This window comes from Anastrepha obliqua, chromosome 6, assembly GCF_027943255.1.
Source record: "Anastrepha obliqua isolate idAnaObli1 chromosome 6, idAnaObli1_1.0, whole genome shotgun sequence".
Taxonomy (NCBI): Eukaryota; Metazoa; Arthropoda; class Insecta; order Diptera; family Tephritidae; genus Anastrepha; species Anastrepha obliqua.
Genome location: NC_072897.1, coordinates 27106000 through 27178088, shown reverse-complemented (window position 1 = coordinate 27178088; position 72089 = coordinate 27106000). Strand labels below are relative to the sequence as shown.

Sequence of the window (72089 nt, the reverse complement as noted above, 5' to 3'; positions counted from 1 at the left end):
CTCATATTATTTACCTCATCACGCGGTTATTAAACCCGACCGCATAACAACTAAATTACGAAAGGTATTTAATGCATCAAGCCCAACATCTAATCGAAAGAGCCTCAATGACACTTTATATGTTGGACCCACTCTTCAAATGGACTTAGTCCTTCTAATTTTAAAATGGAGACTCTTTCGATTTGTTTTTAACGCGGACATTCAAAAAATGTATCGACAGCTTCTTGTCGACCCGCAGCACACCGTTTTCAAAGAATACTCTTCAGAAAATCTGTCGAAGACCCAATAGATGACTTTAAACTCCAAACAGTTACATTGGGTATAAATTGCGCGCCATATTTAGCTATTCGAACCCTATTAAAGCTAGCCGATGACGTCCAAGATACGTCCCTATAGCATCGAGTATTCTTCGCAACGAAATGTACGTAGACGATGTCCTAACAGGAACCCATTACCTATCAACTGCTAAAAGAGCAAAAGATGAACTAATTTCTGCTTTGGAATCCGCTGGATTTGCTTTACGCAAGTGGACCTCAAATGACCCAGAAATATTAACAGAACTTCCTCAGGAACATAAATTAAACATGGAATTATTGAATTTGCCCGAGTTCGTCAATCCAAAATCCTAGGTATACGATGGAACTTCAAAAAAGATTCAATTTTCTTTCTCGTCCACCCAATCGAGAATAAACCCACCTACACCAAACGCGAGGTTTTATCAGCTATTGCCAAATTACACTGTGCGACAGTGATTTTATACTTTTATGGAGACCTAGTACAACTTGTAGGTATAGTAAAACTAAGAAAAATGGTATAGGAGAAATTTCCAATACACCCCCAAAATCTCGTTTTATGGCCATAAAACCGTTTTTCAGTAGGTTGATGTGAAGAATCACTCTTAACTTCGCCAATTTCCATCCGATTTCAAATTTGTTTTTTTAGTTCGAAAGAACAAAAACAGTATGTTGACAATTTTTCTGAAATGACATCTGACGAGACTGTAGGCGGAAGTATTTGAAATTTTTTAATTTTTTCTCTATTTTTTCAACTTTGACATAATTTTTACGATATTATCCGATATTGAGAATTTTTTTTAGTACACTACTGTTATCGTAAATTTAATTTTGCTTCGAATGAGCTATATTTGACTGTAATTGAATTAAAATTAATAGAGTTGTGTGAGTTTTAAGATTTTATTTTTTTTTTACTAATTTGGTATGTAGGTATAACTTACGCTAAATGGGAATAAGGACGTGTTTTGATGCGTTATTACAGATACGTAATATCTATTGGAGTATATATGTATACATAAGAGTACACTGTACTGCATATAACAGAACTGGTTAGAACTTACGAAAATATCTGACATATTATAGCACATTTTTTTTTCAATGGAAATATGAAAAAGCTCCCAAGTGTACCTAAGTTCACACTGTACATTTTTTAACAAAAGAAGTTTGTTAGTATAATTTAACCTTATTAAAAAGTTAAAGTTTTATTGTTTGTTTCATTAATATTCAAGAGATGTAAATCAAAACGTTGCCAGAAAAGTCGAATTTCTCAATATTCTCCGATGATGTGGCATCATCAGCCTTATCATAAACCGGATGATTGTTATTTTTATAAAACGGATGTAAACGATCATCATTATAAAGCTCGAAAGCACATAAAGGATGCTGATGTTGCAACTGTTAAGAACCCCGTAGTCTTGGACGATATGATTGACTCAACTGCAGGAACTGAAGGAAGTTCAACTCATTGCTGATGACGATCAAACTGATAACAATAAACCTGATGATGAAGCATACTTTCCGTCTGGTTCTAAGTCTTCAGAACGACACATTGTATCAAATTCAGATTTTCAGGACCTTTCTCGTGATTTACTTTTATCGGGAAGACAATTTGAAACGCTCGCTTCTCGATTTAAACAATAGAACTTAGTTGATGACGACTTCAGATGAATGATGATGATCGAATTTCATACAGAGAAGTATTCAAAACTGATGAAGAGAATGACAAATGTACCGTACTATACTAAACTCCAAAGGGCCGTTTCCAATGCATTTTTAAGTTTGGAACCAGTTCCGTTGTGTACTGCACCGTACCATACCGTACAGTGCTGCACTGCACAATACTCCAATAAATATTATGTGTTTATAATGACACTTGTTATCATTTTCATGCTTCGATGCCTACATACCAAATTAGTAAAAAAAAAATAAAAACTTAAAACTCACACAACTCTATTAATTTTTATTCAATTACAGTCAAATATAGCCCATTCGACGCAAAATTAAATTTACTATAACAGTGGTGTACTAAAAAAAATCCTCAATATCGGATAATATCGTAAAAATTATGTCAAAGTTGAAAAAATAGAGAAAAAATAAAAAAATCCAAATACTTCCGCCTACAGTCTCGTCAGTTGTCATTTCAGAAAAATTGTCAACACACTGTCAAAAAGGCTTGTTTTTGTTCTTTCGAACTAAAAAAACAAATTTGAAATCGGATGGAAATTGGCGAAGTTAGGAGTGATTCTTCACATCAACCTACTGAAAAACGGTTTTATGGCCATAAAATGAGATTTTGGGGGTGTATTGGAAATTTCTTCTATACCATTTTGTTTAGTTTTTCTATAGCCACAAGTTGTGCTAGGTCTCCATAAAAGTATATTTAATTTTTTTTTTTTTGTCACACAGTGTTATTTGACCCCGCCGGTTGGCTCAGTCCAGTAATAATAACGGCAAAAATTATTATGCAGCAAGTTTGGCTTGATACATCCGACTGGGATGAAAGTCTTTAGCCACTCACACTTCATCGATGGCTTAATTTCGTAAATGACCACGAAACGGCAAACAATATTCAAATACCCAGATGGACCCATTTCTCACCATTAGCAACCATCGAATTTCATGGATTTTCTGATGCTTCCGAGAAAGCTTATGCCGCAACCCTTTATATTCGAGTCACCATCGAAACCGAAGTATGGAACCCTCTCTTACTATCGCAAACGAGAGTTGCCCCAATTAAAAGCATATCTTTGCCAAGGTTAGAACTCTGTGGAGCCGTTCTATTAGCTAATCTTGTTGACTCTACCCTATCCCAACAAAATGGTGCGGAAGCGCTAGTTGGATTCTGGATGAACCACCACTCTAACCAACTCTATCCCAATCAAGCTTAAGGCAATATCAATGCTATTTTTGGCCGGACTCAACTATACTTTTATCGTGGTTAAACAAACCACCATGTTCTTGGAGTACATTCGTGTCTCACCGAGTTACCGCGGTCATGGAAAATGTTGGAGTCAACAACTGGCGCCATGTCGAAAGCCATGACAATCCCGCAGATTTGGCAAGTCGAGGATGTACACCCACGGAACTTTTGAATTCCAAAATTTGGTGGCATGGGCCCAATTGGTTAAGATTCGGACAAGAACAATAGCCAAAAATTCAAAAACCCTATAGCACGACGATCGAAATCAAACCCGTAAAGACTTTCGCAATAACGACCCATGAGGATATCCTAGAAAGATTCTCCTCGCTACCCAAAGCCATTCGTATAGTTGCGTATTTATTTAGGTTCTACTCAAATACCTCACCCAGGAGACGTGAATGTCAATATTCAAGCCAAGAAATAACTCCAAACGAATTCAAAGCGACGCGAATAAAACTAATTATTTTTACCCAAAAAAATTATTTCCCACAAGAATATGATGCCTTGTCCCGAAAGAGCCAGATACCCAAGAAAAGTTCATTATTGACCCTCAACCCGTCAATGGACCCGAATAGAATAATGCGAGTTGACGGACGATTAAGCAATTCTGCAGCACTATCATATAACGAGCGACACCCAATCTTACTACCCTATAGCAGCCAATTAGCAAAGCTATTAACCCAATTTACCCATTCAATAACCCTACATGGCGGCAATCAATTCGTTTTGAGACTCATGCGAACAGAGTTTTGGATACCAAAATTAAGGATCCTCATAAAATCGATGAGAGGACAACCTTAACCCGTCCATTTGCAGTCACAGGAACTGATTTCGCTGGACCGTATGACATAAAAAATTACACTCAAAGAGCATGCCTAATAACCAAAGGTTATATCTGTATATTCGTATGTTTCGCAACCAAGGCCATACATCTTGAACCCGTCAGCAGTCTTACGACGCAAGCCTTTATGGCAGCATTTGCACGTTTTTTTTCCAGGCGTGGATGTCCCTCCGATCTCTATTCGGACAACGGAACAAACTTTATGGGAGCTTCCCAACTATTGGTCAAAGATCGACGAGAATTTCTCAAAACCCGACAAACCCAAGTAATAGCTAATTATGGGCATCAAAACATCAATTGGCACTTCAACCCCCCAGGAGCTCCGCATATGGGCGGACAATGGGGGGCAGGAGTAAAAAGTTTCAAAACCCATTTAAAAAAGGTATCACAAGCCCAAAAATTTACCTTCGAGGAACTAAGTACCCTATTAACCCGCATAGAAGGTTGCTTGAATTCTCGCCCATTAAGCCCTTCAAATGACGACCCAACAAGCTTAGAACCCTTAACCCCAGGACACTTTTTGATTGGTACCAGAATATTAACACCCGCCGAACCCAATTTAGAAGATACTAACCTAAGTATTATAAACAGATGGACAAAACTAAAAGCACTCCATCAACATTTTTCCAAAAGATGGAAAGAAGAATATCTGAAGGAACTCCACAAGCGATATAAGTGGAAATACCCTCAACGTAACGTCGAAGTTGGTGATTTAGTTGTCGTCAGAAACGAAAATCTACCACCAAACGAATGGAAACTAGGCCGAATAAAAAAGGCATACTGCGGTTCAGATAACAAAACCCGAGTAGTAGACATTCGTACCGCTCAAGGCTTGAAGTGAAAACTTCTTTAGAATCGTTGGGAGTGATTTGAGACTCGATGAAACGAAAAAGCGACACCAAAAAGAAGAAGAAAAAAGATATACGTATATATATGTATGTATAGAAAATGCTTCATTACCAGGCACACAGAAGGATGGCATAAGCAAATTTAAATTTGTGAATTTATATATGTATGTATATATGCGGATATATGTATATATGTTGTGTGTATGTACATATGTGCCTCGCCACAGCAAAACATACGGTGAAATTTCTCAAGAAATCCAGCGCGCATTCATAGGCACAGCGCACATTCATAGGCACAGCATTGCATGTACAGTAGGGCGGGTCGATTTAAAAATCGCTCATTGCTCTATGAAAATTGTATTCTAGGGATCAAAATAAGAAACTTTGCCGAAGGAACCATACCTCTAAAACGAATTCTGATGTCCCCCAATTTCAAAATATCACCATTTTTGGCCTTTACATGAAAAAATCAGCTAAATGGCTATGCTTTTTCTTGATTTTTATTTATTTACAATAAATTATTAATATATATATACTTTCTCTTAAGAAATTTATTTAGTCAGAACATATGTAAATGAATGAATGTGAGTTATAGAAAAGAAACTAAAAAGTTCGACCCATATTGGGGGACATCAGAAATCGTTTTAGAGGTATGGTTCCTTCGGCAAAATTTCTTATTCTGATCCCTAGAATATGATTTTCACAGAGCAATGGGCGATTTTTTTGCCTTCCCACAAATCGACCCGGCCTAATGTACAGTAACCTTGAACAGGCAGCTGCGGTTGTCGAGCATTTAGAAACATATATTTACATACATATATGGGTGCAAACATATTTACGGAGACGCGGGCACTCGACTTGACAAAAATTGAATATTGGCAAATAATTCTACTCGAAATATTCCAATATTGACTATTTTCGAATTGTCGAGAAAATTAGCATATGGGCGGCTCGTTTTATGAATGAAAGTACTTGCTCTTAGAACTATGAGCTCGAATTTATAAATCAATTTTTATCAGTACAATAGTTGAAACTGTTCGGCGCCGCCGCGACTGTTCAGCGCTATGGCAACTAGGATGATGGCCGCTACGCCTGCGCCTATTAATGTATTTTGTTCTTGTAGTCGCTAGGCATAGAATTTTAGCTTTGGACGACATACGCATTTACAGGAATAAAGTGAGTGGTCTGTGTGTGCGGTTGTATGTAGATGCATATGTGTATTTTAATAAGCATTGTTTTGCTGGAAGTTCAGAACACAAATATGTATGTACGTACATAGGCTAGGCCATAGTATAGCATACATACATATGTACATATAAAAAATTCAAACCAAGCGTCCTACGAATGTTTGCGTGTATGTTAGTACGTCTGTGTATTATACGCGTTACGACGCTCATAATAGCAACCGCGTGTGCTGTATTGCGTCCGTATTTTTATATTCGTAAATATTTTCATTTTTAAATATTTACCGCAATTATGCCGAAAAATAATGCAGAAAAGTGTCGTGAATATCAACAGAAAAAAAAAACAAAAAGAAAATAAAACTAAAACTAAAACTAAAAAAACCGCAAAGACTTTAACAGAACGTGTACGTGAATTTCGTGCACGCCGAAAAACATTACGAAATGCTTTTGTATCATATTTTAGCTATCATAAGCCACTCGTATCATTTGTTGAAATTGAAAACATTGAGGATAAATAATAATAAAATGAAGAAAATAAAATATGAACTTTATAGCAATATTATAATGATCCTACAATTATCCCGCTCCTAATGCTGCTTTCGTCTCATTCTCTCTCAGTTTGTTTTACGGAAGGTTTCACTTCTATCGCGTCTAACCGTTAGACTGGTTTTCACTTTTTTTTATAGGATCATGGCCCCCCTAACTCCAAAAAGGAAGACCATTTCAACGGTCAGGACCACTCGCCGAAGCAGCCCAACAATGAGCATCCGCTCCCTCAGCACGACCCGCAGCTTGTCACCATTCTCGGATGAAAAAGCTTTAACCCTAGAACACACACCCAGAAAATACCACGTAAACACACACCCGGGATACGTTTGTACCCGGGACCTTATTTTGTGGTTTTTTTAATGCTTATTCAACCGATTTCTATGATTTTTTTTTTTTAAATGTATATTTTAATATATAACAAGTATTTTGTCTTTTGTTTCATTCGAATATTCCTACTGATTCCAGCGATATGGGCAAATAAAGTCAGGACATGCAACAGTGGATTTTTGTTTTTGTTGTTGTCCTGATAAATGCAAAACAAAATAATATGATTTATAATAATATACTTGTAGAGTAACAACGAATACATATTTTGGTTTTTATTTCATTGAAATATTCTACCTGGTTCAAAAGATATGTGCAAAAAGGTCGCGCAAGGTATGGGTACGTAGGTAGCAAATACACTGGTATAATGGTTTTTGTATTTTATATGCAGCTGCAAGGGTTGTTTTCACACGAGGTGTTGTTATAAATGCTGCCTGTTGATATTTTCATTATTGTTTTGGTGCTCAAAAGTGTAAGAAGTGAAAATAAAGGGTGTTTTTTTAGAGGTTAGGTTTTCAAGATGAAATAAAACGTATATAATTTAATGTTATGGCCAAGAATTTAGCTTTATTATAAAGATAAGGGTTTGCCATTATGTTTTAAAAATGATTTCGGGCAAGTGGCCGCCGCGGCTGGCTCGAATAAATTCCAGCCGAGAGGCCCAATTTTCGACCGCTTTTTGCAGCAATTGGGGCCGTATGTCAGCAATAACGCGCCGAATATTCTCTTCCAAGACGTCAATCGTCTCGGGCTTATCTGCGTAGACAAGCGACTTCACATAGCCCCACAAGAAATAGTCCAGCGGTGTTATATCGCACGATCTTGGAGGCCACGCCACAGGTCCACGGCGCGAGATAATGCGCTCACCAAAAGTTTCCTTCAATAAATCGATTATTGCGTTGGCTGTATGGCATGTAGCGCCGTCTTGTTGGAACCAAAGGTCGTCCACATCAACATCGTCCCATTCAGACACGAAAAAGTCATTAATCATGGCTCTATAGCGCTCTCCATTGACTGTAACATTATGGCCGGCTTCATTTTTAAAGAAATATGGACCAATGATTCCCTCTGCCCATAGAGCACACCAAACAGTGACTTTTTGAGGATGTAACGGCGTCTCAGCAATGGCTTGTGGATTATGTTCACTCCAAATGCCACAATTTTGCTTATTGACATACCCATTCAACCAAAAGTGAGCTTCATCGCTGAACAAAATTTTCTTCGATGCGTCGCGCGAACCGAACCATTATTTTCGTAATAAATTTGCACGATTTGCAAACGTTGTTCAGGTGTAAGTAAGTCTATTCATTATGAAATGGCAAACCAAACTGAGCATAAATCAAGTGACAGCTGTCAAAATGACCATCTACGAAAAAAGTAGTGCCAACTTGAAAACCTAACCTCTAAAAAAAACACCCTTTATAAGTGAAAATAAATATAACTGAAACTATAAATAACTGGATACGAAATGATTTCAAGAAGAAACGAATATTTATCAAGTGCAGCATATAGAAGGTAAAAAATGTAAAATAAGCAACAATGTAAACATATATAATACTAATTTTTTTTATTATGCAGGCTAACTGAGGAACAGCGAGAATCATATATACAATCTTTATTTGATGAAATTTGTGACGATGACGCTCCCTATGACTTTGACTCAGAAGATGAAGAAGAAATTCAATTCAATGACATTGAAATTGCTGATGACGATGCTGATTATGCGGACTATGAGGATGATGAAGAAGACGATGAAGAAGAAGAAGTAGAAGAAAATAATCAATTACCTGCTAGTGGCGAAAAATTTGTTGCACGTGATGGTACTGAGTGGATGAAAGAACCAAATGTAAGTCGTCAGGTACTCAGACAAAATATTATAAGAGAACGTTCTGGACCAGCTAGATGCACTGAAATGTTGTCAATAGAGCAAACATTCAAATGTTTCATTAACGTTGAAATGGCTGATATAATTATGCGTCACACAAATAAGTTAGCAAAAGAAACTTATAATGCTTACAACAATGCGCACCCAAACACAATTCCTAAGTCATGGACGCCTGTGTCAATAACAGAGCTGTATGCATTTTTTGGCATACTTATTATGACTGGTGCGAACCATAGCAATGGGGAACATGTTCGAGATTTATGGAGCGTCAAAAACTATCCTTTATATCGCGCCACAATGGGAGTCAACCGTTTCTGTTCGATATTGCGGTTCCTAAGATTTGACGATAAAAACACTCGTGCAACTCGCTTACTAACTGATAAAGCAGCACCGATCTGTGAGTTGTGGACGATGATGAACAATAATCTTGCTGCACATTACAAGCCCAGCTCATGCTTGACGATTGATGAACAATTATTTCCTTACCGTGGACGCACACGGTTTACGCAGTACATACCGTCAAAACCTGCTAAATATGGTGTCAAGGTTTGGTGGATTTGCGATGCCACAAATGCATATCCACTGCATGGACAAATATATACTGGCCAAGCAGAAACTGGTAGGGAAACGAACCAAGGCGAACGAGTGGTGAAGGATTTGTCTGCCAAATACCAAGGAAGTGGCCGAAACATTACAATGGACAATTTTTTTACGACCTTGCCAGTTGCAGAACTGCTTCTCACCTGGAAACTCACGATCGTTGGAACTTTGCGGAAAAACAAATCATATCGCACCCTAAATACAAAAGGGTCACAAGTCAAAATTTTCCACGCTCGAGCTTGACTTGTTTACAGTAGCACAGAAAACAAACTATGTGACATATCACGCTGAAATTTGCCATGTAAGCTTATAACAGTCCTACCAAAAAACAAAAAATTTATTTTTGCCATATGTCATCCGCGGACCGTTTTATTGATAACGTCTCGTTCATATTTGAGCAGAAGCTACATTTTGAGTTGTGACCCTTTTGTATTTAGGGTGCGATATATTCCTCAAGAAATGAAGCAGAACAAAAACAGGAAAATTGGTTCAACGACATTTGGCTTCAAAAATAATGTAACAATGTGCTCTTATGTTCCCGAAAAAAATAAAGCAGTAATTTTGCTTTCGACCATGCATAATGATGCTGAAATAGCTGACAGTGGGAAACCTGAAATAATTGAATATTATAATCGTACCAAAGGTGGTGTTGATCAAATGTGACCAAATGTTTGCGGAATATCCAACACAAAGACAAACAAAACGATGGCCACTAGCGATGTTCTTCAACATGTTGGACATTACAGCTCTTGCAGCCTACATTGTCTACGATTTGAATAACCCTATGTTGCCTTGGAGAACAAACAACCAGCGTAAGCAGATCCTGCGCAGCTTGGCTGAAGCATTGTGTATGCCCATTATTGAAGTCAGAGCCATAAATCGTCAAGTGACGCGAAATTTTTCGACTAAAATTGCTATTGAAGCATATTTCAACCGACCGCTGGAATCAATGGTGTCAACAGCAGCATCAACATCTGCGGCAGCGCGCACGCCAAAACCTGTGTCCGGATCTTGCTATTTATGTTACGCACAAGAGGAAAAACGCCGTAGAAAAACCAGAAAGCTGTGCGCCAAATGTAAGAAGCCAATGTGTCTTGAACATTCGGGCACATCAACAAATTGCTCTATTTGCCATGATTTTCCTTAGATATAAGATGCATTTTTATAATTTTTATAATAAAAGTCATTAATATAATGTGTGAAATGAATATTTTTAATTTTTCAAATAAAAAAATAATATAAAAAATGTTTTTTTTTTTGATTATTATGAGGATTTTTACTATTGGGGTACAAACGTATCCCGGGTGTGTGTTTACGTATATAATGTGTTTGGAAGGCTGTAGCTCCTGAACCAATGGTCCGATCTAGTTCAAATTTTGAATTTGAACTCAAAACTAAATAATCTTCCTAGATACGAAGTTAGCGATATAGAGGTATAGCGGTTCAAAAGAATTACAACACTTCAAAGTTGAAGTACTTCAAAGTTGAAGTGGATACATTTGTACCCGGGTGTGTGTTCTAGGGTTAAGAGCTTTAGCAATTCGATCACGCCGGTTTCGTGCAACTCTTTCACCCATCCAAGAAGAGAGAGATAGCGACATATACCGCACGGCGCACCCCAAAATTACACCGACACGTTGTATGTGGAATATGCAAAAGGGATAATAGGTTGGTGACATGCTCCAAATACACCAACATGAATGTAAAAGAAAAATACGACGCAGTCACAACCCACAAATACTGCATCAATTGCTTGGCCAGATCACACCGGACAAAAAGCTGTACAAGTGAGAAGAGATGTTCCGCATGCAATGGAAACATCACTCCACCCTACATGGACACCTAAGATTGTACACTCATGTCACGCAAACAAAAAGAGAACGAGGAGTCGAAGCACATCCCTTCACCACCCCTAGAGGACCACCCTCATTACTAGCCAAGCAGACCATTGTACCCACGGCACTCATCCGCATCAAACAAGCAGACAAATGGCATAAAGTCAGGGCCCTCATCAACCCGATCCAAAAAATAACCACCATCGGCTCTGACTTAATAAAAAAGCTGAGACTGCCGATAACATACCTAAACGAACATCGGATTTGCCATCTCGAAATCGGATTACTAATTGATGATCAATTGCAGCTTGAAACACACGCTTTGATATCAAAGGATTTACCCATACGACCCTATGAGCAGGACATAAGCGACGAGATTCGAAAACGTTTCGATCACTTAGTCCTAGCTGACCCATTATTCACGAAGGCAAGCAACGTAATGCTCGAACTTGGAGCCGACCTATACCCAAAAATTATAAAATTCGGCATATTTCATCCCGACAATGGCACAGTGGTGTCAATCCATTTTGAACCTCAACTCAAAATATTATATTAATCTACAAAAAAAAAAACAAAATAAACTGTAAGTACGACCCAAATAATTTCAAATATTTTATCATACGTGCAAATCAGAATTTTCCAAAGTAAAATTAAAAAATTTGTGATTAAGCTAGCTTGAATCGCTAGTTATTTTGCTATATATTCTGCTTTGCACTTTTATATACATACATATATATATATATATAATATACATACATACCCGAAACAGTGCAGTATAACACCAGTTGCTCTGTCGACGGCGATTATTGCTTTATATTTTTAATAAATCATTTTAATCAAATATACACACCCACACGTATATAAAAACAAAGCAACATATTCCACCTAACAATTTGTTGGTATCAATATCAACGGTTAACCCAACAAGTACTCATAAAATAAAATTAACCAGTAGGAAATGGAAAAAGCGACCGAGTGGAAAAAATTGAAAACCCCCTGTAGGAAAAATTTGAAACGTATTCTCAGTTGCCTTTAGTGCATAATAGAGGCATATATCACGAATATTTGTTAAAATTTTGTAAAACATAAAAGTACGAAAATTCATTTGAGCGTTACCTTCAAAATAATAATCGAACTCACTCCCTTCATTTCATTCGGTTGTAAATCTCACTCTTTTAAATAAAATGGAAGACTTTAAGATAACAACTTCTGATTTGATAGAATTCGTGGATGATCATTTCCAGACCCTATCTGAAGACGAGTCAGTGTACACTTTAGAAATCAAAAGAGTTGAACTCGATTCTCTTTCTAATAAACTGAAGAAAGCATATGATGTTTTTCGCAGAGCCCCTAATAGTGCCGACGAGGCCATCGATTTAAACAAAATAAAAGATTCATATAAAAAATGCTATCAAATGCATCTAAACTGCTTAGCTTTAATAAATAAGGATGTGGACATTCTAAAGAACCCGAAACATACCCAAGCAATTAAAGAGAGACCTTCAGAGGTCCCTATGATGGATTTCACACCCACAGTTCATCTACCACCATGCGACACGGACATCTTTTACGGAGATTATGTGACATGGCCTACATTTAGAGACATGTTCACAGCCCTTTATGCCCATTATCCAAGGATAAGTAATGTGGAAAGGCTCTTCCGCTTGAACCAAAAGACCCGGGGCGAAGCACGAGAAGCAATTAGAGGCGCACCCTTAACGAATGATGGTTTCATACAAGCATGGAAAAATTTAACCGACCAATATGAAAACAAACGAATGCATGTGAATACCCAACTAAAAACTCTTTTTAATCTGCCACAAATAACACAAGAAACAGGCAACTCCATTAAAACCCTACAAAGAACGATAAACAGTTCTTTAACAAATTTGACAAACCTAGGGATAGACACATTAAGCTGGGACTCGATTCTAATATACCTTTGTAGTTCAAAACTACCTAAGGAAACCCTAGAAGCATTTGAATACACCCTCGAAGATAATTCCACAATACCCTCATGGGAAACTTTTGATAGTTTTTTGACCCATAAATATAAAACTTTGGAATCAGTAGGGAATTTTAAAGCTTCAGATTCAAAAAGTCACCCAGCCCAACCCACCATAAAAAAAGCTATGAAAAACGATACAACACTTTTCACGTCAACTTATCTAATAACTCCATCCCGGAACAGTCAAAACAAAAAAAAAAATATTCCGAACGTAATTTCTCAAAAAACCATTCGAAATAGACAGTTGCCAAATATGCAAAAAACAACATTCCATTCGTGAATGCCATAAATTCCTAGCCATGAGGATATTGTTACAACTGTTTGGCAATGTCGAATAGGTTCAGAGACTGCAAAAGCAAATACTCTTGCAGAAAATGTAATAAAAAACATAATACCTTACTCCATAGAGACTCAACAAGTCGAACCCAATCCCCCCCGGAGGGATCAAGAGTCTTAACTTCAACTCCTGATACCAACACAGATACCTTCACACCCACGCAAACCCCAAAAATAAATCCGCAAACCTATGCCAACATCATACAGTCCACTCTATCGACAACCCAAGACCCATTCAACCCAAATAGGAAGCAGATTTTATTAGGAACTGCCATGGTTCAGATAGAACATAATGACGAAAGATTCATTACAAGAGCACTCATCGATTCGGGATCCGAAGCTAAGTTTATATCCAAAAAACTACAGCAGAATCTCTATATACCCACACACTCCATGTCAGTTCAAGTAACTGGGTTAAATAACTCAGTTTCAGCAACACCAACAAAAATGTGCGGAATTACCCTATACTCACCGTTGAATACACATATTAGAATATCGACACAAGCATTTACAAGCACAAACCCAGACCCATGGACATATTGATTGGTAGTGATCTATACCCAAAACTTATTCTAAGAGGAGTTAAACAAAATATTTTAGGTTCACTCTTAGCCCAGGAGACAGAGTTTGTGTGGATTTTGACTGGCCCTGTAACCAGATTGTCTCAGTCACCAAACTTGGTCTCTTTTTACAATAAAATGAGCCCGGATAACCTACTTACTCGTTTTTGGGAGGTAGAGGAAGTTCCCAGAAAGCCCCTAGCCTCCCCATCAGACGTACTTTGCGAAGAAAGATATAAAAAAACTACACGTCGAAACCCCAACGGACGCTATGTAGTAACTCTACCCTTTAAGAACCCCGAAAACGTCGAAATTGGAGAGTCAAGACACATAGCGCTAGCTCAATACCTCAGAAATGAAAGGTCTTTACTTAAAAGGCCCGAAATTAAGGCGGAATATGATAAAGCAATTACCGAATACCTGGAACTTGGCCACACGAAGAAAGTTGAATATAAGCACGGATAAAACCACCTCATATTATTTACCTCATCACGCGGTTATTAAACCCGACCGCATAACAACTAAATTACGAAAGGTATTTAATGCATCAAGCCCAACATCTAATCGAAAGACACTTTATATGTTGGACCCACTCTTCAAATGGACTTAGTCCTTCTAATTTTAAAATGGAGACTCTTTCGATTTGTTTTTAACGCGGACATTCAAAAAATGTATCGACAGCTTCTTGTCGACCCGCAGCACACCGTTTTCAAAGAATACTCTTCAGAAAATCTGTCGAAGACCCAATAGAAGACTTTAAACTCCAAACAGTTACATTGGGTATAAATTGCGCGCCATATTTAGCTATTCGAACCCTATTAAAGCTAGCCGATGACGTCCAAGATACGTCCCTATAGCATCGAGTATTCTTCGCAACGAAATGTACGTAGACGATTTCCTAACAGGAACCCATTACCTATCAACTGCTAAAAGAGCAAAAGATGAACTAATTTCTGCTTTGGAATCCGCTGGATTTGCTTTACGCAAGTGGACCTCAAATGACCCAGAAATATTAACAGGACTTCCTCAGGAACATAAATTAAACATGGAATTATTGAATTTGCCCGAGTTCGTCAATCCAAAATCCTAGGTATACGATGGAACTCCAAAAAAGATTCATTTTTCTTTCTCGTCCACCCAATCGAGAATAAACCCACCTACACCAAACGCGAGGTTTTATCAGCTATTGCCAAATTACACTGTGCGACAGTGATTTTATACTTTTATGGAGACCTAGTACAACTTGTAGGTATAGTAAAACTAAGAAAAATGGTATAGGAGAAATTTCCAATACACCCCCAAAATCTCGTTTTATGGCCATAAAACCGTTTTTCAGTAGGTTGATGTGAAGAATCACTCCTAACTTCGCCAATTTCCATCCGATTTCAAATTTGTTTTTTTAGTTCGAAAGAACAAAAACAGTATGTTGACAATTTTTCTGAAATGACATCTGACGAAACTATAGGCGGAAGTATTTGGAATTTTTTTATTTTTTCTCTATTTTTTCAACTTTGACATAATTTTTACGATATTATCCGATATTGAGAATTTTTTTTAGTACACTACTGTTATCGTAAATTTAATTTTGCTTCGAATGAGCTATATTTGACTGTAATTGAATTAAAATTAATAGAGTTGTGTGAGTTTTAAGATTTTATTTTTTTTTTTTTACTAATTTGGTATGTAGGTATAACTTACGCTAAATGGGAATAAGGACGTGTTTTGATGCGTTATTACAGATACGTAATATCTATTGGAGTATATATGTATACATAAGAGTACACTGTACTGCATATAACAGAACTGGTTAGAACTTACGAAAATATCTGACATATTATAGCACATTTTTTTTTTCAATGGAAATATGAAAAAGCTCCCAAGTGTACCTAAGTTCACACTGTACATTTTTTAACAAAAGAAGTTTGTTAGTATAATTTAACCTTATTAAAAAAATAAAGTTTTATTGTTTGTTTCATTGATATTCAAGAGATATAAATCAAAACGTTGCCAGAAAAGTCGAATTTCTCAATATTCTCCGATGATGTGGCATCATCAGCCTTATCATAAACCGGATGATTGTTATTTTTATAAAACGGATGTAAACGATCATCATTATAAAGCTCGAAAGCACATAAAGGATGCTGATGTTGCAACTGTTAAGAACCCCGTAGTCTTGGACGATATGATTGACTCAACTGCAGGAACTGAAGGAAGTTCAACTCATTGCTGATGACGATCAAACTGATAACAATAAACCTGATGATGAAGCATACTTTCCGTCTGGTTCTAAGTCTTCAGAACGACACATTGTATCAAATTCAGATTTTCAGGACCTTTCTCGTGATTTACTTTTATCGGGAAGACAATTTGAAACGCTCGCTTCTCGATTTAAACAATAGAACTTAGTTGATGACGACTTCAGATGAATGATGATGATCGAATTTCATACAGAGAAGTATTCAAAACTGATGAAGAGAATGACAAATGTACCGTACCATACTAAACTCCAAAGGGCCGTTTCCAATGCATTTTTAAGTTTGGAACCAGTTCCGTTGTGTACTGCACCGTACCATACCGTACAGTGCTGCACTGCACAATACTCCAATAAATATTATGTGTTTATAATGACACTTGTTATCATTTTTATGCTTCGATGCCTACATACCAAATTAGTAAAAAAAAAATAAAATCTTAAAACTCACATAACTCTATTAATTTTTATTCAATTACAGTCAAATATAGCCCATTCGACGCAAAATTAAATTTACTATAACAGTGGTGTACTAAAAAAAATCCTCAATATCGGATAATATCGTAAAAATTATGTCAAAGTTGAAAAAATAGAGAAAAAATAAAAAAATCCAAATACTTCCGCCTACACTCTCGTCAGTTGTCATTTCAGAAAAATTGTCAACACACTGTCAAAAAGGCTTGTTTTTGTTCTTTCGAACTAAAAAAACAAATTTGAAATCGGATGGAAATTGGCGAAGTTAGGAAAGATTCTTCACATCAACCTACTGAAAAACGGTTTTATGGCCATAAAATGAGATTTTGGGGGTGTATTGGAAATTTCTTCTATACCATTTTGTTTAGTTTTTCTATAGCCACAAGTTGTGCTAGGTCTCCATAAAAGTATATTTAATTTTTTTTTTTTGTCACACAGTGTTATTTGACCCCGCCGGTTGGCTCAGTCCAGTAATAATAACGGCAAAAATTATTATGCAGCAAGTATGGCTTGATAAATCCGACTGGGATGAAAGTCTTTAGCCACTCACACTTCATCGATGGCTTAATTTCGTAAATGACCACGAAACGGCAAACAATATTCAAATACCCAGATGGACCCATTTCTCACCATTAGCAACCATCGAATTTCATGGATTTTCTGATGCTTCCGAGAAAGCTTATGCCGCAACCCTTTATATTCGAGTCACCATCGAAACCGAAGTATGGATCACTCTCTTAGTATCGAAAACGAGAGTTGCCCCAATTAAAAGCATATCTTTGCCAAGGTTAGAACTCTGTGGAGCCGTTCTATTAGCTAATCTTGTTGACTCTACCCTATCCCAATTAAGCTTAAGGCAATATCAATGCTATTTTTGGCCGGACTCAACTATACATTTATCGTGGTTAAACAAACCACCATGTTCTTGGAGTACATTCGTGTCTCACCGAGTTACCGTGGTCATGGAAAAGGTTGGAGTCAACAACTGGCGCCATGTCGAAAGCCATGACAATCCCGCAGATTTGGCAAGTCGAGGATGCACACCCACGGAACTTTTGAATTCCAAACTTTGGTGGCACGGGCCCAATTGGTTAAGATTCGGACAAGAACAATGGCCAAAAATTCAAAAACCCTATAGCACGACGATCGAAATCAAACCCGTAAAGACTTTCGCAATAACGACCCATGAGGATATCCTAGAAAGATTCTCCTCACTACCCAAAGCCATTCGTATAGTTGCGTATTTATTTAGGTTCTACTCAAATACCTCACCAGGAGACGTGAATATCAATATTCAAGCCAAGAAATAACTCCAAACGAATTCAAAGCGACGCGAATAAAACTAATTATTTTTACCCAAAAAAATTATTTCCCACAAGAATATGATGCCTTGTCCCGAAAGAGCCAGATACCCAAGAAAAGTTTATTATTGACCCTCAACCCGTCAATGGACCCGAATAGAATAATGCGAGTTGACGGACGATTAAGCAATTCTGCAGCACTATCATATAACGAGCGACACCCAATCTTACTACCCTATAGCAGCCAATTAGCAAAGCTATTAACCCAATTTACCCATTCAATAACCCTACATGGCGGCAATCAATTCGTTTTGAGACTCATGCGAACAGAGTTTTGGATACCAAAATTAAGGATCCTCATAAAATCGATGAGAGAACAACCTTAACCCGTCCATTTGCAGTCACAGGAACTGATTTCGCTGGACCCTATGACATAAAAAATTACACTCAAAGAGCATGCCTAATAACCAAAGGTTATATCTGTATATTCGTATGTTTCGCAACCAAGGCCATACATCTTGAACCCGTCAGCAGTCTTACGACGCAAGCCTTTATGGCAGCATTTGCACGTTTTTTTTCCAGGCGTGGATGTCCCTCCGATCTCTATTCGGACAACGGAACAAACTTTATGGGAGCTTCCCAACTATTGGTCAAAGATCGACGAGAATTTCTCAAAACCCGACAAACCCAAGTAATAGCTAATTATGGGCATCAAAACATCAATTGGCACTTCAACCCCCCAGGAGCTCCGCATATGGGCGGACAATGGGCGCAGGAGTAAAAAGTTTCAAAACCCATTTAAAAAAGGTATCACAAGCCCAAAAATTTACCTTCGAGGAACTAAGTACCCTATTAACCCGCATAGAAGGTTGCTTGAACTCTCGCCCATTAAGCCCTTCAAATGACGACCCAACAAGCTTAGAACCCTTAACCCCAGGACACTTTTTGATTGGTACCAGAATATTAACACCCGCCGAACCCAATTTAGAAGATACTAACCTAAGTATTATAAACAGATGGACAAAACTAAAAGCACTCCATCAACATTTCTCCAAAAGATGGAAAGAAGAATATCTGAAGGAACTTCACAAGCGATATAAGTGGAAATACCCTCAACGTAACGTCGAAGTTGGTGATTTAGTTGTCGTCAGAAACGAAAATCTACCACCAAACGAATGGAAACTAGGCCGAACAAAAAAAGCATACTGCGGTTCAGATAACAAAACCCGAGTAGTAGACATTCGTACCGCTCAAGGCTTGAAGTGAAAACTTCTTTAGAATCGTTGGGAGTGATTTGAGACTCGATGAAACGAAAAAGCGACACCAAAAAGAAGAAGAAAAAAGATATACGTATATATATGTATGTATAGAAAATGCTTCATTACCAGGCACACAGAAGGATGGCATAAGCAAATTTAAATTTGTGAATTTATATATGTATGTATATATGCGGATATATGTATATATGTTGTGTGTATGTACATATGTGCCTCGCCACAGCAAAACATACGGTAAAATTTCTCAAGAAATCCAGCGCGCATTCATAGGCACAGCGCACATTCATAGGCACAGCATTGCATGTACAGTAGGGCGGGTCGATTTAAAAATCGCTCATTGCTCTATGAAAATTGTATTCTAGGGATCAAAATAAGAAACTTTGCCGAAGGAACCATACCTCTAAAACGAATTCTGATGTCCCCCAATTTCAAAATATCACCATTTTTGGCCTTTACATGAAAAAATCAGCTAAATGGCTATGCTTTTTCTTGATTTTTATTTATTTACAATAAATTATTAATATATATATACTTTCTCTTAAGAAATTTATTTAGTCAGAACATATGTAAATGAATGAATGTGAGTTATAGAAAAGAAACTAAAAAGTTCGACCCATATTGGGGGACATCAGAAATCGTTTTAGAGGTATGGTTCCTTCGGCAAAATTTCTTATTCTGATCCCTAGAATATGATTTTCACAGAGCAATGGGCGATTTTTTTGCCTTCCCACAAATCGACCCGGCCTAATGTACAGTAACCTTGAACAGGCAGCTGCGGTTGTCGAGCATTTAGAAACATATATTTACATACATATATGGGTGCAAACATATTTACGGAGACGCGGGCACTCGACTTGACAAAAATTGAATATTGGCAAATAATTCTACGCGAAATATTCCAATATTGACTATTTTCGAATTGTCGAGAAAATTAGCATATGGGCGGCTCGTTTTATGAATGAAAGTACTTGCTCTTAGAACTATGGATCAATTTTTTGATGATGAGTTTTTGTTGCACAGTACAATAGTTGAAACTGTTCGGCGCCGCCGCGACTGTTCAGCGCTATGGCAACTAGGATGATGGCCGCTACGCCTGCGCCTATTAATGTATTTTGTTCTTGTAGTCGCTAGGCATAGAATTTTAGCTTTGGACGACATACGCATTTACAGGAATAAAGTGAGTGGCCTGTGTGTGCGGTTGTATGTAGATGCATATGTGTATTTTAATAAGCATTGTTTTGCTGGAAGTTCAGAACACAAATATGTATGTACGTACATAGGCTAGGCCATAGTATAGCATACATACATATGTATAAAAAATTCAAACCAAGCGTCCTACGAATGTTTGCGTGTATGTTAGTACGTCTGTGTATTATACGCGTTACGACGCTCATAATAGCAACCGCGTGTGCTGTATTGCGTCCGTATTTTTATATTCGTAAATATTTTCATTTTTAAATATTTACCGCAATTATGCCGAAAAATAATGCAGAAAAGTGTCGTGAATATGAACAGAAAAAAAAAAACAAAAAGAAAATAAAACTAAAACTAAAAAAACCACAAAGACTTCAACAGAACGTGTACGTGAATTTCGTGCACGCCGAAAAACATTACGAAATGCTTTTGTATCATATTTTAGCTATCATAAGCCACTCGTATCATTTGTTGAAATTGAAAACATTGAGGATAAATAATAATAAAATGAAGAAAATAAAATATGAACTTTATAGCAATATTATAATGATCCTACAATTATCCCGCTCCTAATGCTGCTTTCGTCTCATTCTCTCTCAGTTTGTTTTACGGTTTCACTTCTATCGCGTCTAACCGTTAGACTGGTTTTCACTTTTTTTTATGGGATCATGGCCCCTCTAACTCCAAAAAGGAAGATACCACGTAAACACACACCCGGGATACGTTTGTACCCGGGACCTTATTTTGTGGTTTTTTTTAATGCTTATTCAACCGATTTCTATGATTTTTTTTTTTTAAATGTATATTTTAATATATAACAAGTATTTTGTCTTTTGTTTCATTCGAATATTCCTACTGGTTCCAGCGATATGGGCAAATAAAGTCAGGACATGCAACAGTGGATTTTTGTTTTTGTTGTTGTCCTGATAAATGCAAAACAAAATAATATGATTTATAATAATATACTTGTAGAGTAACAACGAATACATATTTTGGTTTTTATTTCATTGAAATATTCTACCTGGTTCAAAAGATATGTGCAAAAAGGTCGCGCAAGGTATGGGTACGTAGGTAGCAAATACACTGGTATAATGGTTTTTGTATTTTATATGCAGCTGCAAGGGTTGTTTTCACACGAGGTGTTGTTATAAATGCTGCCTGTTGATATTTTCATTATTGTTTTGGTGCTCAAAAGTGTAAGAAGTGAAAATAAAGGGTGTTTTTTTAGAGGTTAGGTTTTCAAGATGAAATAAAACGTATATAATTTAATGTTATGGCCAAGAATTTAGCTTTATTATAAAGATAAGGGTTTGCCATTATGTTTTAAAAATGATTTCGGGCAAGTGGCCGCCGCGGCTGGCTCGAATAAATTCCAGCCGAGAGACCCAATTTTCGACCACTTTTTGCAGCAATTGGGGCCGTATGTCAACAATAACGCGCCGAATATTCTCTTCCAAGACGTCAATCGTCTCGGGCTTATCTGCGTAGACAAGCGACTTCAATTCCAAGCGTCCAATTCAGACACGAAAATGTCATTAATCATGGCTCTATAGCGCTCTCCATTGACTGTAACATTATGGCCGGCTTCATTTTTAAAGAAATATGGACCAATGATTCCCTCTGCCCATAGAGCACACCAAACAGTGACTTTTTGAGGATGTAACGGCGTTTCAGCAATGGCTTGTGGATTATGTTCACTCCAAATGCCACAATTTTGCTTATTGACATACCCATTCAACCAAAAGTGAGCTTCATCGCTGAACAAAATTTTCTTCGATGCGTCGCGCGAACCGAACCATTATTTTCGTAATAAATTTGCACGATTTGCAAACGTTGTTCAGGTGTAAGTCTATTCATTATGAAATGGCAAACCAAACTGAGCATAAATCAAGTGACAGCTGTCAAAAAGACCATCTACGAAAAAAGTAGTGCCAACTTGAAAACCTAACCTCTAAAAAAACACCCTTTATAAGTGAAAATAAATATAACTGAAACTATAAATAACTGGATACGAAATGATTTCAAGAAGAAACGAATATTTATCAAGTGCAGCATATAGAAGGTAAAAAATGTAAAATAAGCAACAATGTAAACATATATAATACTAATTTTTTTTATTATGCAGGCTAACTGAGGAACAGCGAGAATCATATATACAATCTTTATTTGATGAAATTTGTGACGATGACGCTCCATATGACTTTGACTCAGAAGATGAAGAAGAAATTCAATTCAATGACATTGAAATTGCTGATGACGATGCTGATTATGCGGACTATGAGGATGATGAAGAAGACGATGAAGAAGAAGAAGTAGAAGAAAATAATCAATTACCTGCTAGTGGCGAAAAATTTGTTGCACGTGATGGTACTGAGTGGATGAAAGAACCAAATGTAAGTCGTCAGGTAGTCAGACAAAATATTATAAGAGAACGTTCTGGACCAGCTAGATGCACTGAAATGTTGTCAATAGAGCAAACATTCAAATGTTTCATGAACGTTGAAATGGCTGATATAATTATGCGTCACACAAATAAGTTAGCAAAAGAAACTTATAATGCTTACAACAATGCGCATCCAAACACAACTCCTAAGTCATGGACACCTGTGTCAATAACAGAGCTGTATGCATTTTTTGGCATACTTATTATGACTGGTGCGAACCATAGCAATGGGGAACATGTTCGAGATTTATGGAGCGTCAAAAACTATCCTTTATATCGCGCCACAATGGGAGTCAACCGTTTCTGTTCGATATTGGGGTTCCTAAGATTTGACGATAAAAACACTCGTGCAACACGCTTACTAACTGATAAAGCAGCACCGATCCGTGAGTTGTGGACGATGATGAACAATAATCTTGCTGCACATTACAAGCCCAGCTCATGCTTGACGATTGATGAACAATTATTTCCTTACCGTGGACGCACACGGTTTACGCAGTACATACCGTCAAAACCTGCTAAATATGGTGTCAAGGTTTGGTGGATTTGCGATGCCACAAATGCATATCCACTGCATGGACAAATATATACTGGCCAAGCAGAAACTGGTAGGGAAACGAACCAAGGCGAACGAGTGGTGAAGGATTTGTCTGCCAAATACCAAGGAAGTGGCCGAAACATTACAATGGACAATTTTTTTACGACCTTGCCAGTTGCAGAACTGCTTCTCACCTGGAAACTCACGATCGTTGGAACTTTGCGGAAAAACAAATCATATCGCACCCTAAATACAAAAGGGTCGCAAGTCAAAATTTTCCACACTCGAGCTTGACTTGTTTACAGTAGCACAGAAAACAAACTATGTGACATATCACGCTGAAATTTGCCATGTAAGCTTATAACAGTCCTACCAAAAAACAAAAAATTTATTTTTGCCATATGTCATCCGCGGACCGTTTTATTGATAACGTCTCGTTCATATTTGAGCAGAAGCTACATTTTGAGTTGTGACCCTTTTGTATTTAGGGTGCGATATATTCCTCAAGAAATGAAGCAGAACAAAAACAGGAAAATTGGTTCAACGATATTTGGCTTCAATAATAATGTAACAATGTGCTCTTATGTTCCCAAAAAAAAATAAAGCAGTAATTTTGCTTTCGACCATGCATAATGATGCTGAAATAGCTGACAGTGGGAAACCTGAAATAATTGAATATTATAATCGTACCAAAGGTGGTGTTGATCAAATGGACCAAATGTTTGCGGAATATCCAACACAAAGACAAACAAAACGATGGCCACTAGCGATGTTCTTCAACATGTTGGACATTACAGCTCTTGCAGCCTACATTGTCTACGATTTGAATAACCCTATGTTGCCTTGGAGAACAAACAACAAGCGTAAGCAGATCCTGCGCAGCTTGGCTGAAGCATTGTGTATGCCCATTATTGAAGCCAGAGCCATAAATCGTCAAGTGACGCGAAATTTTTCGACTAAAATTGCTATTGAAGCATATTTCAACCGACCGCTGGAATCAATGGTGTCAACAGCAGCATCAACATCTGCGGCAGCGCGCACGCCAAAACCTGTGTCCGGATCTTGCTATTTATGTTACGCACAAGAGGAAAAACGCCGTAGAAAAACCAGAAAGCTGTGCGCCAAATGTAAGAAGCCAATGTGTCTTGAACATTCGGGCACATCAACAAATTGCTCTATTTGCCATGATTTTCCTTAGATATAAGATGCATTTTTATAATTTTTATAATAAAAGTCAATAATATAATGTGTGAAATGAATATTTTTAATTTTTCAAATAAAAAAATAATATAAAAAATGTTTTTTTTTTGATTATTATGAGGATTTTTACTATTGGGGTACAAACGTATCCCGGGTGTGTGTTTACGTATATAAAGTGTTTGGAAGGCTGTAGCTCCTGAACCAATGGTCCGATCTAGTTCAAATTTTGAATTTGAACTCAAAACTAAATAATCTTCCTAGATCCGAAGTTAGCGGTATAGAGGTATAGCGGTTCAAAAGAGTTACAACACTTCAAAGTTGAAGTACTTCAAAGTTGAAGTGGATACATTTGTACCCGGGTGTGTGTTCTAGGGTTAAGAGCTTTAGCAATTCGATCACGCCGGTTTCGTGCAACTCTTTCACCCATCCAAGAAGAGAGAGATAGCGACATATACCGCACGGCGCACCCCAAAATTACACCGACACGTTGTATGTGGAATATGCAAATACACCAACATGAATGTAAAAGAAAAATACGACGCAGTCACAACCCACAAATACTGCATCAATTGCTTGGCCAGATCACACCGGACAAAAAGCTGTACAAGTGAGAAGAGATGTTCCACATGCAATGGAAACATCACTCCACCCTACATGGACACCTAAGATTGTACACTCATGTCACGCAAACAAAAAGAGAACGAGGAGTCGAAGCACATCCCTTCACCACCCCTAGAGGACCACCCTCATTACTAGCCAAGCAGACCATTGTACCCACGGCACTCATCCGCATCAAACAAGCAGACAAATGGCATAAAGTCAGGGCCCTCATCAACCCGATCCAAAAAATAACCACCATCGACTCTGACTCGAAATCGGATTACTAATTGATGATCAATTGCAGCTTGAAACACACGCTTTGATATCAAAGGATTTACCCATACGACCCTATGAGCAGGACATAAGCGACGAGATTCGAAAACGTTTCGATCACTTAGTCCTAGCTGACCCATTATTCACGAAGGCAAGCAACGTAATGCTCGAACTTGGAGCCGACCTATACCCAAAAATTATAAAATTCGGCATATTTCATCCCGACAATGGCACAGTGGTGTCAATCCATTTTGAACCCCAACTCACAATATTATATTAATCTACAAAAAAAAAAAACAAAATAAACTGTAAGTACGACCCAAATAATTTCAAATATTTTATCATACGTGCAAATCAGAATTTTCCAAAGTAAAATTAAAAAATTTGTGATTAAGCTAGCTTGAATCGCTAGTTATTTTGCTATATATTCTGCTTTGCACTTTTATATACATACATATATATATATATAATATACATACATACCCGAAACAGTGCAGTATAACACCAGTTGCTCTGTCGACGGCGATTATTGCTTTATATTTTTAATAAATCATTTTAATCAAATATACACACCCACACGTTCCACCTAACAATTTGTTGGTATCAATATCAACGGTTAACCCAACAAGTACTCATAAAATAAAATTAACCAGTAGGAAATGGAAAAAGCGACCGAGTAGGAAAGAATTTAAAACCCCCTGTAGGAAAAATTTGAAACGTATTCTCAGTTGCCTTTAGTGCATAAAAGAGGCATCTATCACGAATATTTGTTAAAATTTTGTAAAACATAAAAGTACGAAAATTCATTTGAGCTTTACCTTCAAAATAATAATCGAACTCACTCCCTTCATTTCATTCGGTTGTAAATCTCACTCTTTTAAATAAAATGGAAAACTTTAAGATAACAACTTCTGATTTGATAGAATTCGTGGATGATCATTTCCAGACCCTATCTGAAGACGAGTCAGTGTACACTTTAGAAATCAAAAGAGTTGAACTCGATTCTCTTTCTAATAAACTGAAGAAAGCATATGATGTTTTTCGCAGAGCCCCTAATAGTGCCGACGAGGCCATCGATTTAAACAAAATAAAAGATTCATATAAAATATGCTATCAAATGCATCTAAACTGCTTAGCTTTAATAAATAAGGATGTGGACATTCTAAAGAACCCGAAACATACCCAAGCAATTAAAGAGAGACCTTCAGAGGTCCCTATGATGGATTTCACACCCACAGTTCATCTACCACCATGCGACACGGACATCTTTTACGGAGATTATGTGACATGGCCTGCATTTAGAGACATGTTCACAGCCCTTTATGCCCATTATCCAAGGATAAGTAATGTGGAAAGGCTCTTCCGCTTGAACCAAAAGACCCGGGGCGAAGCACGAGATCTAATTGCTTCGCACCCTTAACGAATGATGGTTTCATACAAGCATGGAAAAATTTAACCGACCAATATGAAAACAAACGAATGCATGTGAATACCCAACTAAAAACTCTTTTTAATCTGCCACAAATAACACAAGAAACAGGCAACTCCATTAAAACCCTACAAAGAACGATAAACAGTTCTTTAACAAATTTGACAAACCTAGGGATAGACACATTAAGCTGGGACTCGATTCTAATATACCTTTGTAGTTCAAAACTACCTAAGGAAACCCTAGAAGCATTTGAATACACCCTCGAAGATAATTCCACAATACCCTCATGGGAAACTTTTGATAGTTTTTTGACCCATAAATATAAAACTTTGGAATCAGTAGGGAATTTTAAAGCTTCAGATTCAAAAAGTCACCCAGCCCAACCCACCATAAAAAAAAGCTATGAAAAACGATACAACACTTTTCACGTCAACGTATCTAATAACTCCATCCCGGAACAGTCAAAACAAAAAAAAAAATATTCCGAACCTAATTTCTCAAAAAAACCATTCGAAATAGACAGTTGCCAAATATGCAAAAAACAACATTCCATTCGTGAATGCCATAAATTCCTAGCCATGAGGATATTGTTACAACTGTTTGGCAATGTCGAATAGGTTCAGAGACTGCAAAAGCAAATACTCTTGCAGAAAATGTAATAAAAAACATAATACCTTACTCCATAGAGACTCAACAAGTCGAACCCAATCCCCCCCGGAGGGATCAAGAGTCTTAACTTCAACTCCTGATACCAACACAGATACCTTCACACCCACGCAAACCCCAAAAATAAATCCGCAAACCTATGCCAACATCATACAGTCCACTCTATCGACAACCCAAGACCCATTCAACCCAAATAGGAAGCAGATTTTATTAGGAACTGCCATGGTTCAGATAGAACATAATGACGAAAGATTCATTACAAGAGCACTCATCGATTCGGGATCCGAAGCTAAGTTTATATCCAAAAAACTACAGCAGAATCTCTATATACCCACACACTCCATGTCAGTTCAAGTAACTGGGTTAAATAACTCAGTTTCAGCAACACCAACAAAAATGTGCGGAATTACCCTATACTCACCGTTGAATACACATATTAGAATATCGACACAAGCATTTATTCTAAACAGCCTCACGGATAATTTACCCTCATACCCACTTGACCCTACGTTATGCCTTGAAAAGCTCGGTTTCACATTAGCAGATCGCCAATTCCACAAACCCAGACCCATGGACATATTGATTGGTAGTGATCTATACCCAAAACTTATTCTAAGAGGAGTTAAACAAAATATTTTAGGTTCACTCTTAGCCCAGGAGACAGAGTTTCTGTGGATTTTGACTGGCCCTGTACCCAGATTGTCTCAGTCACCAAACTTGGTTTCTTTTTACAATAAAATGACCCCGGATAACCTACTTACTCGTTTTTGGGAGGTAGAGGAAGTTCCCAGAAGGCCCCTAGCCTCCCCATCAGACGTACTTTGCGAAGAAAGATATCAAAAGACTACACGTCGAAACCCCAACGGACGCTATGTAGTAACTCTACCCTTTAAGAACCCCGAAAACGTCGAAATTGGAGAGTCAAGACACATAGCGCTAGCTCAATACCTCAGAAATGAAAGGTCTTTACTTAAAAGGCCCGAAATTAAGGCGGAATATGATAAAACAAGTACCGAATACCTGGAACTTGGCCACACGAAGAAAGTTGAATATAAGCACGGATAAAACCACCTCATATTATTTACGTCATCACGCGGTTATTAAACCCGACCGCATAACAACTAAATTACGAAAGGTATTTAATGCATCAAGCCCAACATCTAATCGAAAGAGCCTCAATGACACTTTATATGTTGGACCCACTCTTCAAATGGACTTAGTCCTTCTAATTTTAAAATGGAGACTCTTTCGATTTGTTTTTAACGCGGACATTCAAAAAATGTATCGACAGCTTCTTGTCGACCCGCAGCACACCGTTTTCAAAGAATACTCTTCAGAAAATCTGTCGAAGACCCAATAGAAGACGTTGAACTCCAAACAGTTTTGTTTTTTTTTTTTTTTGTTTGTCGGGACAACTAGCAAGTGCAGCACTCAGACATTAATTGAGTCCATTGTACTACACTTGGATTCCCTTTTATTTTCTTTAAATCTACCCGATTTCCGAAGAAATCTGAGTAGATCTTGTGGTGCCAAAGAGCCAAGATGGTCGCTTCGCTTCTTAGCACATCAGTGCCAAAGACCTCAAACCTGATTCGAGCGAAGGCGGGGCAGACACACAGGAAGTGGTCCGCCGTCTCATCCTCCTCTTCACAGGCTGGGCACAGTACACTGTCTGAGATGCCCAACCTTTCCATGTGCTTTACGCACAGAAAGTGGCCCGTCATCAGTCCAACCAGCTTTCTACACTCCCCTCTGCCTAATGACAGAAGGGTTTGCGACAGTCGATCGGACATGATAGGTAACATCAGTTTTGTCCATCTGCAGCCTCTCTCAGCCTGCCAAGCTCGCTTGTGGGTGGTAGTTACCCATTTGCCAACCGTGGCCGTGATGGCAGCAGAGGGGAGTGGCAAAACGGGCTATGGGCCAATGAAGTTGGCCTCAGAGCCCATCATAGCTAAGGAGTCAGAGGTCTCGTTACCCGCGATACCCACGTGTCCCGGGACCCATGTTAGCATCAGGCTATTATGTCTACCGACATAGTTCAGCCTGGATTTACAGGACTTGACTACCCCTGATGTGGCTGGAGGGCTGTCTAAGGCCATAAGCGCAGCTTGGCTGTCGCTGCAGACACATATAGATCTGTCTCTCCATCGTTTTTCCACAACAAAGTTCATCGCTTCTTGAACTGCATACACCTCCGCTTGAAACACAGATGCATGCATTCCAAGAGCAAAGTGCAGTTTTGTCCCGCTGGATTCCACGTAGACCCCAGAGCCGGAGCCATGCTCGGTCCTGGAGCCATCCGTAAAAATGCGAAAACAGTATTTGCCGGGCTCATTTTCTGAGTCTCCCCACAACTGAGTAACACTACACTGTATCTCTTTTCAAGTACGACCCTTGATGGCGTGGAGTCAAGGGGCATGGAGAGAATCGTTTGATCGATGCCCATGCCTTCTCTGTGTTCCAATGCCGGACAAGGGCCGTACCAGTTCCCACTGTGTTTCAGTCTGCAGATGGCCTTCAAGGCCTCTCCTTGGATGAAAGCATCAAGTGGTGGTAAACCAATCAGAGCATCTAGTGCCGGGCCTGAAGTAGTCGGAAAAGCTCCGGTGCAACAAATGGCCACAGTGCGTTGTAGTCTCGATAAGGTCCTCCTGACTCCCACTAGAGAGAGTCTACTCATCCAGACCAGTGATGCATAGGTGATAATGGGTCTTATCATAGCCGTGTAGATCCATAGAACCTTGCTAGGAGAGAGACCCCACGTTTTCCCAAAGACACCTTTGCACTGCCAGAAAGCTGTCAGTGCTTTGGATGTCTTTGTTTCAACTTGTGATTTCCATAGGAGCTTACTATCGAGGATTACTCCAAGATATTTAATTTCCTTGGATAGCTGGATTGTGACTCCTTTTAGCTTTGGCACAGCGAGTCCATCAAGCTTCCTCTTTCTGGTAAAGAGGACAATACCAGTCTTGGCGGGATTTGCCGATAGCCCGTTCGCACAGCACCAAGTGTCAATCCGATCCAGAGTTTTCTGCACTTTCCTGCAGATGTTCATAAGCGAAGGGCCTGTTACCAAACAAGCAACATCGTCCGCATATGCTTGTGTGTAGACTCCCGACTCGTTAAAGGTGGTGAGCAGAGGATCGATTACCATGCACCAGAGCAATGGAGACAGCACACCGCCTTGGGGGCAGCCTCTATTAACCCCGGATGACACCAGCAGATCTTCCTCTGCTCGCACCGAAACGATTCTTTGGGCCAGCATCGAACGAATCCAATTTACTAGCACCCGGTCTACGCCGTGCCTACTGGCAGAGTTACACTCGGTATAAATAAATAAACAGTTACATTCGGTATAAATTGCGCGCCATATTTAGCTATTCGAACCCTATTAAAATTAGCCGATGACGTCCAAGATACGTCCCTATAACGTCGAATATTCTTCGCAACGAAATGTACGTAGACGATGTCCTAACAGGAACCCATTACCTATCAACTGCTAAAAGAGCAAAAGATGAACTAATTTCTGCTTTGGAATCCGCTGGATTTGCTTTACGCAAGTGGACCTCAAATGACCCAGAAATATTAACAGAACTTCCTCAGGAACATAAATTAAACATGGAATTATTGAATTTGCCCGAGTTCGTCAATCCAAAATCCTAGGTATACGATGGAACTCCAAAAAAGATTCATTTTTCTTTCTCGTCCACCCAATCGAGAATAAACCCACCTACACCAAACGCGAGGTTTTATCAGCTATTGCCAAATTACACTGTGCGACAGTGATTTTATACTTTTATGGAGACCTAGTACAACTTGTAGGTATAGTAAAACTAAGAAAAATTGTATAGGAGAAATTTCCAATACACCCCCAAAATCTCGTTTTATGGCCATAAAACCGTTTTTCAGTAGGTTGATGTGAAGAATCACTCCTAACTTCGCCAATTTCCATCCGATTTCAAATTTGTTTTTTTAGTTCGAAAGAACAAAAACAGTATGTTGACAATTTTTCTGAAATGACATCTGACGAGACTGTAGGCGGAAGTATTTGGAATTTTTTTATTTTTTCTCTATTTTTTCAACTTTGACATCATTTTTACGATATTATCCGATATTGAGAATTTTTTTTAGTACACTACTGTTATCGTAAATTTAATTTTGCTTCGAATGAGCTATATTTGACTGTAATTGAATTAAAATTAATAGAGTTGTGTGAGTTTTAAGATTTTATTTGGTTTTTTTACTAATTTGGTATGTAGGTATAACTTACGCTAAATGGGAATAAGGACGTGTTTTGATGCGTTATTACAGATACGTAATATCTATTGGAGTATATATGTATACATAAGAGTACACTGTACTGCATATAACAGAACTGGTTAGAACTTACGAAAATATCTGACATATTATAGCACTTTTTTTTTTTTCAATGGAAATATGAAAAAGCTCCCAAGTGTACCTAAGTTCACACTGTACATTTTTTAACAAAAGAAGTTTGTTAGTATAATTTAACCTTATTAAAAAGTTAAAGTTTTATTGTTTGTTTCATTGATATTCAAGAGATATAAATCAAAACGTTGCCAGAAAAGTCGAATTTCTCAATATTCTCCGATGATGTGTCATCATCAGCCTTATCATAAACCGGATGATTGTTATTTTTATAAAACGGATGTAAACGGTCATCATTATAAAGCTCGAAAACACATAAAGGATGCTGATGTTGCAACTGTTAAGAACCCCGTAGTCTTGGACGATATGATTGACTCAACTGCAGGAACTGAAGGAAGTTCAACTCATTGCTGATGACGATCAAACTGAAATTTAACCAACATTCAGACCCAGAAATCTGACTATATATTTATGAAGGTTTATCATGCGCTGAATCCAAACCTCAGAATTGCTCTATCAGCTCTGGTTTTCGAGATATCCTAACCTAAAAGGTTCGATCTCTATTCGGACAACGGAACAAACTTTATGGGAGCTTCCCAACTATTGGTCAAAGATCGACGAGAATTTCTCAAAACCCGACAAACCCAAGTAATAGCTAATTATGGGCATCAAAACATCAATTGGCACTTCAACCCCCCAGGAGCTTCGCATATGGGCGGACTATAGGAAGCAGGAGTAAAAAGTTTCAAAACCCATTTAAAAAAGGTATCACAAGCCCAAAAATTTACCTTCGAGGAACTAAGTACCCTATTAACCCGCATAGAAGGTTGCTTGAATTCTCGCCCATTAAGCCCTTCAAATGACGACCCAACAAGCTTAGAACCCTTAAGCCCAGGACACTTTTTGATTGGTACCAGAATATTAACACCCGCCGAACCCAATTTAGAACATACTAACCTAAGTATTATAAACAGATGGACAAAACTAAAAGCACTCCATCAACATTTCTCCAAAAGATGGAAAGAAGAATATCTGAAGGAACTCCACAAGCGATATAAGTGGAAATACCCTCAACGTAACGTCGAAGTTGGTGATTTAGTTGTCGTCAGAAACGAAAATCTACCACCAAACGAATGGAAACTAGGCCGAATAAAAAAGGCATACTGCGGTTCAGATAACAAAACCCGAGTAGTAGACATTCGTACCGCTCACGGCTTGAAGTGAAAACTTCTTTAGAATCGTTGGGAGTGATTTGAGACTCGATGAAACGAAAAAGCGACACCAGAAAGAAGAAGAAAAAAGATATACGTATATATATGTATGTATAGAAAATGCTTCATTACCAGGCACACAGAAGGATGGCATAAGCAAATTTAAATTTGTGAATTTATATATGTATGTATATATGCGGATATATGTATATATGTTGTGTGTATGTACATATGTGCCTCGCCACAGCAAAACATACGGTAAAATTTCTCAAGAAATCCAGCGCGCATTCATAGGCACAGCGCACATTCATAGGCACAGCATTGCATGTACAGTAGGGCGGGTCGATTTAAAAATCGCTCATTGCTCTATGAAAATTGTATTCTAGGGATCAAAATAAGAAACTTTGCCGAAGGAACCATACCTCTAAAACGAATTCTGATGTCCCCCAATTTCAAAATATCACCATTTTTGGCCTTTACATGAAAAAATCAGCTAAATGGCTATGCTTTTTCTTGATTTTTATTTATTTACAATAAATTATTATATATACTTTCTCTTAAGAAATTTATTTAGTCAGAACATATGTAAATGAATGAATGTGAGTTATAGAAAAGAAACTAAAAAGTTCGACCCATATTGGGGGACATCAGAAATCGTTTTAGAGGTATGGTTCCTTCGGCAAAATTTCTTATTCTGATCCCTTGAATATGATTTTCACAGAGCAATGGGCGATTTTTTTGCCTTCCCACAAATCGACCCGGCCTAATGTACAGTAACCTTGAACAGGCAGCTGCGGTTGTCGAGCATTTAGAAACATATATGTATTTACATACATATATGGGTGCAAACATATTTACGGAGACGCGGGCACTCGACTTGACAAAAATTGAATATTGGCAAATAATTCTACTCGAAATATTCCAATATTGACTATTTTCGAATTGTCGAGAAAATTAGCATATGGGCGGCTCGTTTTAAGAATGAAAGTACTTGCTCTTAGAACTATGAGCTCGAATTTATAAATCAATTTTTATCAGTACAATAGTTGAAACTGTTCGGCGCCGCCGCGACTGTTCAGCGCTATGGCAACTAGGATGATGGCCGCTACGCCTGCGCCTATTAATGTATTTTGTTCTTGTAGTCGCTAGGCATAGAATTTTAGCTTTGGACGACATACGCATTTACAGGAATAAAGTGAGTGGTCTGTGTGTGCGGTTGTATGTAGATGCATATGTGTATTTTAATAAGCATTGTTTTGCTGGAAGTTCAGAACACAAATATGTATGTACGTACATAGGCTAGGCCATAGTATAGCATACATACATATGTACATATAAAAAATTCAAACCAAGCGTCCTACGAATGTTTGCGTGTATGTTAGTACGTCTGTGTATTATACGCGTTACGACGCTCATAATAGCAACCGCGTGTGCTGTATTGCGTCCGTATTTTTATATTCGTAAATATTTTCATTTTTAAATATTTACCGCAATTATGCCGAAAAATAATGCAGAAAAGTGTCGTGAATATGAACAGAAAAAAAAACAAAAAGAAAATAAAACTAAAACTAAAAAAACCACAAAGACTTCAACAGAACGTGTACGTGAATTTCGTGCACGCCGAAAAACATTACGAAATGCTTTTGTATCATATTTTAGCTATCATAAGCCACTCGTATCATTTGTTGAAATTGAAAACATTGAGGATAAATAATAATAAAATGAAGAAAATAAAATATGAACTTTATAGCAATATTATAATGATCCTACAATTATCCCGCTCCTAATGCTGCTTTCGTCTCATTCTCTCTCAGTTTGTTTTACGGAAGGTTTCACTTCTATCGCGTCTAACCGTTAGACTGGTTTTCACTTTTTTTTATAGGATCATGGCCCCCCTAACTCCAAAAAGGAAGACCATTTCAACGGTCAGGACCACTCGCCGAAGCAGCCCAACAATGAGCATCCGCTCCCTCAGCACGACCCGCAGCTTGTCACCATTCTCGGATGAAAAAGCTTTAACCCTAGAACACACACCCAGAAAATACCACGTAAACACACACCCGGGATACGTTTGTCCCCGGGACCTTATTTTGTGGTTTTTTTAATGCTTATTCAACCGATTTCTATGATTTTTTTTTTTTGAAATGTATATTTTAATATATAACAAGTATTTTGTCTTTTGTTTCATTCGAATATTCCTACTGGTTCCAGCGATATGGGCAAATAAAGTCAGGACATGCAACAGTGGATTTTTGTTTTTGTTGTTGTCCTGATAAATGCAAAACAAAATAATATGATTTATAATAATATACTTGTAGAGTAACAACGAATACATATTTTGGTTTTTATTTCATTGAAATGTTCTACCTGGTTCAAAAGATATGTGCAAAAAGGTCGCGCAAGGTATGGGTACGTAGGTAGCAAATACACTGGTATAATGGTTTTTGTATTTTATATGCAGCTGCAAGGGTTGTTTTCACACGAGGTGTTGTTATAAATGCTGCCTGTTGATATTTTCATTATTGTTTTGGTGCTCAAAAGTGTAAGAAGTGAAAATAAAGGGTGTTTTTTTAGAGGTTATGTTTTCAAGATGAAATAAAACGTATATAATTTAATGTTATGGCCAAGAATTTAGCTTTATTATAAAGATAAGGGTTTGCCATTATGTTTTAAAAATGATTTCGGGCAAGTGGCCGCCGCGGCTGGCTCGAATAAATTCCAGCCGAGAGGCCCAATTTTCGACCACTTTTTGCAGCAATTGGGGCCGTATGTCAACAATAACGCGCCGAATATTCTCTTCCAAGACGTCAATCGTCTCGGGCTTATCTGCGTAGACAAGCGACTTCACATAGCCCCACAAGAAATAGTCCAGCGGTGTTATATCGCACGATCTTGGAGGCCACGTCACAGGTCCACGGCGCGAGATAATGCGCTCACCAAAAGTTTCCTTCAATAAATCGATTATTGCGTTGGCTGTATGGCATGTAGCGCCGTCTTGTTGGAACCAAAGGTCGTCCACATCAACATCGTCCAATTCAGACACGAAAAAGTCATTAATCATGGCTCTATAGCGCTCTCCATTGACTGTAACATTATGGCCGGCTTCATTTTTAAAGAAATATGGACCAATGATTCCCTCTGCCCATAGAGCACACCAAACAGTGACTTTTTGAGGATGTAACAGCGTCTCAGCAATGGCTTGTGGATTATGTTCACTCCAAATGCCACAATTTTGCTTATTGACATACCCATTCAACCAAAAGTGAGCTTCATCGCTGAACAAAATTTTCTTCGATGCGTCGCGCGAACCGAACCATTATTTTCGTAATAAATTTGCACGATTTGCAAACGTTGTTCAGGTGTAAGTCTATTCATTATGAAATGGCAAACCAAACTGAGCATAAATCAAGTGACAGCTGTCAAAAAGACCATCTACGAAAAAAGTAGTGCCAACTTGAAAACCTAACCTCTAAAAAAAACACCCTTTATAAGTGAAAATAAATATAACTGAAACTATAAATAACTGGATACGAAATGATTTCAAGAAGAAACGAATATTTATCAAGTGCAGCATATAGAAGGTAAAAAATGTAAAATAAGCAACAATGTAAACATATATAATACTAATTTTTTTTATTATGCAGGCTAACTGAGGAACAGCGAGAATCATATATACAATCTTTATTTGATGAAATTTGTGACGATGACGCTCCATATGACTTTGACTCAGAAGATGAAGAAGAAATTCAATTCAATGACATTGAAATTGCTGATGACGATGCTGATTATGCGGACTATGAGGATGATGAAGAAGACGATGAAGAAGAAGAAGTAGAAGAAAATAATCAATTACCTGCTAGTGGCGAAAAATTTGTTGCACGTGATGGTACTGAGTGGATGAAAGAACCAAATGTAAGTCGTCAGGTACTCAGAAAAAATATTATAAGAGAACGTTCTGGACCAGCTAGATGCACTGAAATGTTGTCAATAGAGCAAACATTCAAATGTTTCATGAACGTTGAAATGGCTGATATAATTATGCGTCACACAAATAAGTTAGCAAAAGAAACTTATAATGCTTACAACAATGCGCATCCAAACACAACTCCTAAGTCATGGACGCCTGTGTCAATAACAGAGCTGTATGCATTTTTTGGCATACTTATTATGACTGGTGCGAACCATAGCAATGGGGAACATGTTCGAGATTTATGGAGCGTCAAAAACTATCCTTTATATCGCGCCACAATGGGAGTCAACCGTTTTTGTTCGATATTGCGGTTCCTAAGATTTGACGATAAAAACACTCGTGCAACTCGCTTACTAACTGATAAAGCAGCACCGATCCGTGAGTTGTGGACGATGATGAACAATAATCTTGCTGCACATTAAAAGCCCAGCTCATGCTTGACGATTGATGAACAATTATTTCCTTACCGTGGACGCACACGGTTTACGCAGTACATACCGTCAAAACCTGCTAAATATGGTGTCAAGGTTTGGTGGATTTGCGATGCCACAAATGCATATCCACTGCATGGACAAATATATACTGGCCAAGCAGAAACTGGTAGGGAAACGAACCAAGGCGAACGAGTGGTGAAGGATTTGTCTGCCAAATACCAAGGAAGTGGCCGAAACATTACAATGGACAATTTTTTTACGACCTTGCCAGTTGCAGAACTGCTTCTCACCTGGAAACTCACGATCGTTGGAACTTTGCGGAAAAACAAATCATATCGCACCCTAAATACAAAAGGGTCACAAGTCAAAATTTTCCACGCTCGAGCTTGACTTGTTTACAGTAGCACAGAAAACAAACTATGTGACATATCACGCTGAAATTTGCCATGTAAGCTTATAACAGTCCTACCAAAAAACAAAAAATTTATTTTTGCCATATGTCATCCGCGGACCGTTTTATTGATAACGTCTCGTTCATATTTGAGCAGAAGCTACATTTTGAGTTGTGACCCTTTTGTATTTAGGGTGCGATATATTCCTCAAGAAATGAAGCAGAACAAAAACAGGAAAATTGGTTCAACGACATTTGGCTTCAAAAATAATGTAACAATGTGCTCTTATGTTCCCGAAAAAAATAAAGCAGTAATTTTGCTTTCGACCATGCATAATGATGCTGAAATAGCTGACAGTGGGAAACCTGAAATAATTGAATATTATAATCGTACCAAAGGTGGTGTTGATCAAATGTGACCAAATGTTTGCGGAATATCCAACACAAAGACAAACAAAACGATGGCCACTAGCGATGTTCTTCAACATGTTGGACATTACAGCTCTTGCAGCCTACATTGTCTACGATTTGAATAACCCTATGTTGCCTTGGAGAACAAACAACCAGCGTAAGCAGATCCTGCGCAGCTTGGCTGAAGCATTGTGTATGCCCATTATTGAAGCCAGAGCCATAAATCGTCAAGTGACGCGAAATTTTTCGACTAAAATTGCTATTGAAGCATATTTCAACCGACCGCTGGAATCAATGGTGTCAACAGCAGCATCAACATCTGCGGCAGCGCGCACGCCAAAACCTGTGTCCGGATCTTGCTATTTATGTTACGCACAAGAGGAAAAACGCCGTAGAAAAACCAGAAAGCTGTGCGCCAAATGTAAGAAGCCAATGTGTCTTGAACATTCGGGCACATCAACAAATTGCTCTATTTGCCATGATTTCCCTTAGATATAAGATGCATTTTTATAATTTTTATAATAAAAGTCATTAATATAATGTGTGAAATGAATATTTTTAATTTTTCAAATAAAAAAATAATATAAAAAATGTTTTTTTTTTTGATTATTATGAGGATTTTTACTATTGGGGTACAAACGTATCCCGGGTGTGTGTTTACGTATATAATGTGTTTGGAAGGCTGTAGCTCCTGAACCAATGGTCCGATCTAGTTCAAATTTTGAATTTGAACTCAAAACTAAATAATCTTCCTAGATCCGAAGTTAGCGGTATAGAGGTATAGCGGTTCAAAAGAGTTACAACACTTCAAAGTTGAAGTACTTCAAAGTTGAAGTGGATACATTTGTACCCGGGTGTGTGTTCTAGGGTTAAGAGCTTTAGCAATTCGATCACGCCGGTTTCGTGCAACTCTTTCACCCATCCAAGAAGAGAGAGATAGCGACATATACCGCACGGCGCACCCCAAAATTACACCGACACGTTGTATGTGGAATATGCAAATACACCAACATGAATGTAAAAGAAAAATACGACGCAGTCACAACCCACAAATACTGCATCAATTGCTTGGCCAGATCACACCGGACAAAAAGCTGTACAAGTGAGAAGAGATGTTCCACATGCAATGGAAACATCACTCCACCCTACATGGACACCTAAGATTGTACACTCATGTCACGCAAACAAAAAGAGAACGAGGAGTCGAAGCACATCCCTTCACCACCCCTAGAGGACCACCCTCATTACTAGCCAAGCAGACCATTGTACCCACGGCACTCATCCGCATCAAACAAGCAGACAAATGGCATAAAGTCAGGGCCCTCATCAACCCGATCCAAAAAATAACCACCATCGGCTCTGACTTAATAAAAAAGCTGAGACTGCCGATAACATACCTAAACGAACATCGGATTTGCCATCTCGAAATCGGATTACTAATTGATGATCAATTGCAGCTTGAAACACACGCTTTGATATCAAAGGATTTACCCATACGACCCTATGAGCAGGACATAAGCGACGAGATTCGAAAACGTTTCGATCACTTAGTCCTAGCTGACCCATTATTCACGAAGGCAAGCAACGTAATGCTCGAACTTGGAGCCGACCTATACCCAAAAATTATAAAATCCGGCATATTTCATCCCGACAATGGCACAGTGGTGTCAATCCATTTTGAACCTCAACTCAAAATATTATATTAATCTACAAAAAAAAAAAAAAACAAAATAAACTGTAAGTACGACCCAAATAATTTCAAATATTTTATCATACGTGCAAATCAGAATTTTCCAAAGTAAAATTAAAAAATTTGTGATTAAGCTAGCTTGAATCGCTAGTTATTTTGCTATATATTCTGCTTTGCACTTTTATATACATACATATATATATATATATAATATACATACATACCCGAAACAGTGCAGTATAACACCAGTTGCTCTGTCGACGGCGATTATTCCTTTATATTTTTAATAAATCATTTTAATCAAATATACACACCCACACGTATATAAAAACAAAGCAACATATTCCACCTAACAATTTGTTGGTATCAATATCAACGGTTAACCCAACAAGTACTCATAAAATAAAATTAACCAGTAGGAAATGGAAAAAGCGACCGAGTAGGAAAAAATTGAAAACCCCCTGTAGGAAAAATTTGAAACGTATTCTCAGTTGCCTTTAGTGCATAAAAGAGGCATCTATCACGAATATTTGTTAAAATTTTGTAAAACATAAAAGTACGAAAATTCATTTGAGCGTTACCTTCAAAATAATAATCGAACTCACTCCCTTCATTTCATTCGGTTGTAAATCTCACTCTTTTAAATAAAATGGAAGACTTTAAGATAACAACTTCTGATTTGATAGAATTCGTGGATGATCATTTCCAGACCCTATCTGAAGACGAGTCAGTGTACACTTTAGAAATCAAAAGAGTTGAACTCGATTCTCTTTCTAATAAATTGAAGAAAGCATATGATGTTTTTCGCAGAGCCCCTAATAGTGCCGACGAGGCCATCGATTTAAACAAAATAAAAGATTCATATAAAAAATGCTATCAAATGCATCTAAACTGCTTAGCTTTAATAAATAAGGATGTGGACATTCTAAAAAACCTGAAACATACCCAAGCAATTAAAGAGAGACCTTCAGAGGTCCCTATGATGAATTTCACACCCACAGTTCATCTACCACCATGCGACACGGACATCTTTTACGGAGATTATGTGACATGGCCTACATTTAGAGACATATTCACAGCCTTTATGCCCATTATCCAAGGATAAGTAATGTGGAAAGGCTCTTCCGCTTGAACCAAAAGACCCGGGGCGAAGCACGAGAAGCAATTAGAGGCGCACCCTTAACGAATGATGGTTTCATACAAGCGTGGAAAAATTTAACCGACCAATATGAAAACAAACGAATGCATGTGAATACCCAACTAAAAACTCTTTTTAATCTGCCACAAATAGCACAAGAAACAGGCAACTCCATTAAAACCCTACAAAGAACGATAAACAGTTCTTTAACAAATTTGACAAACCTAGGGATAGACACATTAAGCTGGGACTCGATTTTAATATACCTTTGTAGTTCAAAACTACCTAAGGAAACCCTAGAAGCATTTGAATACACCCTCGAAGATAATTCCACAATACCCTCATGGGAAACTTTTGATAGTTTTTTGACCCATAAATATAAAACTTTGGAATCAGTAGGGAATTTTAAAGCTTCAGATTCAAAAAGTCACCCAGCCCAACCCACCATAAAAAAAGCTATGAAAAACGATACAACACTTTTCACGTCAACGTATCTAATAACTCCATCCCGGAACAGTCAAAACAAAAAAAAAAATATTCCGAACCTAATTTCTCAAAAAAACCATTCGAAATAGACAGTTGCCAAATATGCAAAAAACAACATTCCATTCGTGAATGCCATAAATTCCTAGCCATGAGGATATTGTTACAACTGTTTGGCAATGTCGCATAGGTTCAGAGACTGCAAAAGCAAATACTCTTGCAGAAAATGTAATAAAAAACATAATACCTTACTCCATAGAGACTCAACAAGTCGAACCCAATCCCCCCCGGAGGGATCAAGAGTCTTAACTTCAACTCCTGATACCAACACAGATACCTTCACACCCACGCAAACCCCAAAAATAAATCCGCAAACCTATGCCAACATCATACAATCCACTCTATCGACAACCCAAGACCCATTCAACCCAAATAGGAAGCAGATTTTATTAGGAACTGCCATGGTTCGGATAGAACATAATGGCGAAAGATTCATTGCAAGAGCACTCATCGATTCGGGATCCGAAGCTAAGTTTATATCCAAAAAACTACAGCAGAATCTCTATATACCCACACACTCCATGTCAGCCCAAGTACCTGGGTTAAATAACTCAGTTTCAGCAACACCAACAAAAATGTGCGGAATTACCCTATACTCACCGTTGAATACACATATTAGAATATCGACACAAGCATTTATTCTAAACAGCCTCATGGATAATTTACCCTCATACCCACTTGACTCTAAGTTATGCCTTGAAACGCTTGGTTTCACATTAGCAGATCGCCAATTCCACAAACCCAGACCCGTGGACATATTGATTGGTAGTGATCTATACCCAAAACTTATTCTAGGAGGAGTTAAACAAAATATTTTAGGTTCACTCTTAGCCCAGGAGACAGAGTTTGTGTGGATTTTGACTGGCCCTGTACCCAGATTGTCTCAGTCACCAAACTTGGTCTCTTTTTACAATAAAATGAGCCCGGATAACCTACTTACTCGTTTTTGGGAGGTAGAGGAAGTTCCCAGAAAGCCCCTAGCCTCCCCATCAGACGTACTTTGCGAAGAAAGATATCAAAAGACTACACGTCGAAACCCCAACGGACGCTATGTAGTAACTCTACCCTTTAAGAACCCCGAAAACGTCGAAATTGGAGAGTCAAGACACATAGCGCTAGCTCAATACCTCAGAAATGAAAGGTCTTTACTTAAAAGGCCCGAAATTAAGGCGGAATATGATAAAGCAATTACCGAATACCTGAAACTTGGCCACACGAAGAAAGTTGAATATAAGCACGGATAAAACCACCTCATATTATTTACCTCATCACGCGGTTATTAAACCCGACCGCATAACAACTAAATTACGAAAGGTATTTAATGCATCAAGCCCAACATCTAATCGAAAGAGCCTCAATGACACTTTATATGTTGGACCCACTCTTCAAATGGACTTAGTCCTTCTAATTTTAAAATGGAGACTCTTTCGATTTGTTTTTAACGCGGACATTCAAAAAATGTATCGACAGCTTCTTGTCGACCCGCAGCACACCGTTTTCAAAGAATACTCTTCAGAAAATCTGTCGAAGACCCAATAGAAGACGTTGAACTCCAAACAGTTTTTTTTGTTTTGTTTTGTTTGTCGGGACAACTAGCAAGTGCAGCACTCAGACATTAATTGAGTCCATTGTACTACACTTGGATTCCCTTTTAATTTTCTTTAAATCTACCCGATTTCCGAAGAAATCTGAGTAGATCTTGTGGTGCCAAGGAGCCAAGATGGTCGCTTCGCTTCTTAGCACATCAGTGCCAAAGACCTCAAACCTGATTCGAGCGAAGGCGGGGCAGACACACAGGAAGTGGTCCGCCGTCTCATCCTCCTCTTCACAGGCTGGGCACAATACACTGTCTGAGATGCCCAACCTTTCCATGTGCTTTACCCACAGAAAGTGGCCCGTCATCAGTCCAACCAGCTTTCTACACTCCCCTCTGCCTAATGACAGAAGGGTTTGCGACAGTCGATCGGACATGATAGGTAACATCAGTTTTGTCCATCTGCAGCCTCTCTCAGCCTGCCAAGCTCGCTTGTGGGTGGTAGTTACCCATTTGCCAACCGTGGCCGTGATGGCAGCAGAGGGGAGTGGCAAAACGGGCTATGGGCCAATGAAGTTGGCCTCAGAGCCCATCATAGCTAAGGAGTCAGAGGTCTCGTTACCCGCGATACCCACGTGTCCCGGGACCCATGTTAGCATCAGGCTATTATGTCTACCGACATAGTTCAGCCTGGATTTACAGGACTTGACTACCCCTGATGTGGTTGGAGGGCTGTCTAAGGCCATAAGCGCAGCTTGGCTGTCGCTGCAGACACATATAGATCTGTCTCTCCATCGTTTTTCCACAACAAAGTTCATCGCTTCTTGAACTGCATACACCTCCGCTTGAAACACAGATGCATGCATTCCAAGAGCAAAGTGCAGTTTTGTCCCGCTGGATTCCACGTAGACCCCAGAGCCGGAGCCATGCTCGGTCCTGGAGCCATCCGTAAAAATGCGAAAACAGTATTTGCCGGGCTCATTTTCTGAGTCTCCCCACAACTGAGTAACACTACACTGTATCTCTTTTCAAGTACGACCCTTGATGGCGTGGAGTCAAGGGGCATGGAGAGAATCGTTTGATCGATGCCCATGCCTTCTCTGTGTTCCAATGCCGGACAAGGGCCGTACCAGTTCCCACTGTGTTTCAGTCGGTAGATGGCCTTCAAGGCCTCTCCTTGGATGAAAGCATCAAGTGGTGGTAAACCAATCAGAGCATCTAGTGCCGGGCCTGAAGTAGTCGGAAAAGCTCCGGTGCAACAAATGGCCACAGTGCGTTGTAGTCTCGATAAGGTCCTCCTGACTCCCACTAGAGAGAGTCTTCTCATCCAGACCAGTGATGCATAGGTGATAATGGGTCTTATCATAGCCGTGTAGATCCATAGAACCTTGCTAGGAGAGAGACCCCACGTTTTCCCAAAGACACCTTTGCACTGCCAGAAAGCTGTCAGTGCTTTGGATGTCTTTGTTTCAACTTGTGATTTCCATAGGAGCTTACTATCGAGGATTACTCCAAGATATTTAATTTCCTTGGATAGCTGGATTGTGACTCCTTTTAGCTTTGGCACAGCGAGTCCATCAAGCTTCCTCTTTCTGGTAAAGAGGACAATACCAGTCTTGGCGGGATTTGCCGATAGCCCGTTCGCACAGCACCAAGTGTCAATCCGATCCAGAGTTTTCTGCACTTTCCTGCAGATGTTCATAAGCGAAGGGCCTGTTACCAAACAAGCAACATCGTCCGCATATGCTTGTGTGTAGACTCCCGACTCGTTAAAGGTGGTGAGCAGAGGATCGATTACCATGCACCAGAGCAATGGAGACAGCACACCGCCTTGGGGGCAGCCTCTATTAACCCCGGATGACACCAGCAGATCTTCCTCTGCTCGCACCGAAACGATTCTTTGGGCCAGCATCGAACGAATCCAATTTACTAGCACCCGGTCTACGCCGTGCCTACTGGCAGAGTTACACTCGGTATAAATAAATAAACAGTTACATTCGGTATAAATTGCGCGCCATATTTAGCTATTCGAACCCTATTAAAATTAGCCGATGACGTCCAAGATACGTCCCTATAACGTCGAATATTCTTCGCAACGAAATGTACGTAGACGATGTCCTAACAGGAACCCATTACCTATCAACTGCTAAAAGAGCAAAAGATGAACTAATTTCTGCTTTGGAATCCGCTGGATTTGCTTTACGCAAGTGGACCTCAAATGACCCAGAAATATTAACAGAACTTCCTCAGGAACATAAATTAAACATGGAATTATTGAATTTGCCCGAGTTCGTCAATCCAAAACCCTAGGTATACGATGGAACTCCAAAAAAGATTCAATTTTCTTTCTCGTCCACCCAATCGAAAATAAACCCACCTACACCAAACGCGAGGTTTTATCAGCTATTGCCAAATTATTTGACCCAGCCAGGTTGGCTCAGTCCAATAATAATAACGGCAAAAATTATTATGCAGCAAGTATGGCTTGATAAATCCGACTGGGATGAAAGTCTTAAGCCACTCACACTTCATCGATGGCTTAATTTCGTAAATGACCACGAAACGGCAAGCAATATTCAAATACCCAGATGGACCCATTTCTTACCATTAGCAACCATCGAATTTCATGGATTTTCTGATACTTCCGAGAAAGCTTATGCCGCAACCCTTTATATTCGAGTCACCATCGAAACCGAAGTATGGATCACTCTCTTAGTATCGAAAACGAGAGTTGCCCCAATTAAAAGCATATCGTTGCCAAGGTTAGAACTCTGTGGAGCTGTTCTATTAGCTAATCTTGTTGACTCTACCCTATCCCAATTAAGCTTAAGGCAATATCAAAGCTATTTTTGGACGGACTCAACTATACTTTTATCGTGGTTAAACAAACCACCATGTTCTTGGAGTACATTCGTGTCTCACCCAGTTACCGCGGTCATGGAAAAGGTTGGAGTCAACAACTGGCGCCATGTCGAAAGCCATGACAATCCCGCAGATTTGGCAAGTCGAGGATGTACACTCACGGAACTTTTGAATTCCAAACTTTAGTGGCACGGGCCCAATTGGTTAAGATTGGAACAAGAACAATGGCCAAAAATTCAAAAACCCTATAGCACGACGATCGAAATCAAACCCGTAAAGACTTTCGCAATAACGACCCATGAGGATATCCTAGAAAGATTCTCCTCACTACCCAAAGCCATTCGTATAGTTGCGTATTTATTTAGGTTCTACTCAAATACCTCACCAGGAGACGTGAATGTCAATATTCAAGCCAAGAAATAACTCCAAACGAATTCAAAGCGACGCGAATAAAACTAATTATTTTTACCCAAAAAAATTATTTCCCACAAGAATATGATGCCTTGTTCTGAAAGAGCCAGATACCCAAGAAAAGTTCATTATTGACCCTCAACCCGTCAATGGACCCGAATAGAATAATGCGAGTTGACGGACGATTAAGCAATTCTGCAGCACTATCATATAACGAGCGACACCCAATCTTACTACCCTATAGCAGCCAATTAGCCACTAGCGATGTTCTTCAACATGTTGGACATTACAGCTCTTGCAGCCTACATTGTCTACGATTTGAATAATCCTATGTTGCCTTGGAGAACAAACAACAAGCGTAAGCAGATCCTGCGCAGCTTGGCTGAAGCATTGTGTATACCCATTATTGAAGCCAGAGCCATAAATCGTCAAGTGACGCGAAATTTTTCGACTAAAATTGCTATTGAAGCATATTTCAACCGACCGCTGGAATCAATGGTGTCAACAGCAGCATCAACATCTGCGGCAGCGCGCACGCCAAAACCTGTGTCCGGATCTTGCTATTTATGTTACGCACAAGAGGAAAAACGCCGTAGAAAAACCAGAAAGCTGTGCGCCAAATGTAAGAAGCCAATGTGTCTTGAACATTCGGTCACATCAACAAATTGCTCTATTTGCCATGATTTTCCTTAGATATAAGATGCATTTTTATAATTTTTATAATAAAAGTCAATAATATAATGTGTGAAATGAATATTTTTAATTTTTTAAATAAAAAAATAATATAGAAAATGTTTTTTTTTGATTATTATGAGGATTTTTACTATTGGGGTACAAACGTATCCCGGGTGTGTGTTTACGTATATAATGTGTTTGGAAGGCTGTAGCTCCTGAACCAATGGTCCGATCTAGTTCAAATTTTGAATTTGAACTCAAAACTAAATAATCTTCCTAGATCCGAAGTTAGCGGTATAGAGGTATAGCGGTTCAAAAGAGTTACAACACTTCAAAGTTGAAGTGGATACATTTGTCCTCGGGTGTGTGTTCTAGGGTTAAGAGCTTTAGCAATTCGTCCACGCCGGTTTCGTTGCAACTCTTTCACCCATCCAAGAAGAGAGAGATAGCGACATATACCGCACGGCGCACCCCAAAATTACACCGACACGTTGTATGTGGAATATGCAAAAGGGATAATAGGTTGGTGACATGCTCCAAATACACAAACATGAATGTAAAAGAAAAATACGACGCAGTCACAACCCACAAATACTGCATCAATTGCTTGGCCAGATCACACCGGACAAAAAGCTGTACAAGTGAGAAGAGATGTTCCACATGCAATGGAAACATCACTCCATCCTACATGGACACCTAAGATTGTACACTCATGTCACGCAAACAAAAAGAGAACGAGGAGTCGAAGAACATCCCTTCACCACCCCTAGAGGACCACCCTCATTACTAGCCAAGCAGACCATTGTACCCACGGCACTCATCCGCATCAAACAAGCAGACAAATGGCATAAAGTCAGGGCCCTCATCAACCCGATCTAAAAAATAACCACCATCGGCTCTGACTTAATAAAAAAGCTGAGACTGCCGATAACATACCTAAACGAACATCGGATTTGCCATCTCGAAATCGGATCACTAATTGATGATCAATTGCAGCTTGAAACACACGCTTTGATATCAAAGGATTTACCCATACGACCCTATGAGCAGGACATAAGCGACGAGATTCGAAAACGTTTCGATCACTTAGTCCTAGCTGACCCATTATTCACGAAGGCAAGCAATGTAATGCTCGAACTTGGAGCCGACCTATACCCAAAAATTATAAAATCCGGCATATTTCATCCCGACAATGGCACAGTGGTCGCCCAAAACACCACATTAAGATGGATCTTAACCGGAATTTTAAACTAGACCCTAAACACTGCAAGGCGGCCGGGATGTTTATTCCAAACAAACACATCCCTGCATTGTCCTCTTAAATTCCGAAAGGCGAAAGAAGGACAATGCAGGAATGAATAACAGCACCAACATCGGCATAAAAGTTTAGTTTTATAACTAACAGCACACAGAGCGCAAGGAAGATCGAAGGGAACCCAAATCCAGCTATACCGCCAATTAAATAGGAACCTCACACCACAGGTTATTATATCTACCTATTATTATAAATATAATTAATACACACTTATACACATGTATATATTACACCTAATTCTCTTTTTACACGAATTTTTTTTACACGAATTTGATTTAACACGATTTAAAAAGAGAAAAAAAATTTTTTTTTACACGAATTGTTTTGTTTTAACACGATTTTCAATATTTTATGAATTTTTCTTGAATCTCATAGAGCAAATCGGATTCATTGTTTGGGATTTTTGTTTTAGCATATCGGTTTAGGTTATTTGTTTAGGATCTTAGAATATCAGCATGTAATCGCATCTATACAGGATGAGCGGCTTTGGGCTGTTATCGTGTACAGCTGTTGCTATAAAAATATGTGTATATGAGTGGGATTCCCCGAATTATGCATAGAGTAAACACGTAATGTACTTTTTACGCAATTTAGTTTGGTTTTGAGAGTTGAAAAGAAAAGACGCTTAGTTGTTGTGAGTATTTAAAACATTATAGGTAAAATAAAGTTAGTGCTCGTATAGATTTATTAACTCAATAACAGGTAAGCTTTAAATAATTTTCAAATCTTTGCATTATTAATATGAAAAATATTTTGGTAGCCTTAACACAATGTCACATAATTCACCTGTAATAAAAGCCAAGAGGAAGGCGATCAGTTTAGATACTAAAATTAAAATTTTAGATCAACTTACAACAGGACAAGGAGCAACGGCTGTAGGAAAGCATTTTGGTATTCATGAAGCTACCATAAGAACGATCAAGAAAAATGAAACTGCGATTAGAAAATCGGTATGTTCTGGAACGAAAATAAGTGCTAAATCATCGTCATACATAAGAGATGTTGTCAAAGAGAAGATGGAAAAAGCTTTGGTAATGTGGATTGAAGATAAATCACAAAAAAGAATACCAGTAGATGGAATTGCTATCAAGCAAACTGCATTAAGAATTTATAAACGTATTAAAGAAGTTGAGCCAGGCACTTCATCTCAGTCAAAACAACCCGAATTTTCTGCAAGTACAGGTTGGATGACAGGTTTTCTTAAACGACATGCTCTCCATAATGTAAAAATTAAGGGAGAAACTGCGTCTGCAGATGAATTGGCTGCCAAAAAATTTCCTGAAAAACTTAGAAAAATTATTGAAGATGGAGGATACACCCCAGATCAAGTTTGGAATGTAGATGAAAGTGGCCTCTTTTGGAAAAAAATGCCGAGCAGAACTTATGTTGCAAAATCGCAGAAAACTGCCGGTGGTTTAAAAGTAGCAAAGGACCGTGTAACATTGTTGTTTTGTTCCAATGCTTCAGGAGAACGTATGTTAAAACCACTGCTAGTAAATCGTGCTTTAAGACCACGCTCGATGAAAAGTGTAGATTTCAATAAACTGCCAATTCACTGGACAGCAAACAAAAAGGCATGGATGACCAGTGCAATCTTTACAGAATGGTTCCAGAAATACTTCATTTCAGAAGTTAGACGCTACATGAATGCAAAATGTCTAGAATTTAAAGTTCTTTTAATTCTAGACAATGCACCTTGCCATCCGCTCTTGGAGCACCCAAATGTGCAATTTTGCTATCTTCCGCCTAACACTACATCCTTAATACAACCGCTAGACCAAGGGATCATTGCTACTTTTAAAAAGTACTACATAAAACGTTCATTCCAATACGTGGTAGACAAACTAGACCATAATGAGGATTTAACAGTCATTGATATGTGGAAAAAATTTTCTATTATGGACTGCATTAATCAAGTTGGGTTAGCGTTAGCTGACTTAAAGCCATTAACCTTGAACTCATGTTGGAAAAATATTTGGCCAGAATGTGTCAAAAGCAAAGATCCTGATCCTGTCATCCATAATAACGCTGTTTTTACTGACATCACAACGCTGGCACATACAATTGGTGGAGATGGATTCGATGATGTATCATTTGCCGATATAGAGGAATTATTAGCTGATAAAAGCTTGAGCGAAAATGAAATTATAGACCTCACCCTTGAGACTCATCAAGACAGAGAACATAGCGATAATGACGAAGAAGATCCTCCCATTTTAAATGCAACTCTAATTAAAGCAGGTCTTGATCTTGCCAGAAAATTAGGTAATCATTTTCAACAACATGATCCTGATGAGGAACGAGCTGCAAAATTTCAACGTGAACTGAAATCATTAATGGCATCTTACAGGGAACTTTATAAAGGTTTATCACGAAATCAAACACAATCTTTAATGACTGATTTCCTTCTAAAAACTACTGAATTATCAACACAGGAGCCTAGAGATGATAATCCAGAAACAATTTCACAAGATGATGAACAAAATAATTCTAGTGATGGCAGTGATATTCTAGTCTTACGCAAACGTATGCGTTTATTGTCAGAAAGTGATAATGCATACAAGCTTTTTATGTTTATATTATTTTTACTTGTTTTATATTAATGAATTTCAGATATTATTTTCTTTTTCTCAAAGTATAATTTATTTCTTATAATATATTTAAAGAATTAAAATGTGTAAACACGAAATAAATTCTTTAGTGAACTCTAAAAAGAATTTTTTAGTATTGTTTTCACCTAATACCCTTTTTACACGAATTTTTTTTTACACGAATTCTTTGGGAACGTATCTATCTTGTAAAAAGAGAATTAGGTGTATATACCCAATTGTAAAAAGAATAAATTATAACGAATTGAAATTAACCCTATTTTTCATTTCTACGGAATCGGCCACATATCGTCGACATATCCCGACATTTTGGTCCTTCGAGCCGGATTTCGGAAAAGCAGTGAAAAATATACCTGAAGTGTTCAATCCATTTTGAACCTCAACTCAAAATATTATATTAATCTACAAAAAAAAAACAAAATAAACTGTAAGTACGACCCAAATAATTTCAAATATTTTATCATAAAATTAAAAAATTTGTGATTAAGCTAGCTTGAATCGCTAGTTATATTGCTATATATTCTGCTTTGCACTTTTATATACATATATATATATAATATACATACATACCCGAAACAGTGCAGTATAACACCAGTTGCTCTGTCGACGGCGATTATTGCTTTATATTTTTAATAAATCATTTTAATCAAATATACACACCCACACGTATATAAAAACAAAGCAACATATTCCACCTAACAATTTGTTGGTATCAATATCAACGGTTAACCCAACAAGTACTCATAAAATAAAATTAACCAGTAGGAAATGGAAAAAGCGACCGAGTAGGAAAAAATTGAAAACCCCCTGTAGGAAAAATTTGAAACGTATTCTCAGTTGCCTTTAGTGCATAAAAGAGGCATCTATCACGAATATTTGTTAAAATTTTGTAAAACATAAAAGTACGAAAATTCATTTGAGCTTTACCTTCAAAATAGTAATCGAACTCACTCCCTTCATTTCATTCGGTTGTAAATCTCACTCTTTTAAATAAAATGGAAAACTTTAAGATAACAACTTCTGATTTGATAGAGTTCGTGGATGATCATTTCCAGACCCTATCTGAAGACGAGTCAGTGTACACTTTAGAAATCAAAAGAGTTGAACTCGATTCTCTTTCTAATAAATTGAAGAAAGCATATGATGTTTTTCGCAGAGCCCCTAATAGTGCCGACGAGGCCATCGATTTAAACAAAATAAAAGATTCATATAAAAAATGCTATCAAATGCATCTAAACTGCTTAGCTTTAATAAATAAGGATGTGGACATTCTAAAGAACCCGAAACATACCCAAGCAATTAAAGAGAGACCTTCAGAGGTCCCTATGATGAATTTCACACCCACAGTTCATCTACCACCATGCGACACGGACATCTTTTACGGAGATTATGTGACATGGCCTACATTTAGAGACATATTCACAGCCTTTATGCCCATTATCCAAGGATAAGTAATGTGGAAAGGCTCTTCCGCTTGAACCAAAAGACCCGGGGCGAAGCACGAGAAGCAATTAGAGGCGCACCCTTAACGAATGATGGTTTCATACAAGCATGGAAAAATTTAACCGACCAATAGGAAAACAAACGAATGCATGTGAATACCCAACTAAAAACTCTTTTTAATCTGCCACAAATAGCACAAGAAACAGGCAACTCCATTAAAACCCTACAAAGAACGATAAACAGTTCTTTAACAAATTTGACAAACCTAGGGATAGACACATTAAGCTGGGACTCGATTTTAATATACCTTTGTAGTTCAAAACTACCTAAGGAAACCCTAGAAGCATTTGAATACACCCTCGAAGATAATTCCACAATACCCTCATGGGAAACTTTTGATAGTTTTTTGACCCATAAATATAAAACTTTGGAATCAGTAGGGAATTTTAAAGCTTCAGATTCAAAAAGTCACCCAGCCCAACCCACCATAAAAAAAAGCTATGAAAAACGATACAACACTTTTCACGTCAACGTATCTAATAACTCCATCCCGGAACAGTCAAAACAAAAAAAAAAATATTCCGAACCTAATTTCTCAAAAAAACCATTCGAAATAGACAGTTGCCAAATATGCAAAAAACAACATTCCATTCGTGAATGCCATAAATTCCTAGCCATGAGGATATTGTTACAACTGTTTGGCAATGTCGCATAGGTTCAGAGACTGCAAAAGCAAATACTCTTGCAGAAAATGTAATAAAAAACATAATACCTTACTCCATAGAGACTCAACAAGTCGAACCCAATCCCCCCCGGAGGGATCAAGAGTCTTAACTTGAACTCCTGATACCAACACAGATACCTTCACACCCACGCAAACCCCAAAAATAAATCCGCAAACCTATGCCAACATCATACAGTCCACTCTATCGACAACCCAAGACCCATTCAACCCAAATAGGAAGCAGATTTTATTAGGAACTGCCATGGTTCAGATAGAACATAATGACGAAAGATTCATTACAAGAGCACTCATCGATTCGGGATCCGAAGCTAAGTTTATATCCAAAAAACTACAGCAGAATCTCTATATACCCACACACTCCATGTCAGTTCAAGTAACTGGGTTAAATAACTCAGTTTCAGCAACACCAACAAAAATGTGCGGAATTACCCTATACTCTCCGTTGAATACACATATTAGAATATCGACACAAGCATTTATTCTAAACAGCCTCACGGATAATTTACCCTCATACCCACTTGACCCTAAGTTATGCCTTGAAACGCTTGGTTTCACATTAGCAGATCGCCAATTCCACAAACCCAGACCCGTGGACATATTGATTGGTAGTGATCTATACCCAAAACTTATTCTAGGAGGAGTTAAACAAAATATTTTAGGTTCACTCTTAGCCCAGGAGACAGAGTTTGTGTGGATTTTGACTGGCCCTGTACCCAGATTGTCTCAGTCACCAAACTTGGTCTCTTTTTACAATAAAATGAGCCCGGATAACCTACTTACTCGTTTTTGGGAGGTAGAGGAAGTTCCCAGAAAGCCCCTAGCCTCCCCATCAGACGTACTTTGCGAAGAAAGATATCAAAAGACTACACGTCGAAACCCCAACGGACGCTATGTAGTAACTCTACCCTTTAAGAACCCCGAAAACGTCGAAATTGGAGAGTCAAGACACATAGCGCTAGCTCAATACCTCAGAAATGAAAGGTCTTTACTTAAAAGGCCCGAAATTAAGGCGGAATATGATAAAGCAATTACCGAATACCTGAAACTTGGCCACACGAAGAAAGTTGAATATAAGCACGGATAAAACCACCTCATATTATTTACCTCATCACGCGGTTATTAAACCCGACCGCATAACAACTAAATTACGAAAGGTATTTAATGCATCAAGCCCAACATCTAATCGAAAGAGCCTCAATGACACTTTATATGTTGGACCCACTCTTCAAATGGACTTAGTCCTTCTAATTTTAAAATGGAGACTCTTTCGATTTGTTTTTAACGCGGACATTCAAAAAATGTATCGACAGCTTCTTGTCGACCCGCAGCACACCGTTTTCAAAGAATACTCTTCAGAAAATCTGTCGAAGACCCAATAGAAGACTTTGAACTCCAAACGGTTACATTGGGTATAAACTGCGCACCATATTTAGCTATTCGAACCCTATTAAAACTAGCCGATGACGTCCAAGATACGTCCCTATAGCATCGAGTATTCTTCGCAACGAAATGTACGTAGACGATGTCCTAACAGGAACCCATTACCTATCAACTGCTAAAAGAGCAAAAGATGAACTAATTTCTGCTTTGGAATCCGCTGGATTTGCTTTACGCAAGTGGACCTCAAATGACCCAGAAATATTAACAGAACTTCCTCAGGAACATAAATTAAACATGGAATTATTGAATTTGCCCGAGTCCGTCAATCCAAAACCCTAGGTATACGATGGGACTCCAAAAAAGATTCATTTTTCTTTCTCGTCCACCCAATCGAGAATAAACCCACCTACACCAAACGCGAGGTTTTATCAGCTATTGCCAAATTATTTGACCCAGCCGGTTGGCTCAGTCCAGTAATAATAACGGCAAAAATTAATATGCAGCAAGTATGGTTTGATAAATCCGACTGGGATGAAAGTCTTAAGCCACTCACACTTCATCGATGGCTTAATTTTGTAAATGACCACGAAACGGGAAGCAATATTCAAATACCCAGATGGACCCATTTCTCACCATTAGCAACCATCGAATTTCATGGATTTTCTGATACTTCCGAGAAAGCTTATGTCGCAACCCTTTATATTCGAGTCACCATCGAAACCGAAGTATGGATCACTCTCTTAGTATCGAAAACGAGAGTTGCCCCAATTAAAAGCATATCGTTGCCAAGGTTAGAACTCTGTGGAGCCGTTCTATTAGCTAATCTTGTTGACACTACCCTATCCGAATTAAGCTTAAGGCAATATCAAAGCTATTTTTGGACGGACTCAACTATACTTTTATCGTGGTTAAACAAACCACCATGTTCTTGGAGTACATTCGTGTCTCACCGAGTTACCGCGGTCATGGAAAAGGTTGGAGTCAACAACTGGCGCCATGTCGAAAGCCATGACAGTCCCGCAGATTTGGCAAGTCGAGGATGTACACTCACGGAACTTTTGAATTCCAAACTTTGGTGGCACGGGCCCAATTGGTTAAGATTCGGACAAGAACAATGGCCAAAAATTCAAAAACCCTATAGCACGACGATCGAAATCAAACCCGTAAAGACTTTCGCAATAACGACCCATGAGGATATCCTAGAAAGATTCTCCTCACTACCCAAAGCCATTCGTATAGTTGCGTATTTATTTAGGTTCTACTCAAATGCCTCACCAGGAGACGTGAATGTCAATATTCAAGCCAAGAAATAACTCCAAACGAATTCAAAGCGACGCGAATAAAACTAATTATTTTTACCCAAAAAAATTATTTCTCACAAGAATATGATGCCTTGTCCCGAAAGAGCCAGATACCCAAGAAAAGTTCATTATTGACCCTCAACCCGTCAATGGACCCGAATAGAATAATGCGAGTTGACGGACGATTAAGCAATTCTGCAGCACTATCATATAACGAGCGACACCCAATCTTACTACACTATAGCAGCCAATTAGCAAAGCTATTAACCCAATTTACCCATTCAATAACCCTACATGGCGGCAATCAATTCGTTTTGAGACTCATGCGAATAGAGTTTTGGATACCAAAATTAAGGATCCTCATAAAATCGATGATCCATAACTGCAAAATAATGGCGGCACTCCCAACTGAGAGGACAACCTTAACCCGTCCATTTGCAGTCACAGGAACTGATTTCGCTGGACCCTATGACATAAAAAATTACACTCAAAGAGCATGCCTAATAACCAAAGGTTACATCTGTATATTCGTATGTTTCGCAACCAAGGCCATACATCTTGAACCCGTCAGCAGTCTTACGACGCAAGCCTTTATGGCAGCATTTGCACGTTTTTTTTCCAGGCGTGGATGTCCCTCCGATCTCTATTCGGACAACGGAACAAACTTTGTGGGAGCTTCCCAACTATTGGTCAAAGATCGACGAGAATTTCTCAAAACCCGACAAACCCAAGTAATAGCTAATTATGGGCATCAAAACATCAATTGGCAGTTCAACCGCCCAGGAGCTCCGCATATGGGCGGACTATAGGGGGCAGGAGTAAAAAGTTTCAAAACCCATTTAAAAAAGATATCACAAGCCCAAAAATTTACCTTCGAGGAACTAAGTACCCTATTAACCCGCATAGAAGGTTGCTTGAATTCTCGCCCATTAAGCCCTTCAAATGACGACCCAACAAGCTTAGAACCCTTAACCCCAGGACACTTTTTGATTGGTACCAGAATATTAACACCCGCCGAACCCAATTTAGAAGATACTAACCTAAGTATTATAAACAGATGGACAAAACTAAAAGCACTCCATCAACATTTCTCCAAAAGATGGAAAGAAGAATATCTGAAGGAACTCCACAAGTGATATAAGTGGAAATACCCTCAACGTAACGTCGAAGTTGGTGATTTAGTTGTCGTCAGAAACGAAAATCTACCACCAAACGAATGGAAACCAGGCCGAATAAAAAAGGCATACTGCGGTTCAGATAACAGAACCCGAGTAGTAGACATTCGTACCGCTCAAGGCACAATAACCCGTCCCATAGCAAAACTCGTAATACTACCTATTTATTAAAAGTTAATTTTTTATAGGATCATGGCCCCCCTAACTCCAAAAAGGAAGACCATTTCAACGGTCAGGACCACTCGCCGAAGCAGCCCAACAATGAACATCCGCTCCCTCAGCACGACCAGCAGCTCAGCAGCTTGTCACCATTCTCGGATGAAAAAGCTTGAAGAGCTTTAGCAATTCGATCACGCCGGTTTCGTGCAACTCTTTCACCCATCCAAGAAGAGAGAGATAGCGACATATACCGCACGGCACAACCCTTCACCACCCTAGAGGACCACCCTCATTACTAGCCAAGCAGACCATTGTACCCACGGCACTCATCCGCATCAAACAAGCAGACAAATGGCATAAAGTCAGGGCCCTCATCAACCCGATCTAAAAAATAACCACCATCGGCTCTGACTTAATAAAAAAGCTGAGACTGCCGATAACATACCTAAACGAACATCGGATTTGCCATCTCGAAATCGGATCACTAATTGATGATCAATTGCAGCTTGAAACACACGCTTTGATATCAAAGGATTTACCCATACGACCCAATGAGCAGGACATAAGCGACGAGATTCGAAAACGTTTCGATCACTTAGTCCTAGCTGACCCATTATTCACGAAGGGAACCCAAATCCAGCTATACCGCCAATTAAATAGGAACATCACACCACAGGTTATTATATCTACCTATTATTATTAATATAATTAATACACACTTATACACATGTATATATTATATACCCAATTGTAAAAAGAATAAATTATAACGAATTGAAATTAACCCTATTTTTCATTTCTACGGGATCGGCCACATATCGCCGACATATCCCGACATATGTTATTAAATTGTTTTTTAAAATATACACATCCTTGTAGATCACATACATTTACATATGTACGTGCATATACATATATTGCTAACTTCGCAATATAGGGCCTCTCCTTTTCGCCAAGGTTAGTAAGTGGCGAATAGAAGAGGCGTATAGAATTGTTCCGAATTTGGCAAATTGTGATATTTTTGCTGTGGCGAATGCGTGCCGGTACATAGATTTGTATGCCGACTTATACTCGTATGTACGTACATATGCATGGATTAGGATGCATTGAGGGAAAATTGTCGCCGGGAATAGTGTATGTTCTTTTGTATGTGCGTTTGTTTGTCTACGTTTACACGTACATACACCCATACATATCTATTTATAAGGACAAAACCAACGAGCCGGAGGAAATAGACACTCTGCTTAGCCAGGAGTGGGCCAGAATTTCTATCTCCTCGGATTAGGAGAGAACTCTCCTGGAAACTGGTCCAGATAAAAATGAGGCAAACATCAAAAAACTCTTGAAAACAGGGTCAAGCTCTCCGGAGATGTACGCAAGAGTAAAAACCTTAGTCGCTGAGGGCATGCCGCTGGAAACAGCCCGGTCCATGGCGATGAAGCCGTCGAATGCGCCTGGCACCGAACGGGCCATCACAAAAAGATCCCATTCTGGTGACTCCACACCCACATCGAGTTGCAGGCCGACGAAGCGGTTTGCGCCAGCTGGCAACAAAAATGTTGATGACTCGTCCACAATGCCCGCAACTTCTCCGTCGGCTTGCAACTTGATGGAAGGAGTGCAGACCTCAGCCAAGGGCAATCCCAGTCCTGGCAAAGAGGTATCGGTGGTCTCTGGAGAGCAGGCTACACAGCGCGCTTCCACGGAAGTTCTTTGGTCAGTGCCTACTCTGGCAGAGATAGTCCCAACCAAAAAGATTGGGACTAGCCCGCATGATTTCCCGGAGAGCATTTGGTCCACCGCGGAAATAACGAAAGTGCAGAACCGCATCGAAGTCTCCCTTGGCTGTAAAAATTTTAGAGTGAACAAAATTAAATGGGTGATCTCCACCTTTAGTCCATTTAAATCACCAGATGTCGTCTACTACAGCACGGTGTGAATGTATTAGCACCGGTTTTGATAAATATTTTCAGGATAAGCCTTGAATTAGGCATAGTGCCTAAATGTTGGAGTTAAGCCAGGGTAGCCTTCATTCAGAAAGCAGGCAAAAAGGCGGACCACACGCCAAAAGCCTTTCGACCCATAAGCTTAACTTCTTTCCTGCTATGGAAAAAATAGTTCATCAATATATTAGAGACGCTTATCTTAGGGGTTCGACTCTCCATGTGGAGCAATACGCTTACCAGTTAGGCATTTCGACAGAAACTGCCGTACATAGCCTTACGACCACGATCGAAAAGGCGTTGGCTGGTAAGGAGATTTCCCTCTGTACATCGGTTGACATTACGGGGGCATTCGACAATGCTTCCTTCAGTTCTATTGAGGAAGGTATTGTTAGGAAGGAAATAGATAGACTAAAACGATAGAATGATAATATTTGAAAGTGGGCCAAAAAAGATTACTTGCCAAGTCAACCAAGGGATGCCCCCAAAGAGGCATTTTGTCACAGCTCCTGTAGACTCTCGACGATCTCGGCTATGAAGATCAGGGCTTTGCTGACGAACTAATCATCATGGTTAGGGCAAATTTGACTCTACTATAACTGATCGCATGCAACTAGCTCTCGGCATTACGCAAAACTGGTGTCGGGAGGAAGAAGTTTCGTTAAATCCGAACAAAACATGTGGGATACCCTTCACCCGAAAAAGTAAATTAAGTCCAGGTATCTGGCCTGTCTGAACGTAACGGGAGCAATGCGAACATGCCCCACAGCGGCTTTGGGAATGGTCACTGGACTCATTCCACTATATCTTGTAGCCAAAAGGTCGGCAGTCAGTGCCTCTCAAAGGAGGCAATCTTACAGGACATGTAAGGATTCTGGGTTCAATCCTGAACTCTCCGAGCCTGACAGTCCACGACAAGAGGGAAAGGAAACTAGAATTTCCCAAGAAATTTAAAGTGGTCATTAGTGACCGCTCAGCGTGGAGAAACAACGAAATATTCTTAAAACAGGGCGCACAGGTGTGGTTTACTGATGTGTCTACAATGAAAGACGGTAGTGCCGGAGCTGGAATTATCGGCCCACATTTCAAAAAAGCAATTGCAATGGAAAAAACCACTTCCATTTTCTAGGCGGCGGCCCACGCTAATATTAACATTCTCTCTGACAGTCAAGCAGCTCTAAAATCGCTGGATAGCTTCTCATTCCAATTAAGCTTGGTCTGGGAATTTTTTTAAATGCTCAACACCCTAGCATCAAGAAACCTTGTTAAATTGATGTGGGTTCCGGGACATGAGGGGCACGAAAGGAATGTAATTGCGGACATATATATATATAATTGGCGCGTACACCCTCTTTGGGTGTTTGGCCGAGCTCCTCCTCCTATTTGTGGTGTGCGTCTTGATGTTGTTCCACAAATGGAGGGACCTGCAGTTTCAAGCCGACTCCGAACGGCAGATATTTTTATGAGGAGCTTTTTCATGGCAGAAATACACTCGGAGGTTTGCCATTGCCTGCCGAGGGGCGACCGCTATTAGAAAATGTTTTTATTAATTTTGGTTTCACAGAGATTCGCACCAACGTTCTCTCTGTGAATTTCGAATGGTAATAACGCACCAACCCATTGGCATACGGATCAATTATATATATATACATATCATTAAGATATGACGAGAGCACCTCGCAGTACTGTGTTAGCAGCATGGGCTTGAGCTTTTGGAGGAGTGCTTCGTGCAATACTTTGTCGAAAGCTTGCGGTAGTCGTACATCAAGAAAAACCGCTGAACACACTGTTTTCTTTTCCATATCTGTCCTATAGTGTTTTCTATGTCGCTCAGGACTCTTTGTATTTGATCTAGCGTTGAGTAATGTTTTCTGAAGTCAAATTGGCAAATTGAAATCAGACGCTTATATTTAATGAATGGTTGTAGATGTTTTAAAAGTATTTTTCCAAAAAACTTCGACGTTACTTATACGAGTAACAAAGGACACTTCGTTGGGTGATTTATGTGGCTTAGATGTCATGGTAACTTCGGCGAATTACCAATATAGGTATGTGGCCTTAAGCTGAAGCATTTATTAAATAAACTGGTAAAATAGACAATGAAATTTTTTGGCAGATTACAACCGACATTAAGGGGGGGCGGGGGGGGGTAGGGTCACAAAATCTAAATTTTTTTTCTTCACTCATCTTATAGTGAATCATTTCAAGAATGTTGTGTCAAAATTTTAAGTGGAGCGGAGCAGAACTCTCAAAGTTATAGCCTTTGTATGCACTCTACCTCGAATGCGGAGCATCGATAATTTCTCAGAGTCATTTTTTCAAACGCGTTTTTCCCGAAACGACTTCTTAAAAGTCGGTGCCAATCACAACTCCGAAACTATTCAACCGATTCTTTTCAAATTTGGCACACGCTTTCTAAATCAAAAATACTTCCCCCCTACACTGTTTTTTTTTTTTTTTTTTTTTTTAAGGTTGTTTTTCACTTACAAATATGGCGAAATTTTTCGCCAAAAATGCTCGTTTTACGTTTTTTTGCCACCAAAACTACAAAAATGAAAAAAAAAAAAAATTTTATTAATGTAGGGGGGAGCATTACGTCATACTTTAACTGAAAAATTCGACTTTTTTAGTTTCAGATGATTCTACGACGAATGCCGATTGGCACCGCAGAGCACCTCTCGAAAAACATATCTCCAAAAAAAACTCTGTCATGGGCTTATTTGTCAATATATTATTATTAATATTTTTTAAAAACTTATTGAAAAGATGTACAATAACATGCAACTGATTTTATTAAAGTATCTTAAGCCATATTTCTGTAAAAAATTAAAAAAAAAAAGTGTTTTTTTTTAGCGCTAAACCCTACCCCCCCCTTAAATCAAAATCCAGGGGACTTTTCAAACTTCATTTTGTTTATTTCATTGCCAACTTCTTCTAGTGCAACAGCACTCATCGTACTCAGACCGGTGGACTATTGAAAAATGTTCTCGTTTTCCACAGCTTTTATCAGCTGTCAGCCCAGACAGAAATCTATTGAATGCATCATTTTTAAATGTGTTGCATACTGTGTGTATCCTTCTGACAACTGTAGCTGTTGGGTAAAATGAAACCCTGCGTCATCGAGCTACTCGCTAGGAATATAGCTATATTTGTCTAGTTGCTCCAGTTGAAGTTGAAAATATATTCAGTCAAGTGAAAGTATTCACTAACCGTATTTAGTGTTGCGCTATATCTTGCGGTAATAGTAGGATTACTAATGAATGATTCGAGGTCAAAGCAAAACCTTCAGTAACAGACAAATGGGCTGTCTGAATGCTTTTGTAGGCGAAATTCCAATTGAATTGCAGCAAGAACGCTGCATATCCTCACATAATTCTCGTCTTTTTGTGTTACTGAGCATTGAGCCCTATGCTCTGTGCTTCGGGTTAAAGCCACCACCAATTATAAAGCGACTTTGGAAGCGAGAGCCACATAATCTTCAGGTTTCAGCTGGTGTCTGTGTGAACGGTAAAGAGTAATTAACGTCAATGGATGTTTCAAAGTTTCAACGGAAACGGATTTCTTTTATTGAAATTTTATAAATTCTTAAATACATTTCATTCTATTACACCTGGTTACAACTATCAAGTAATATTTTTCTATTAATTAAAATGCGACAATATTTACAGGAAATACATTAATATACTGGAAGACAGCAGACAGAAATTTACATCTGGAACACTGATCAAATTTGTGGAACAAGATTATGTGGTTTTTTCGATTAAGTCTCCGGTATTGCTCATCTGGATTGACAAGTCACCAAGCCTCAGGGTTGGTATGTTTTTCGAAGTTTTTAGTATAAACTGCAGCATATTATTTGAATGTGCTCTTTCCAGCAGAGTTTTGCATCAAACGTCATTCCTACGAGCTTCGCAGTGTTGCAGTGACGAATTTGCGTGCCTGATAAATGGAACGATATTGGATTTTTTGGATGGTAAAATCTATCACACATGGATTGATTTAGCGTCATTCAGTTTTATATGCCACTTTATAGTCCATTCAATGATTTTTGAATGAAGTAATGAGTTTTTTAAATTTCTAATTTCTTCGCGTAAATGTTGAGTCATTTTATTGAGTAAAGTTTTCGGCGCTGGTTGCCGCTCTTGTTGCCATTTTTCCTATAAGTGAAAAGATTTCATTCGGATAACGAAGTCCAATTTGATTTGCTCTTTGAACTGGTGGGCTATACCTTGTGGCATTGGGAATTTATTTGGTAAGCACAAGTATTGAGATTGATAACTCATTGTATTACGCTAGTGTACAATGTTCAACATTTTGGTTAGGTTTTTACTTGAAATACTCCCAATCAGTAAACTTGTTGCTTAAGGTAGCCTATTTAAATTCAATATCTTCTCGTAGCTTTAAATAAACGTAGCTTGATATGCTTGCAATGTGTTTTTGCAAATTTTTCGGACAATGAAGAAATCAATTAAGTCTGTAGTTTTATTTTGATAGTAACGATTTTTCCATTTTAAGTTTAATATGCAAACTTTTCAAGTTTCTTGTTGATTTAGGAGCAAGAGAATTTGATAAAGTGTGTCTTAACTATTTTGGTTGTTGGCACTGGGTTGAACTTCACTTTATTTAGCGATTTCTACTCATGACTTTCTTGGAGCTTGTTGGATTTCAATGCTAGATTTTATTTTGTATCTAGTATTTTTGACAAAAGCAACTGTGTGTTGAGCTGTATTATGATCTTGGGTACTCTTAAGCTCAAAGTAGAGAGATGTTTATGTCATCAATTATTGACAACATAGCCATAAGCAACTGTTATTTAACTATACTATCACATATTTGTGCATTTCTAAGTGCAGAAACTAAAGAAAAGATAAGATATGCATACCAAAATGCAACAAATCACAATGCAACTGGTTATGGGTACGGCGAAAAACGGTTAAGGTTATGACTACGGAATTACCACCTCTAATCGATTACAGTGTTGCCCATATGTTGGTTCGATCAGCAATTTAACAGCGTTATGTTTACGGCACCTCTACTTTGGGATCTTCCTCCTCGGATTTTCAATGTGTAGCTTCCAATGGGGTTTGGAGTCAAGTATCACTCCAAGGTACCTAAGTCGAAAGGGTGCAGGTTAATATTTTCTGGTAAATAGCACCAGCTCCTTTTTGTCAGAGTTGACTCGGAGGCCACAAGCGGCAGCCCAGCGACTGAGTACAGCCAGTGGACTTTCCAAAATCTCAGCCATGACTGAGGGAAACGGTTCGATGCCATCAGGACCAAGTCATCGGCGTAAGCTACTACCTTAACCCCACCCTTATTTAGCATTATCAGAACTTCGTCAATTGCCAAAGTAGTGGCGAAAGAACACAACCCTGCGGTGTCCCCTTTTATCGAATCTAGTGACTTTAGCCACTCTTGCGAGTGCCGCCAGGCACGAACGAGATCCAGAAACAGATAGGTCTTTTCACCTCTAGTCTATGTAATGCAGTGATAATTGACTCCGACCTGATGTTATTAAAAACACCTTCTATATCTATTAAGGCCGCCAAAGTGAATTGCTTGTCTTCCAGAGATTTTTCCACAGTCCCTACGACCTCGTGTAAGGCTGATTCCGTGGATTTCCCTTTCAGGTAAGCGTCTTGGGCTGGAGATAATTTGGATTCGATGTGCTCTCAGACATGATAATCAATTAATCTTTCAAAGGTAGGTAAGGTAGGTAAGATGGCAAGAGTACCCCAGGTACGCTACAAGTAGCACTTACGTGCCGTTTTGATACCATAGAGTGGACCACTACCTGTGAAAGGATTAAGGAAGGAGATAAGACCGTCTACAGCCATCCAGTGCTGTTGATGTAGCGGAGGAGAGAAGAGGGATCTAGGCTGGAGAATTTCGTCAAGTCATCCCCAAAGGGAACGCTGAGGAATCTCAAGCGCCTAGCCGCCAAAGCCGGACATCTGCAGAGAAAGTGTACCACAGTCTCTTTCTCTGTAGGATCCCCACAGCTTCTGCAATGGGGGTTGTACGGAATTCCAAGCTTCTCCGCGTGAGTGCCGATCACCCAGTGGCCAGTAATCACCGCGATGAGTTTGGAAATTGAGTGGCGGGGGGTTCCCATCACCTTAAGCGTTCTGTTTATGTCATATTGAGGCCATAGTGCTTTTGAAATGGCACATGATGAGACAGACTTCCATCTGTCTTGCGCTTTTCTTAGAAAGAAGTTGTGTAGTTTCCCTTTAACGACGGCCAAGGGGATACCGATGTCTGAGAAGAGGGCAGCTGGACTCGGTTCTGCCGCCCCCTTCCTGGCAAGTTCATCGGCAATTTCATTTCCCTCTATATTCCTGTGCCCAGGAACCCAGATGAGGGAGATGTTTCCTGCCCGTTCGAGGCGTTTAAGTTCCTCCTTACAGGAGTTTACGAGAAGAGAGCTGCAATGCGGCGACGACAGTGCCTTGATTGCAGCTTGGCTATCGGAAAAAAATTTTAAGTCTCCCTCCCAGCAGCGATCCTGAAGCATTTTGCATGCCTGCAGGATCGCGAAGACCTCTGCTTGAAAGACGCTGCTTGTCTCCGGCAGTTTATAGGAGACCGAGATGTTGGCTGATTTGGAGTAGACCCCCGCTCCCACTCCAGACTCCATTTTGGATCCGTCAGTGAAAACAGAGGCATCTATATCCGCGACAACTCTCCCCTCTTTCCAATCTTGCCTGCTCGGAAAGATAGCCCTAGCACAACCCTCAAAGCACAGTTTGCGGATGGAGAGGTCGGTGCGAATATCAGAGAAGGAAGGGGAGATCTGCTTCAAGATGCTGCTATGCCCAACAGGGAGTTGTCTCCAGAGGCCAAACTCCCTCAGTCTGATAGCACTCTGAGCAGCAATGGATTTAACTTGCAGATCCACAGGAATTAAGTGGAGTATAACGTTGAGCGCAGCGGTGGGACATGTTCTGCAGGCACCAGTGATGCCCACACATGCAGTTCTCTGCACTCTCTCTAATTTAGTGAAGTTGTAGCCCTTCTGAAGAGCTAACCACCAAACTAGGCAACCGTATGTTAAAATTGGCAGAACCACTAAGTTGTACATCCAGAGTACGACACGTGGCTTGAGGCCCCATTTTTTGCCGAACATAGATTTACAGGCATAGAAGGCTTTATTAGCCTTCTTAACTCGATTTTCTATGTGCAGCTTCCAGTGGAGCTTGGGGTCAAGTATTACACCAAGATACTTGACTTCCGATGAGAGTGTAAGACACTGGTTATTAAGTCTAGGAAGCTTAAACAGCAGATGCTTGTATTTTCTGGTGAATAGCATCAACTCCGTTTTGTCAGAGTTGACTCTGAGACCGCAACTGGCGGCCCACCTGCTGAGTGTAGCCAGTGCACCTTCCAAAATTTCAGCCATTACTGATGGGAAGGGACCTGAGACCATCAGGACCAAGTCATCGGCATATGCCTCCACCTTTACCCCCCCCCTGTTTAAACGAGTTAAGGCTTCATCTACAGCTACTAGCCAAAGGAGGGGCGAGAGGACGCCGCCCTGCGGTGTGCCCCTATGTACGAATCTGGTGATTCTAGCCCCTCCTGCCACCGCATTTATTTCCCTACCACCAAGTAGGGACGAGATCCAGCGGTAGATAGGTGTTTCTACCCCTAGCCTGCTTAGAGCCGTGACAATTGACTCCGCCGTAATGTTATTAAAGGCGCCCTCTATGTCTATAAAGGCCGCCAAAGTGAATTGTTTCCCCTCCAGAGATTTCTCTACAGTCCCTACTACCTCATGTAAGGCTGACTCGGTAGATTTCCCTTTTCGGTAGGCGTGTTGGGCTGGAGAAAGTCTGGTTTCACAGTGCTCTCGGATGTGACAGTCGATCACTCTTTCAAGCACCTTGAGAATAAAGGAGGTAAGACTTATAGGTCTAAAGTCCTTGGCCAGGACGTGGCCCCTCCTTCCTGCCTTAGGAATGAAGACCACTTTGGTTTTCTTCCAGCTAGCAGGAACGTGGTTCAGCGAGATACACGCCGAGAAGATCTTTTGAAGAACGGGAACCACCACGGTCTTAGTCTTCTGAAGCATTACTGGCATGATACCATCGATGCCTGGAGATTTGAAAGGGGAAAAACTCTCGATTGCCCAGTTTATTCTGTTGACGGACAAGACCGGTGCCGGGGGCATCACAGGTGACCCCTCCTGCCGGTTCGGGTCTTCGTTACAGACCGGATCAATAGAGTTTTCCGGGAAATGGGCATCAATAAGGATTTTTAAGGATTCGCCTGCAGATTCTGCCCACTCCCCGTTCTCTCTTTTGACAAGAGTTTTACAGGAGTGGTCCTTGGATAGGATCCTGCTGAGTCTGGCCGAGTCTTTTACGGATTCGATGGATTCGCAGTACTCTTTCCAAGAGTTGCGCTTCGCATCTCTAATGGCTTTCTTATAAACTTTCAAAATATCCCGGTAATCTTGAAAGTTCCTTGTTTGATAACATTTGTTGAAGACTCTCCTAACCTTCTCTTTCAAGTCGGTCAGCGTGTTGCTCCACCAGGGAGGAAAGTCTTTCTTGCTAAAGGATACTGGGCAGGCTACTTTGAAGGCAGTCTGATAAGACCCTTCTAAGTGTCTAACTTGCGCGTCCAGTTGTTCCTTAGTGGTAGTCAAGAACTTACTCCTATTCAGCTGCTTGCAGAAAACCCTGTGGAAAAGAGACCAGTCTGTTCGTTTAGGGTTTCTGCGGGGTAGCAAGGTCTCCCGAATGAAATCGATTTCGTAGAGGATCAACCTGTGGTCCGAAAACGAGTTCCTCTGGGAGACCGTCCAATTATCAACCCTAACAGCAGATGAGTTCGTAGAAAGAGAGATGTCAAGAACTTCCTCCCAACCGTTTGATGTTCCCGATGCCGGGAAGACAAAAGTTGGGGTGTTGCCCTTGTTACAGATAAGTAAATTACGGCTTAGTATAAAATCAAAAAGAGACTCACCCCGTTCATTGATCTCGCTGCTGCCCCAAATGGTGTGTCTGGCATTGGCATCGCATCCGATCAGGATGTTCTCCTTCTTGGGCAGAAGAGTATCCACTAGATGCTGCAACTCCTCAGGAGGCGCCGATCTGTCGTGGGCCATGTAGGCAGATACCAGGCAGAAGCAACTGCCACTGGATGGTTCCACCCTGACCGCAGTCACATCCGGTGAACTGAAATTAGATAGCAAAAAGGCATTAATTGTGTTCCTTACTAGGATACAGGCCCTAGGCTTACCATCAGTATGGACATAAAAGAGGTCATAGGATCTGTCTCTCAGTCCCATGATTTTATGCTGCCAGATCCAAGGCTCCTGTATCAGGCAGACATCTATGTCCTCCTCCCGGAGGGTGACTCTTAGGTTATCTGTGGCTAGTTTGGAGTGACGAAGGTTAATTTGTAATACTTTTAGCATACTGTTCAAAAGTGTTACTTACCTTTATGACTGCTCCCCCAGTTCGGAATCTGCGTCCGTCCCAGACAGCCGCAGATCGTCGAGCAGCTTCTTGGTGTCATCCCCCAATTTCTCCAGGTCATCGTCCAGGGCGACAGAGGCGGGGAAGACCTTCACTTTAGCCAACCTGAGGCCAAAGCGAAGTTTGAACTGCTGTTTCTCGAGAGCCTCCAGCGACTCGCTGTTAATCAGCAGTAATATGGCTGAGCTGTGCTGCTGAGGTTCTTCTACTTTGATGACAGACCAGTCATCCATAGGAACCTCAGGATTCTGAAGCTTGAGGCACGGGACAATTTCCGAACTGTCCAGCTCCATTTTCGGCAACCAGATTCTGGCTCGTGGTCGCCTGGGAATTTCTGAGGCAGGGATGAGCTTTAGCGAAAGCCCCTCCCAGGCGTTGCTAACCGTAGCAAGGCTCTTCTCCAGAAATTCCTTCGAGTATTGATTGGCACATTTTATCACCCTACAGCCCCGACAGATTTCACCCGAGTCGAAGAGAGGTGCTGGCCCTTTTTTATCCATGAGGTGTCTGACGACCATCCCTGATAGCCGTCCCTCAATGGCATCCCAAAGGGGTAGCACCGCTCTTCCACTCTTGGTTTTTGCGTCCACGAGGGCAACTTGGAGATGGTCTCTGGCCACCTCACTATAAGCCGCCCTCGAGGCCGCACCTGCCGCACTGGTTGAAGGGCCCCCAGCCCCCTGGGTTGAGGAGTGTTTGCTCCTTTTGGCCACTCGTTCACTCACATCCTGTGAGCGGATACGTTTGGCCGAGCTCCGTGCCGGTTTTGGCTGTTGTTGTGGTTGTTGTTGTGGCTGGGTTAATTTTGCTGCTGACGCGGCCTCGTACTCCTTGATCGCGGCCTCGTACTTCACCCGGTCCTCAGCGTCCCGCTCGTGCGCTTTACCGGCTTGTTCATTCTTGGCAATCTTTGCCAGAATGAATTTCGCCCTCAGGTAGCGCGCTTTGAGCAGGGTACCGGACGACTTCTTCTTCTTTTTGGTGACCTTCGCAGTGGTCGCCGGGGCATTGCCAGGGGTCACCTTGGCGGCCTTACCAGAGACCCCCAAGGAAACCTTTCCAGAGGCCGCCTTGATTTCCTCACCAGAGGTCATCTTGGTAGCCGCCTGGAGAAGGCTTGGTCGTAGAAGCGGGGTGCTATGTTTTGCACCGCTCGAACATGGCTCGACGATCGTTTCCTGGCTGGAGGCCAGAAGATCGTCCTCGGAGTGAGTGCCCAGCACACTCTCCGTCAACTCCTTAACTACATCCTTTGTTGTTTTAATTTTAGAATCCAGCTTTTTGGTCCCACGAGTAGGCACGGAAGGGATGGTCCGCCACGGCAGAGCCGGCATGCCGTGGTAAGGCACTTAATACAACCGACCTAGCCTGGGCGCCGGAGGGGACCGTTAAAGACTGGTTGTTTAGGCACTACCAGCCATGCAGCTCTCGGCACGGGTACCTCGACACCTTAGCTTAAAGTGCTGACAAGGATATACCGCCTTGTCACCGGTCGACAGAGCCTCGTTAGCGAAAACAGGGAGTACCAAGTCCAGGGCATCAGGTCCTGGACAGTGGGTAGAGGTTGCCAATTGGAGAGGAGTGGCTATATTGTTCGCATCACTTTCCCATTTAACCCCCCAATCTTTCAAATACTTTTAGGATAAATGAGGTAAGACTTATAAGTCTTAAGTGCTTGGCCGAGTCGTGACCCCTCCTCCCTGCCTTGGGTATGAAAACAACCCCCGTTTGCTTCCAGTTGGCGGGAACGTGAGCGATACACGCCAAGTACATTTCTTGTAGGACAGGAACCACCGAGGTACTTGTTTTCTGAAGCATCACAGGCAAGATACCGTCCGAACCAGGAGATTTAAAAGAAGAAAAACTATTTATTGCCCATGTGATTCTGTCAACTGACAGAATATATTCCAGGGAAACATGTCGACAATGTCAGGTGGGGTAATAAAATTTTCCGGAAAATGATTATTCACCAGGATAGTCAAAGATTCTTCTGCAGATTCAGCCCACTCCCCGTCCTCTCTTTTTACAAGAGTCCTGCAAGAGTGGTCTCTCGGAGGGATCTTACTTAGTCTGGCAGAGTCTTTCACGGATTCAAAGGACTCGCAGTACTCCTTCTAGGAGTTGCGTTTCGCATATTTAATGGCTTTTTTGTATTGATTCAAAATTACACCGGTGATTTTAGAAGTTTTTACGTTAAAAACCCTCCTAACCTTCTTTTTCAAGTCTATCAACGTCTTGCTCCACCAGGGAGGAAAGTCTTTCTTGCTAAAAGATACTGGACAAGCCACTTTGAAGGCCGTCTGATAGGATCGCTGCAAGTTTTCCACCTGCTTGTCCAGTTGATCAGTGGATGAGTAGGAAAAAGTTCGCATGTTCAATTTATTATTGAAAACCCTATGGAACAGAGACCACTCAGGTCTTTTAGGGTTGCTGTGGGGAGATATGGTTTCCCGTGCGAAATTGATTTCAAAAAGAAATTTCACTGAGAAACCTTCCAACTATCACCCCTAATGTCAGGAGAATTAGTCGAGAGAGTTATATCAAGAACCTCTTCCCAACCGTTTGGTTTTTCCGATGCTGGAAATATAAACGTGGGGGTCTTGCCCTTGTTCCAAATAAGGAGATTTCTACTTATTAATGAAATCAAAAAGAGACTACCCTCGATGATTTATCTCGCTGCTTCCCCAAGCGGTATGTCTCGCATTGGCGTTACAGCCGATGAGGATGACCTCTTTATTACATGAAGGTGAGTCCACCAAACACCCTACTTCCTCAGGAGGTGCTGCATTTTCGTGGGCCTTGTATGCAGGAACCAAATAATAGCAGCGGCCACTAGATGCTTCTACACGGACTACTGTCACGTCCGGTGAGCTGAAATGGGAAGTCAGAAAGGCATTAATAGTATCCCTAATTAGGATACAAGCCCTAGGCTTACCTTCCAACTCGAAAAAAAATCATAGTGTCTGCTCTGGAGGCCCATGATCTTAGACTGACGAACCCAGGGTTCTTGGATCAGGCAGATATCTATGTTTCCTCC

At 39.7% G+C, this 72089-nt stretch overlaps 2 protein-coding genes and 1 pseudogene across 2 annotated transcripts; 2 read left to right on the top strand and 1 right to left on the bottom strand.

Moving 5' to 3' along the window:
- Positions 1 to 39636: 39636 nt before the first annotated feature.
- LOC129250261 (uncharacterized) lies at positions 39637 to 48977 on the top strand (annotated as a pseudogene).
- A 602-nt stretch (positions 48978 to 49579) lies between these two features.
- Positions 49580 to 51252, top strand: LOC129250260 (tigger transposable element-derived protein 1-like). The gene is made up of 2 exons (XM_054889897.1): positions 49580 to 51173; positions 51245 to 51252. Exons 1-2 carry the CDS (start codon positions 49580 to 49582, stop codon positions 51250 to 51252), a joined length of 1602 nt encoding a protein of 533 aa, XP_054745872.1.
- A 17763-nt stretch (positions 51253 to 69015) lies between these two features.
- Positions 69016 to 70146, bottom strand: LOC129250259 (uncharacterized). Its single transcript, XM_054889896.1, has one exon. It carries the CDS (start codon positions 70144 to 70146, stop codon positions 69016 to 69018), a length of 1131 nt encoding a protein of 376 aa, XP_054745871.1.
- Between the last annotated feature and the right edge of the window lie 1943 nt (positions 70147 to 72089).

Coding starts and splice junctions, on each gene's coding strand:
- LOC129250260 (XM_054889897.1), top strand. CDS start 49,580: ATGTCACATAATTCACCTGTAATAAAAGCCAAGAGGAAGGCGATCAGT.
- LOC129250259 (XM_054889896.1), bottom strand. CDS start 70,146: ATGACCTCTGGTGAGGAAATCAAGGCGGCCTCTGGAAAGGTTTCCTTG.